Genomic DNA, 72089 nt, shown 5'->3' with positions numbered 1-72089 from the left:
TCATTCGAATTAACTTGTTATTGACTTATTATGCTCCAAGCATATGATTCATCACGGCATGTGCATATAATGGCATACATGATCGTTCTAATGGCGGAAACATTAGCAATCGATTTCATGTGATCAACAACTTATTAGGTTCAGTGAACGACTATGACGCTATCATAGTAATTCCACTTTCATCAATATGAATAACCTACTCAACCTTGTTGATGTTAAACAGATAAAGAATCTTATCAATATAGGATACTTATCTAAGTGCCAATCTAAAATTCCCTATGTCATAGTAAATTTGGAATTTTGGAATGCAATATGTCATCTTTCATTGAGAATTGAAAATCAAAACACTCCCTCATAGATGGTAGTGTTAGCGTGTTATCCTCAATGAGTAATATGACATCAATGTGGAAGACAATCTCCCCCATTGGAGTTCATGTCTAAACGTGGCAATTTTGACTCCCGCTTAAGTCCATGAATACACATGTTTTCTCGACAACTCAAGTGAAACCATTTTCTTTTCACATGATTGAAAAAATCATTGCTATCTTAAGTGTTAATCAAAACCTTGTGCTTGTGTCACACACACCCCTTTTTAAATACCTATATCAAAATTGATTTTAACATCTAACTTGATCATACACAATATGAGGTGTAGCAACGATAACATGGATCTTAGCATAGTTACATGTTAACTTAGCTTTGTAGACATCTCTTATGTCTGTCTATGAAACTTTTAACCAAATCTACCCTTTTGCACAGATTTTACTTTGGTTCATACGGCTCTTATGTAAAATAGAATTGAATTTACTTGATACAACCACATTTTTTTTTGGGCAAAAAGTTATCATTTCATTTCAATGAGAAAAGAAATTACAATTTGCAAAAGCTATATCCAATAGGAAAAACCACTAAAAAAACCAATAAGAAAAAAACCCAAACTAGCTAATTAGCTACTGCTAATGATACTTTGAAGAATAATGCTATGATCTACCTTATACGTTCTCATGAGCATCCTAACAACTACTATATACTTAATCCGTCTTATAACCGCCTTGATATCGTTGTGTAGTATCAAAAATAAACCTAATACTACTAACTGAAGCTAGTGGTAAATAGGGTCGATCTCCACAGGGAGGCTATTGCTTGTACTTGCTAATTTAAGTTTGCCAGGTGTCACAGTTGGGGGTTTGGATTGATTAATAACTAAAACTAACTAAAGGCAAGGGAAAGACATGAGGAAAAACAATAAGAGGAAGGTACTAGGATGTCAGGTCCTCAATGAATATCAGATAAATGCAGTTAAGGTCGCAGATAGGTCACATAAATCAGTCTAAGGGGTAACGAATATCTCCTTCCGGTCTCAATTCACCCTAAAACACTATTAGCTTAGCTTCCTCCCTCACTAAAGTATCATATTGTTCACTACAGGTCCCACCCCTTCTAATCTTTCGATCTAGGTCAAGGTTTACCAAATCAATTAGCTAACTGCGTCGACTCAACAACTAATTGTTATTATATGCAGTGATTAACAACATAGACATGATTTAGCGTCGGATACACAAACCTAATTAGCAAAAATCATTCATTCATTGATTCCCCTAATCCTAGCAAGGGAATTAGCTACACATGCTATTAATAATGAAACTAATAATAACTAAAGCAGTAATTAACGAAATCATGATATTAGGATAAAAGAAATTAAATAACATGAATTAAATTAACAACAAGGATTAAGGGAATAAGATGATAAAAGAGTAGAAATTAAAAAGATGCAAAGAATAATAAAACTATAATTAAGAGAGAGAGAGAGAAAGGAGAAGAATGTTACATAGTTCAGATCCGAAAATAAGAGAGAAAAACTGCTAAACTGAGTAAAGGGGATGTTTTGTAGTAACAGGGAAGAGGTCAAATAATGACCTAACTATCTCTTTTTATAGTAGATATATTATTCTAAGATAAGCTAACATAAGATGATTATGATTCTCGACTTGTCCATGCTGCGTCAGACTTGGTTTACTCGATCGAACAACTTAGAATTATTCGATCGAGTAGTTTCTCCATCAAAGGTCTTCGATCGAGTGGTCCTTTGCATAAGTTGGTCTATCAAGAACTTAAAGTGGTCGATCGAGAAGTAGTGTTGTCAATCGAGCACTTGGGGTGTTCGATCAAGAGGTTGAAGGGGTCGATCGAATAGGTACAGTTCTTGATCGAGCTCAGCGCGTAATTCCTGCTTTGCGCACTGAACTTCAAACGGCTGCCATTCCTTCGTTACTTGTCCGAATCAAGCGATTTACATGGCGTTGGAAAGCTAAGAGAATACTCTTTCACCTCCAGTTGGAATCCCCTGATTATCATCTGTAGAACTCGAGATACGTCTCTTCAAAATAGGCAGTAATAGTTTGAAGCTCTTCCTTTGTCCGCTAAACTTCCTTACTCCTATGCGCATCACCAAAATGGTAGTTCCTAAGCTCCAAATCTACTTATCTCCTAAATGCAAGCTTAGAAGATGGTTTTAGGTTCAATTCCACATCTTTAAGCATATTCCTACAATTAATTCAAGAAATCCCAAAGTACGCAATTCGGGGGCATATTCGTAGAAATAACTACTATAATAGCATAGAAATGCGTGCATAAATGGCCTAAAAAGACAATATAAAATGCACGTGTCAAACGTCCCCAAACCAAACTTTTGCTTGTCTCCAAGCAAACTAATGCAGCTAATACGGACTAAATAGATAGGAGCAAAACATGGACTAGCTGAAAACCGTCGACTTAAACCATTTAATGCATATGAATCAACTACTAATAGCTAAATGTCAAAGCAAACGAATTTATACATACTTCAAAAAGATGTTGAACTTTTGACCTTGCAAGACTTTTAAGATCATACTCTCCCGGGTCACTTCTCTCTCATCAAAGCAAATGGTAAGTAGATTATATGTAAGAGAGAAAGAAGTAAAAGTCGCTCACCTAGACTTTGACCAACATGATCATGCATGCAATATAGTATGATAAGTAATTCTAGCTACCGTACACATACATTCCAACCGTTTAAGATCTATCACATGCCGAATACTTGAAAAATTTGGATAAGTGAGGCTATGGGTAAGAAGGGGCAAAAACAATTATGGAAGAGAAGGTAAATCGTCAAGCTAGCTACCTATTAAAACCATCTAACAACATCCCAACTTCTAACTCTATTAAAATAAAGTACAATGCCGGAACTGTGGCATGAAACTCACTAGAACCAAATAAAAGAGTCGGAAACCAAAAATAATTAGCTTATGAATAACCCACAATTCCCAAAAATATGTGAATAGAGCGCGGGAATACAATTAAACTTTTTTCTTTCTTTTCTTCGTTTCTTTTTTCGTTTTTTTTTTCGTTCCATTTTTCTCAACTTTTTTTTTCTCATGATATTCAGCTAACTTCCATTTAAAACCAATTCCAACTCCAAATCTCCAATTTCTCCAAATACCAACTCCGATATAATAATACGAACCAAAACCGATACAAGAGCACATGTACCACAATAAACAACACTAAACTAGCTCAACGCAAGGTAGGCTTAAATTTGGGTGTAGTTTATGGGTCAACTGGCAATTTTTGCCAAAGGTGGAGTTAATGGGTAAAATGAATAAAAGTGGATTTTGTAAGCATTCTCCAAACATGTAATACCATCCACAAACCCGAATGTATGCAGACAATAAGCAATTAAATATCATACTTGTGCAATTTAATGTTACAAGACATGCAGGGAGTAAACTACTCACAATCCTAGATGAACTGGTCATGAATGACACCAGATAATAAAGCTCTAAATCCTCAGAAAGTTATTGTAGTTTGCCAAAATTTAACTCAAGTCTACTTGTTCAACATATTTTGAAACGAAATTCGAGAAATTTCCAAAAATTTTGCTAAAAGATGTGATAGAATGCAAGGCTTAAGCTAAATGACAATTTACAACATAGTAATACTCGAATCTGACTCAACCTAAAACGCAAAAATAAACATGATTTTTTTAATTTTTGAAATATTTGGTTTTATGAGTTTTTAAATTGTTTTGAAATGAAATAACAATGCATACGGAAAAATTAAACGTGATTGCAAAAAGGCAATTGAAACAATATGCAGACACTAAGATATGGATGCATTATCCTCCCCAAACCAAACTGTACAATGTCCTCATTGTACTCAACAACTAACAATAGCAGCACCATAAAGGAGAAAGGAAAATGCAAACTAAAGGAAATGAAAGAAGATAAGGAGCTAAAGGACTCACAATTAAGCGCGTAAGAATGAATTATGGACCTCCCCAAACAAGCCAGCAACAAGGGAGGTCACAGCCGGCAGCAACAGGTTGGCTAAAATCACGAACAAAATGCAAGAATACCTTCAAGTTCGCAAATAGCAACCACAAAAAAAATACTACCGAAAACAGAGAAAGCTAAATTATTCGTAGTCTATAGTCGAGTAGGCTGATTATTAAATCACACAACAAAACTAAATAAAATGTTTTAAACTCCGGGTTGCCTCCCGGTAGCGCTAGTTTAGAAGGTCCCAGCTCGACCCTCTTTTAGATCAACCAACAACACAAATCAATTGCCCCCTACTAGGCCTCTAACTCAAAGCAGTAGCCTCAGCAATCGTCAAATCTACTTCCGGCCTCCACAACATGGCAACGGAAGAACAACAGCTTCCCAAATAATCAGGATCCCAATCTTTGATATTGGCACGCAGCAGCTTCCTAGACGACATAGCTTTATCAAAGCCTCCTCCTGGGTCATCTATCTGGGTAGTTCCAGACTTCAACTTGAGAGCACCCATCTCACCTCCCGGGTCCTCGAACCTTTAAAGACCTGTAAAAAGAGAAAGAAAGTAATGTTCCTCTAATTTGCTCCCAAACTGGGGCGGAGGTGTTATAATAGTAGCAATATGTGACTCAGAAGGAATATCAGATGGTATCTCCACGGACTCTATAGGAGGGGTAGTATCACAGGGCATGGCTTTCATGGGTTCCCTACATGCATTAGACTTGGCAAAAACCAAATCCTCTCCTCCTACCTGAAAGGTAAGTGTGTTAGCCCCGACATTTATAATTGCACCAGCGGTGCGCAAAAATGGTCTTCCCAAAATAGTGGGAGTGTGACGGTCTTCGGGTATATCTAAAACAACAAAATCAACGGGAATAAAGAATTTCCCTATCCTGACAGGTACATCATCCAAAACTCCTTTAGGCCGTGATAAAGAACGGTCGGCCATCTGTACAGTAATGCTAGTACGCTTAAAATTAGTCAAACCTAATCTCTTAGCAAGGGACAAAGGTAACACACTGACACTAGCACCAAGGTCATATAAAGCATTGTCGATTAATTGGGTCCCTATATGACATGGTATGAAAAAACTACCTGGGTCAGACAACTTAGAGGGGTCCGATCAAGAAGTGCGCCGCACTCTTGATCATAGCTCTGATCTCTAGGTCATTTTCTCTCTCACGCAACAAAGCATGTTTCATATAAGTAGCGTAAGAAGGTACCTGGGAAATTGGCTCCTGAAAGGGATCTGCAATATCGAGACTCCGCACACGATCCTTGAACGTGCTAAACGGCGGAAAGCGACCAGGAAAAGGAACTCAAATATGATAGGCTTGGACTATATGTTCTTTTTTATCGTCATTAGAAATAGGCATTATTGACGTATCAGTGCTGTCCATAGCTAGGCAATTCGATCGAGGTAGCACAGTACTCAATCGAGAGCTTTCTTCACTCATATTGCTCGATCGAACAGTCACAACGACTGTTCGATCCAGATCTTTTTCTCAGCAGTGATCGATCGAACAGCATGTGCGTCTGTTCGATCTAGGTGATCCCTTCCAGCTTCATTCGATCGACCTTCAGCAGTGTGTCGATTAAACACATTCCCTCCATATTCTCTCGATCGAGTGCTGGCAGGGTCTCGATCAAGCTCTTTACTTATATAAGCTCTTGAATTGATGCAATAAGCTTCTGGAACAATTGAATTGACCCTTGTATTTTAAATATCGGCGCTAATAGGCGAATTGGGTACCTCATAAGACGAGATGCCATCAATATAAACAACGTATACCATTTATTGTTGCCCATACGCTTGCTCGGCAGCTATTTGATTCAGCTGAGTCTGCAGCTTCTCTATACGGATGTCAGTTTCCGCATAAGACTTCTGCGCCGTTAGTGCAATTGCCTCTATCATTGACTTCAGTTCAACAAGCTCAACTTTTTCGATCAGTACATTTACTTGGGCCTACAACTTCTCAAGACGGATGTCTTGAGCTTTGGATTTTTCCACACTCGAAACCAAGATATTTGCAATTGGGAACAATTTCTCAAACCCATCATTCTTTTCAGCAGGAGGGGTGTGTTGCGGTGGGTTAGCATAACAAGTCTGTTGAAGACCTTGTTGTTGCAGCGGTAGTGGTGGCACCGGTTTAGGAGGAGCAAAATATTGGTGACTTCCACAACCCCAAGGCTCTTTCCTCTCCCAATTGTCAGTTCTGATGGTTGGAGTTTCAAAATGGGCTATAAGTTGGGAGACGGACGTCATCTTGGCTAAAGAATCGAAGGTACTCAAGCCTTCCCTTCGATAATCTTTCTCTAAAATCTGTCTAATAGACCTGTAGACCTATCAAAACAACACTAAAGAAAAAGATAAGAACTGCCTCAAGGAATAAATCCCTTGAGGCTAAAGACAAACAAAAATAAAGCAAGCAAAAAGCGTTCGATCCCCGACAACGGCGCCAAAATTTGATATCATCGTTTAGTATCAAAAATAAACCAAATACTACTAACTGAAGCTAGCGGTAAATAGGGTTGATCTCCACAGGGAGGCTATTATTTCTACTTGCTAATTTAAGTTTGTCAGGTGTCACAGTTGGGGGTTTTGATTGATTACTAACTAAAACTAACTAAAGGCAAGGGAAAGATATGAGGAAAAACAATAAGGGGAAGGTAGTAGGATGTCGGGTCCTCAATGAATATCAGATAAATGCAGTTAAGGTCGCAGATAGGTCACATAAATCAGTCTAAGAGGTAACGAATATCTCCTTCCGGTCTTAATTCACCCTAAAACACTATTAGCTTAGCTTCCGCCCTCACTAAAGTATCCTAATGTTCACTACAGGTCCCACCCCTTCCAATCTTCTGATCTAGGTCAAGGTTTACCAATTCAATTAGCTAACTGCGTCGACTCAACAACTAATTGCTATTATATGCAGTGATTAATAACATAGACATGATTTAGCGTCGGATCCACAAACCTAATTAGCAAAAACCATTCATTCATTGATTCCCCTAATCTTAGCAAGGGAATTAGCTACACATGCTATTAATAATGAAACTAATAATAACTAAAGCAGTAATTAACGATATCATGATATTAGGATAAGAGAAATTAAATAACATGAATTAAATTAACAACAAGTATTAACGGAATAAGATGATAAAAGAGTAGAGATTAAAAAGATGCAAAGAATAATAACACAAGAATTAAGATAGAGAGAAAGGAGAAGAATGTTACATAGTTCAGATGCGGAAATAAGATAGAATAACTGCTAAACTGAGTAAAAGGGGATGTTTTGAAGTAACAGGGAAGAGCTTAAATAATGACCTAATTATTTCTTTTTATAGTACAGATATTATTCTAAGATAAACTAACGTAAGATGATTAAGATTCTCGACTTGTCCATGTTGCGTCAGACTTGGTTTACTTGATCGAACAACTTAGAATTATTCGATCGAGTAGTTTCTCCATCAAAGGTCTTCGATCGAGTGGTCCTTTGCATAAGTTGGTCGATCAAGAACTTAAAGTGGTCGATCGAGAAGTAGTGTAGTCAATCGATCACTTGGGGTGTTCGATCAAGAGGTTGAAGGGGTCGATCGAATAGGTACAGTTCTCGATCGAGCTCAGCGCGTAATTCCTGCTTTGCGCACTGAACTTCAAACGGCTGCCATTCCTTCGTTACTTGTCAAAATCAAGCGATTTTTGCGACGTTGGAAAGAAAAGAGGATAAGATTTCACCTCCAATTATAATCACCTGATTATCAGGTCTAGAACTCGAGATATGTCTCTTCAAAATAGGCAATAATAGTTTGAAGCTCTTCCTTTGTTCGCTAAGCTTCCTTACTCCTATGCGCATCACCAAAATGGTAGTTCCTAAGCTCCAAATATACTTATCTCCTAAATGCAAGCTTAGAAGACGGTTTTAGGTTCAATTACGCATCTTTAAGCATATTCTTGCAATTAATACAAGAAATCCCAAAGTACGCAATTCGGGGGCATATTCGTAGAAATAACTACTTTAATAGCATAGAAATGTGTGCATAAATGGCCTAGAAAGACAATATAAAATGCACATGTCACGCCTCAACACTATTGCTATGCTGCCTGAAAATTATGCCATTTCTTTCCTGCCAAAGCTGGTTAACAACAGCAGCTAAAGCACTGGAATACCAGACCCGTCTCCAACCTGGAATATGGGGAGCATGAACAATAGACCACTCCTGAAGAAGATCATTTCCGGATCTATGCAACCCCATCCAGTCAAGAATGGCAGGCCAAATATCATCAGTAAAACAACAATTGAAAAACAAATGAGGATGAGACTCCTCCTGTTGTTCACAGAAAGCACATCGATTAGCCAACTTGAACCCCCTAGCCTTGAGATTATCCACAGTAGCCAGCTGTCCTTGCAAAGCAATGGAATTAATGATCCTGTGACTAGGCATGATCCCAGTACAGGTCAACCCCTTAGTCCAGATACGAGCAAGAGGAATATTCCTCAAAAACTGGTAAACAATACTAGGTTTAAGACCATCACCCTTAACCCAACTGTTAAGTAGGTGCTTGGAATACTGCAGACTACCACATTGCACAATGAATCTGTCTCGAGCTTTGATTATACCCTTGAGAGTAGTGGAGAAATAGTCCAAATGTCATGATGCCTAAGAGTGTAAGCACCATGCCACCTAGCCCAAAGACCTCGAGGGGGAAGGGAGAGTTTCCTAACCAAGGTGAGCAACAGAGCAATGTTCCAAAGTTCAAGATCTTTGATCTTGAATCCACCCTCTTCCCACGGAGCACAAATCTGCTTCCAGCTCTTAAAAATCATTTTTCTACCCCCATCAACACAACCCCAAAAAAACTGCCTACAAAGTTCATTAAGGGTGTGAACCACATCAAGAGGCAACAAAGTACTTGTGCACCAAAAATAATTAAGGGCCAGCACAACTTAGTTAATCAATTGGATCCTTCCAGCATAAGAAAGAAGCCTAGAAGACCAATGATGGCAGGCCTGATGAACTTTAGTAATGAGAGGATCGAATTAATACAACCACTTTATAATCTTATTATCTAAAGAACATTTTCTTTTGGTCTCCTCACTAGTCTGAAGATTTACCTAAGAAAGCTTTCTTTTGGTCTCCTTACTAGTTCCCAACCAGTCGTATGTTTGTTGCTAACTTTCTCCCACTGTATCTTTTGAAAAATATATATATTTTTCTCGAAAGATAGCCTTATAAGCAACAAACAATTTAGAACTTATGATTGTGAAGGAAGAAAATATCGCATATTATAACCTAATGATCACTCTTTTATATGTTGGAAATATCGGTATATCTCATCAAGAAAATTCGGATTATAACGAAATTATAAAATATGAAATTATGAGTCATAAACGAAATTGCATAAACAAAAGAATATAGATTAGAATTAACCTCCGGTCCTAGCATTTTGGCTTAAGAACAAATATCGAGATCAATATTCTCCTAATCGTTGCACCCAAGATGCTCCGAGAAATACCCCTTTTTTTGCTAGAAAAGAACCCTAGTTTCTCATGATTTTAGGGTTGTTTTTAGTGTTTTGTGATGAGAGTGTTTTAGGTAAAAAAAAAGTGAGAAAATGATCCCCTTCTCACCTCTTTTAACCGTCCAAAGGAGAGAAATAGGGAAGATATTTTTCTCCCTTTTTTCCTTCCTTAAACCGTGTGACCAACAGCCAAAAATAAGATGAAAATCTTCTTATTTTAGGTTGTTATCAAATTGTATATAATGTGTATCATATTAATTGTCAATTATGTCGTCATGTATTAATGAGTCCACACACAACAGTTTATAGTCGATTTATTAATACCGGCCTGTCTTCATTTATTATGACAATTTCGTATAATATATACATTAACTATAAATATCGCATATTTATAATTTGCTAATTAAATATAACCGTTTATGTTTAATTACGAATTAACATCTTAATTCGTTTAAGCTAACATTATATACATTAATTAAATATAACTGTTTATATTCAATTTACGAATTAACAATTAATACGTCTCAGCTGATATTAATTAATTGTATTAAATAATCGTCTCATCATCACATTGACTAACTTTTTAGTCAAATACTTGGACTAGCCTTTTAGTCATATAAGGCATCAATGTGATTATATTTTCATATAATCACATCTCTCAAACACATCCTTTAGGTGTGACTTTTAGGGACCAGTTGATCACCGCCATCAGTATCATAGTAACGTCAAACTTCTAGCAAGCCAACCATTATTAGTAAACGTTAATCAACTGATAAAATACTAAGTATACCCTGTGAACCTATAAGAGATTTATACACGTTATCACACTAAATGTGGAGGACACTAGCTCCAACAATCTCCCACTTGTCCTCACAAGTGTATGTACGATAACCAATTCTCATATCCTTAATTTCTCCCACTCAATGTAAAACAATTTGCTAAATCCGTATTCACAAAGGTCGTATTTTACAAGTGATCAATATCAAGAGTGGTTTTCCCGACTAGAGAGTAACTTAACTGATAAATGAATCATCATTCGAGCATGGCCATGCATTTCAGTTACAACTCCTCGAGTGGCCCTGAGAAATGACTAAACCTGATAAAGGTTGGATATTTTTTTCAACTCGAATCCTGCAGATATAAGCACAGTATGAAATGACCAAGTAAAAATTTGCTTAGCCTCTTGTTACGGCCGACCATGAGAAAGAAACCAAAGTCACCCAAAAACTGCCTTAATCTCAACAGACAGTCGATAGTCAAAAGAATCGACTCTAGGATCACAATGGACGTCCTATCCACGACCTGGCACCGAATGATTTTAAACATTTAGGACTTTATTACGTTGTCACAATGTCCTACGAGGTATCGTTATAACTCGCATCTGTGATCGATCAGCCAACCGTTTGACTTATGGCTCGTTGAACCCACCATCAATCAACTTCACAATATAATAGCCAGAGTTATCAGCTCATGTAGGCGATTACGGACCAAAACAAATATAATGTAATTCAGTTCACTTTGTGGCGTTCAATGTTGTTGTACAATCCACATGAAAAACAAAATATGAAATAATACGATGAAGTTATAAATAGCATATGAAAAAGAAAAAGTATCGAATCCATAAACAACTACTACAACTCAGGAACACGTTTAATTCCTATGGAAATAACGTGACCTTCATGCTTATCATATTTCAATGGTTTAGTCAGAGGATCCGCGATGTTGTCATCCGAAGCAATCTTGTCAATCATTATCTCCTCTTGCTCCACGTAATCAAGGATCAGGTGAGCCTTCCGATGTACATGTCTAGACTTGTTGCTAGACTTAGGCTCCTTGGCCTGGAAGATGGCACCTCTATTGTCACAATAGATGGTGATTGGGTCATTCGAAGTAGGAACTATGGTTAGTCCTTGTAAGAATTGACGCATCCATATAGCTTCCTTTGCTGCTTTAGAAGCGGCATAGTACTCGGATTCAGTAGTAGAATCTGCTACAACTTCTTGTTTGGAACTCTTCTACCTGACCGCAGCACCATTAAGAGTAAAGACGAATCCAGACTCAGATTTCGAATCATCTCGATCTGTTTGGAAGCTAGCATCTGTGTAACCGATTGCACATAGCTTAGTATCTCCTCCATAAGTCAATGCCCAATCCTTAGTTCTCCGTAGGTACTTAAGGATGTCTTTAACAGCCATCCAGTGTGTTTCACCTGGATTGCCTTGGTACCGACTCGTCATACTCAATGCATATGCCACGTCTGGACGTGTGCATATCATGGCATACATGATTGATCCTATGGCTGATGCATAAGGAACACGACTCATGCGTTCAACCCCTTCAGGTGTCTTGGGTGACTGAGACTTGCTCAAATGCATCCCAGAAGTCATTGGAAGGTTCCCCTTCTTGGAGTTGGTCATGCTGAACCTTTCAAGAATCTTATTTAAATAAGACTCCTGACTCAGTGATAACATCCGTCGTGATCTATCTCGATAGATACGGATTCCCAATATGTGTTGTGCCTCACCCAGATCTTTCATCTGGAAATGGTTCTTCAACCATCCTTTTCCCGAAGATAAGAAAGGAATGTCATTATCAATCACGAGTATGTCATCGACATAAAATATCAAGAAAAATATCTTGCTCCCACTCGACTTGATATATAAGCATGGTTCCTCGATCGATCGAGTGAAACCATACTCTTTTATCACCTGGTCGAAACGATGATTCCAACTCCGAGAATCTTGCTTAAGTACATAAATGGAATGTTTAAGCTTGCACACTTTCTTAGGATTTTCAGGATCTATGAAACCTTCGGGTTGTACCGTGTACAATTCCTCCTCCAAATAACCGTTTAAGAAGGCGGTTTTCACATCCATCTGCCAAATTTCATAGTCATGAAAAGCGGCAATCGCTAAGATTATCTGAATGGAATGCAGCATAACTACGGGTGCAAAGATTTCATCATAATGCAATCCATGCACTTGAGTGAAACCTTTTGCCACTAGTCGTGCCTTATAGGTATCTGGTTGCCCTTCTACATAATGCTTTATTTTGTAAAGCCATTTGCACTGAAGAGGTCGTACCTTGTTAGGTAAATCAACAAGATCCCATACGTCATTCTCATACATGGAGTCCATCTCGGATCGCATGGCTTCAAGCCATAGCTTAGAGTCGGAACAGGTCATGGCATCTTTATAGGTAGCGGGTTCATTACTCTCTAGGAGCAAAATGTCATTTTCCTCGACCATACCAATGTATCTGTCTGGAGGATTAGAGACTCTACCCGACCTCCTAGGTTCCTGAGGAATGTTAACCGTATCATTAGTTGAAGGAACATCTTCCTGCATCTGTTCCTCGGTTGTTGGTTCTTGAATCTCTGACAGCTCGAAGGTTCTATTACTTGACTTGTTCTCGAGAAATTCTTTCTCTAAGAACTTTGCACTGGCCGCAACAAAAACTCGATGTTCGGTAGGCGAATAGAAGTAATGAGCAAATATTCCTTTTGGAAAACCAATAAAGTATGTCTTGACCGATCACGGGCCGAGCGTATCCTCGTGTCTCCACTTGACATAAGCCTCGCAGCCCCAAACCCGAATAAAGGACAAGTTAGGGACCGTTCCCTTCCATATTTCATACGGAGTCTTGTCGATGACTTTAGACGGACTTGGTTAAGTATAAGAGCGGTGACAAAATAGCAAAACCCCATAATGAATCAGGTACTACCGTGTGACTCATCATGGATCGAACCATATCAAGTAGTGTTCGATTTCTCCGTTCGGACACACCATTTAATTGAGGTGTTCCAGGTGGAGTTAACTGTAAAACTATTCCATAGTCTTTAAGGTGTTGATCAAACTCATTTGAAAGATATTCACCACCACGATCTGAACGGAGTGCTTTAACCTTTCTTCCCAGTTGGTTCTCAACCTAATTCTTGTATTCTTTGAATTTTTCAAAAGACTCACTTTTATGCTTCATTAAGTAGACATATCCGTATGTACTCAAATCATCCGTGAAAGTGATAAAATATCTATAGCCGTCTCTTGCGGTGATTGACATAGGTCCACATACATCAGTATGAATGAGTCCTAATAGGTCATTAGCGCGCATTCCAACACCTTTGAAGGAAATTCGAGTCATTTTGACGATAAGACATGATTGACACGTGCCAAATGATGAGAAATCAAATGTGTAGATAGTCCCATTTTCAACGAGTTTCTTTACACGTTTTTCATTTATGTGTCCCATTCGACAATGCCATAGATAAGTTTGATCTTTGTCACCAACCTTTAATTTCTTATTATTCACATGTAATATATCTGTGGTTTGATCTAAGATATAAATTCCATTCATGGAAACTGCTTTGCCATAAACCATTTCATTAAAAGAGAAAATACAGCTATTGTCTTTTATTGAAAATGAAAAACCGTCTTTATCAAGTACGGAAACAGAAATAATATTCTTAGATAAACTGGGTACATAGTATGTGATTATATAAATATAACTCAAAACCACTCGGGGAGCCGGATTACGTATGTTCCCATTGAGACTGCAGCAACTCTTGCTCCATTCCCGACTCGCAGGTCCACATCACCCTTTGCGAGGGGTGTGATGTTTTTTAGGTCCTGCAAATGATTACACAGATGAGAACCACAACCAGTATCAAGTACCCAAGCTCTGAAACTTGCATGGTTAATCTCAATCATATGAATATAAGATGACATACCAACAGGAGTGACGCGGCCTGCTTTTATGTCCTCACGGTACACGGGACAGTTCCTCCTCCAATGCCCAGTCTTGTGACAATGGTGGCACTCAACGTTACCGCCCTTGCTCTTTTCCTTGCCTTGTGAGCCACTAGTCTCACCAGGCCCATTCTTCTTGTTTCTCGACTTCTTAAACTTTGGCTTTCCTGAGTTAGGTCGCCGTGAGCTTTGCCCTTACCCTTATTCTTGTTGGAAATCATGAGAACATCTTGCTTCATGCTCCCACTCAATTTCATATCCTTCTCGATCTGTACGAGAAGTGAGTGTAGCTCATGAGGACTTTTCTCATGTCATTCATGTAGTAATTTGCCCTGAAAAGGGCAAAACCATCATGAAGTGAATGAAGCATACGGTCAATGACTATGCTCTCACTGATTTTGCAATCAAGTGCCTCCAGTTTCACGACATTCTCAATCATGTTAAGAATGTGTGGGCTAACCGGTTGGCTCTTCTGGAGAATGTGTGGGCAGAGGGATATCATTATTTCCAACCATTTGTTGTAAGCAGTATTATCAATATAAAACGAATTCTACACTGCGAAAAGAAGAAGAAAAACATAATAAGCATACTCATCGTTATGTTTTAAGTCTAATGCAAAACTGTTATAATGCGAAGACTAAGCATTTATACAATTAACCTCCCTCAAGAATTATATAAATGATCCCAAGACTCAATTATCTGTAAATTGATAAGCCAACCTCTTGGCTAATTCCACTGTTAGAATTCTTGGTTGATAAATTTCTGTAAATTATATCTATAGTCCATCATAATCACGAGAAACTCTTCGGATTATAATGTTGAGGTAAAATAAGTCAACACAAACTACTTACCCAATGTACAAGGGGTCACATGGAGAGTATGGTCTTATATGCCTACCGACGAAGAAGGGATTCATAGTTGTTTGGCCTATAAAGACTAGTCTCAATTTCAGTTTTAGAGGAAGGTCGTATCAAGTTTATTTTAATTCATCATGACGAAAACATAATCAACTAAGGCCACACTAGGTAATACAAAATTATAACCGATTGCAAAAATACGTAAATAAACCATTCAACAATTCATACAACTAAATAAAATGCATCAACTATAAATTAATCATTCAAGACATAATTCCTTAATTATGTAGAGTAATTTATCCAAACCACCTATTTTAAAATGATCAAAATTATGCGACAATTCCTCAATTACTCACAATAATTCCAATCTTAATACACATTAACTTGTAATATGAATTAATCTAACATTATTTTAAACCACTTTAAAATAATTGGGTATCTAAAATTTGTGAACTTTTTCACAACAAACAATCACACATTATAGATATAATGTATAATAATTATTGGCCAAAACGAAAAACGAAAATTTTTTTTTTAATCGCTCTCGTCATTTGCCCTAAAAATAAAAAAAAATAAAAAAACAGATTTTTTTTTTCGAAAACAACCCTTTTTAAATGAACAAATTTGTTTAATGTTGCTACTAGAACAAGATTGGCATAATCATCAACATTTAATTTAAACATAGATCCAAACTAGATGATTCAATTTAACATCTTAAAAAGAATATCTAAATTATGATTAAATCGATTATCTGAATATTTGATTCATCACAATTGATTTGAACATTATTAAATTAATGAATCATGATTCTTAAACAACAATTTAACACCATGTATGCCAAAACTATACAGCAAAATAAATGAACATCATCAAACAAAACGATTTCCATTTACATTTCAATTTAATTCTTATTAAATCAAAACATCTACAAATTTATCATATTATCATCTTAACATATTAAAACGACAATATCAATAAATCAAAATGGAAATAAGGCATCAAAAATAAAAAAACATCTCGGCATTAAAAAAAATGTTTCGGTCGAAATTTTTTTTTCTCAAAATTTTTTTGTTTGGTTTTAATCCATTTATGAAAATCATATAAAATAATTTCGTGGCCTATGCTCTGATACCAATTGTTGGAAATTTCGGTATATCTCATCAAGAAAATTCGGATTATAACGAAATTATAAAATATGAAATTACGAGTCATAAACGAAATAACATAAACAAAAGAATAGAGATTAGAATCAACCTCCAGTCCTAGCAATTTGGCTTAAGAATAAATATCGAGATCGATATTTTCCTAATCGTTGCACCCAAGATGCTCCGAGAAATGCCCCTTTTTTTGCTAGAAAAGAACCCTAGTTTCTCATGATTTTAGGGTAGATTTTAGGGTTTTGTGATGAGAGTGTTTTAGGTCAAAAAAAACAAGTGAGAAAATGATCCCCTTCTCACCTCTTTTAACCGTCCAAAGGAGAGAAATAGGGAAGATATTTTTCTCCCTTTTTTTCCTTCCTTAAACCGTGTGACCAACAACCAAAAATAAGGAGAAAATCTTCTTATTTTAGGTTGTTATCAAATTGTATATAATGTGTATCATATTAATTGTCAATTATGTCGTCATGTATTAATAAGTCCACTCACAACAGTTTGTAGTCGATTTATTAATGCCGACCTGTCTTCATTTATTATGACAATTTCGTATAATATATACATTAACTATAAATATCGCATATTTATAATTTGCTAATTAAATATAACCGTTTATGTTTAATTACGAATTAAAATCTTAATTCGTTTAAGCTAACATTATATACATTAATTAAATATAACTGTTTATATTCAATTTACGAATTAACAATTAATTTGTCTCAGCTGATATTATTTAATTGTATTAAATAATCGTCTCATCATCACATTGACTAACTTTTTAGTCAAATACTTGGACTAATCTTTTAGTCATATAAGGCATCAATGTGATTATATTTTCATATAATCACATCTCTCAAACACATCCTTTAGGTGTGACTTTTAGGGACCAGTTGATCACCGCCATCAGTATGATAATAACGTCAAACTTCTAGCAAGCCAACCGTTATTAGTAAACGTTAATCAACTGATAAAATACTAAGTATACCCTGTGAACCTATAAGAGATTTATACACGTTATCACACTAACTTTGGAGCACACTAGCTCCAACATTATAAAGACGTTATAATCTAGTTTCAAGGTATACTATTCCTTATAAGGTAAAGGATTGGAATCATATCCATGTCAAGTACAATCTTAAGGTCTTAAGCCCTTCCATAGCTCGTATGGAGTATTATAAGTTGTCTCAAGTCTTAGTTATAAGTGGTGTAGCCAATTGGTTTATAAAATTTCCCTTTTTAGAGTTCAAATAACTCTTTTTGACATTACAATCATTCTTCCTTATATCAAATAAGATGTGATATTAAATCACAAAAGCATAAGTTAGAATCAAATTCATGGCTTATGAACTAATTACAATGATCCATTCGTTATAATTCTTTATGATTCTTTTAAGTCAATTTATGTTTTGATGTAAAAGGTGTATAATGACAAGTTTTAGAACGAAAAAATTTCCACAAACCGAGTGACTTAGGTTGAAAACCAAGTCACTAAAATTCAAATACAACTACTTGTCCTTGAAAATAAGAGGAAATTAAACTAATTTCCATGTCCAACTAGGAAATTAATAGAGTTCTAAAACAACAATTCAAAATACAATAATAAAAAGAAGACTATCAAAATAAAGGCCAAGCTTCCATTGGTCTTCTACTATGAGCGGCTACTCTAGTTTCCCTTGAAGAACCTCCTTAGGCTTGCTTGTCTTTGCCTTTGTCTTTGCTCGGATGCCCTTAAAAACAAATTAAAAAGGGTAAGAATAACAACTTGTATCCAAATACCAAAGTTGAGATTGAAATCAAAACATAAATGATAGGGAGAATTTTATTTATTACCTACTGGAACAATCTTTCCAGCTTTGATATCACCATGATATTTCGGGCAATTCCTCTTCCAATGTCCTATGCCATTATAATAATGGCATTTGTCTTCGGAAGTAGCACCCATTTAGAAGAGCTTTTCTTAATTGCTTTTCCTTTTCCCTTGAAGGGAGTGGGTTTCTTGCTCTTGCTAGCACTCCTCTTAAACTTCTCTTTGCTCTTGTTGTTAATTGCGAGCACATCCTTGGTTGGGCTAACATTTAGACCCATATCTCTCTCGGCTTGCACAAGCAATTTGTGCAATTCATGGAGAGAAGTCTTTATATTTTACATATTGTAGTTTATCCTAAACTGCACATATGATTTGACTTTGTTCAAGGAATGTAAAACTCGGTCTATAACGAGTTGTTCGAGAATGTCAAACCCTTGGATCTTAAGAGTCTCAACAAGCTCAATCAACTTGAGCACATGAGGGCTAACCTTTTGGCCCTCTTTGATGTTGATTTCGAAAAATGCGGAGGCCGCCTCATATTGCATGATCCTTGGAGCTTGCGAAAACATGGTCACAAGCTTGGTGTAGATCTCATAGGCCGTGCTCATCTTAATAGCACTCCTTTGGAGATCGGGCTCCATAGAGAAAATCAAAATGTTCTTGATAGTGGCCGACTCTTTTCGGTAGGCCTCATAGGCTTCCCTTACGGCGGAGGTTGACCTAGTAGTAGGTGTGGTGGGAGCGGCTTCAGTAAGGTAACAAAGCTTGTCGTCACCTTCCGCGGCCAAACGGAGTTGCGCATCCCAATCGGCGAAGTTAGATCCATTCTTTTCAAGTTTACATCGATCCATAAAGGATCGGAGCCAAGAAGCATTGGGAAGTGGTGGAGCGGTTGCGCTAGTTGATGCAGATGAAATTGGAGTTGTCATTGCTAACTAATCAAATTGACTAGAAAATAAAAATGAAGGAATTATAAACATTTATCGTTTTAATAAAACTTGTAAAAGTTTTAAACAAGTCTTAGCATTTTCATAGTGACCTTTACCCAACTATGATAAATGATTCCGAGACCCAAAATTCATATTAACTTGGATGTTAGCCAACGGGGCCTCTACACCTTTACTAATATAACTTGGTGGGTTAACCTTCTTAGCCGATTCTACAATTAGAACTCTCGGTCGATGAATTTACGTTAAGTTCATCTTTAGCCCGAACCTATTGCGGCTACAGTCCCAAAATACTTTCGTTGAGAGCAACCAAATTTTCGAAATGTAATAACTTGTTTATTACCTCACTTACCCAACGTCAATAGAAGCACCCCGAAAAACCGTATTGTACCCCTTATGAAACTGAGATTCATGGGCTCCTACTATTTGGTAAGGCCGAGTCTCAATCTTTTGAAGGTAAAGGTCTTGTCAATTTATTATCTATCAATTTTAAGTGAGCTAAAAGTCAAATTATCGATAATTATAATTGACACGGCCGAAGACTCGATATGATGTGCATGTGTTGTCATGGCTATTTGGCAATGCATGCAACATATTAAAAGAAATGCAAAGAAAAATAATAAATTCCTGGTATGGCGTTCCTAAAATAGAAAATCAAATACTCTATTACATAATCGGAAACCAACTCCTTTGGTCCCTTGAATCTTCAAGTGGCACGCCTCCCAAGAACACCGTCTTCGTCGGAACGCCTTTCTGAATGGCACCGTCTTGAAGAAACTCCGGAATTACAAATAATAATAAAATACATAGCTATTCCTATTACACATTTTTAATGTTAAAAGCTAGTAAAAATTAAAAGTGATACGAGATCACATTAAATTACAACCGAATCAATATCCCCTTACATTACGGGTAATATCGATTAAAACTAAGGCCATACTAAGATAAATTACATAATTCAAAATTACATAAATAAAATATTACATTCAACAATGAAATATGCAGCATTATAATATGTATCTATCATGCCAAATTATGTGCCAAATCGCCCTATTTAACTTATATCGGCCATATAACCCGGTTTTATGCAAATACACGATTTTTAACTTATTAAAATCGTAAAGTAATACTAAAATCTAATTTTAGTCCAAGTTAATTATACTAACTCTCTTAGGAGTAAAAAATTAGTCATTACTCAATTTTTGACAATAATTCAACTTGATATAATATTTATGCTCATTTTAGACCCTAAAATCATAACCTTTTATGTAGTAAATCCAAATTAAATTACAATAATTTCAAAATTTGAATTTTAAATTTTTGAACATTCTGGAATATATCCATGACTCTCATAATATTAAAAATCATGGTTTAAAATTTTCGAATTTCTTTCGAGAAAATGTAGTTGCGATTTATCGGTTTTATCAAATAAAACATCTAAAGCATATAAAAATTAATTTAATCAATTTTACAACTTTAGATCTAATAAGTGGGATATAAATGCAACCTAAAATGATTTTCTCATGCCATGTAATTTGTTTTAGCTATTTATGCTAAAATAGTCACTATTTATGTCATTTTTACACTAAAAATTCATAAATCATGCAAAATGAATCAAGTTCATCTTAAATTTTATACACAATGAGTAAAATGTGCATGTGACAACATATTAAAATTTCATGGCCTGTTTCAAAGTTTAACTATTTAACCATTTTACCTCTTTTTAATCAATTTTTATCCCATAAAAATCATAAATCATGCAAAATAAATCAAATTTATACGAAATTCTACATACAATAATTAAAATAAGCATGTGAGGTCATACAAAAATATCAAAGTCAGAAAATATCTTTAACTATTTTTAGCATTTTAAATACCATTTTAGTCATTAAAATGTAATAAATAACTAAAAATCATTAAAATGAACAATGAAATACCATAAATCATCAAAATGACCTAAATACATTTTCAGACCAGAATATACAATATGCATCATGATTTCGTGGCTTTATCTAATAAATCACAAATTTTTTTAGTTTTAATTAAGTTACTAATAACTCGAAAAAAACTATAAATCGATTATGCATGCAATATTATATGCTCTGATAACAATTGTTAGGTTCATATACCTCTTATAAGACATTTCTTATGGTGAACAAATTAACATTTTAATACAAGTTCATGAAGATCTAGTGCATGCATAACTAATTAAGAGATTAAAGGAAAAATAATGTTCCTTACATAATATATGGTTCGAAATAAGGGCACAAATATATTTCACAACATTTTGTAATTATAATTAACCATTCATTATTATCTCAATTGTTTCATAAACAATAATCAATTTTAGTAATAAAATCTATTAATTACTAAAGTAAATCTTATTTAATCAAATTACAATAAGATGCTTATTCATATTCACAAATATAAATTGTTCAATTTTAAGGAATTGATTAACTTGTATCGATATACAATTAATCAACTTGTCTATTAAGGGAATTGTCCTATAGGTGTGACCTTAAGGGATCAACTGATCACCACCGTCAAACGATAGTAATGTCAAACTCTAGTTAGCCAATAATTACTGATTAATGTTGATCAGTTGATTATATAAATGAATCATCCCTTACGTATTCTTAATTTGAGATTTAAACATGTGATCGCACTATTGTTGAGGACACATATACTCCAACACTATAAGACATAGATCCTTATTTACTCATAAAAATTTATTAACACAAAAGCTGACAATTATAGAGAGAGAGAGAGGGGGAGATTTAGAGAAAAACAAGAGGGATAAGCTTTCTTATTATCTTTAGATAAGACCGTTTTATAATATAATGAATTGATTTTATAACTATTATAACTCACGTTCTAGACCACCGTATAATTTTCTTTAACCTCAACCTTGATTCTGGACCACCAGGGAGTGACCGGACCCACGTTGGACCACCGTTGACCCATGGGAAAGGGGTTGTTTTGTTGTGTTTTCGTGGTGGTTTGAAAGGGGCTGTACTATGGTTTACACGGATTTTAACATCTAGCCGTGGCTTGTTCTGACTTGGCCCAGGGTTGTGTTTTTCTTAGGGGGTGAGTCGACCATAATGGGTGGTCATGGGTGGTTAAATATGGTGGTTTGTGCGGTGGTTGACAGAAATTCGAAAGCTTGACTATTGTTGTTTGTACCGACTTCTGGCTGTGTTTTAACCCGTCGTTTGTGGTTGACCCAGAGAGGTTAGGGTCTTGTTTTGGTCGTGGATTTGGGTTGATGGTAGGACACGGTTGTGGATCGTGGTGGTGGTGGTTAATGTGTATTAAATGGGTTGTTTTAGGGGTTAGGCGAGTTGTGGGTTGTAGTGGTTTATAGTAGTTGTTGTCATGTTTGTGGGCTCGTGTGGAGGTGTTGATGGTGTTGGCAGTGACCGTGACCACCGTTTTTAGGTGGGGTTAGTGATGGCTCACGGTGGTGGTGCTTTGGTGGCGTTTTGGTGGTAGTTGTGTGTGTAAACCGTGTATGTAGGGGAGGAGGTTGTTGAGGTGCGTTTGTTAATGGGTGGTTAGGGCAAGAGTTGTTTTTGTGTAAGGAGGCTGTTGTGGTGGCGGACCAGGTCCGTGGTAAAGCTATTGAGGTGGAGTTCACGGTGGATCTTGGTGGTTGTGGTTGTTGTGGCCTAGGTGGGTGTTTCTGGGCTTTTTTGGTGGGTGTTTGTTGGAGGTTTACATAGGTGTGTTGTTAGGAATGGAACACGGGTTTACATGGGTTTGGGTTATTAGTTTGAGACAGGGTTTAATTATTAATTTACGTTATAATATAATTAGTATGATAAACGTTTAAATAGTATATAATTAGTTTAATTGTTTTGTATAATTAGTAGTTAGTAATTATAATTATTATTTATCAATAGGTGACGGACTTGTTAAACGGGTTTATTAAAGGATACTTTTAGTAGATTGCATTAGGTAGGACAACTACTCAACAATAGCTGTTATTGTGTTGATTATTACATTGATGTTCATACGTTGAATGGATGTTAGCTTCTGGCTGGTTATTGAACTGGATGATTATTATTATTATCAGTTGTATGTTATGCATGTTCATATAGCTAAATGCTGGATTGGTTTGGTTTATGAATTGGAAGGCCCCATGCTTAGTCTCTGGTGGATAATGTGTGTATTGGAAGGTCCCAGACTTAGTCTCAGATGGATAACGTGAGAAATGGAAGGCCTCAGGCGTAGTCTCTGGTCTATAACTTGGTTGTCTGTGGATATCAATAAATTTATATATAAACCGTGGTGGTTCAATGTTGGTTAATTATCCTACTCAGCCGTTTGGTTGACCGTGTATTCTATAAACACCTCTGATGAACCAATTATTGGGGAGAAGATTGAATGACAGGTGCTTGAGACTGTTGATCTGGGAGTAAGGGACTGCATGGGGATGATTTGGCTGTGACCTTAGGCATCTAGCTCACTTTAGTAGATGTTCCATTTTATTTTATAAACTTATCTAATTTCATTTCGCTGTGAGTTTGTACTTATTTATTATTCATTTTGGTTTGGACAAATGTAATAAAACCAATATTCATTTAAAGTTTATTAAAGTACTTAGGATTATTCTGTCTTTGTATCATTTACCTCGGGCAACCGAGATGGTAACACTCTCATTTACTTGGGAGGCCTAGCTAAAGGCTCCTGAATAAATGGGGCTGTTACAAAGTGGTATTAGAGCAAAACGATCCTCAAGCCTAACCAATGAATTTAATAAATAATTTAGGAGGTGTCTAATAAAATGAACCCGGGTAGAAACTGTTAGGTGTCTCCTTAGGCTTGGGATTAGTAGGGCCTCTCACACCAAACTTCTGGCCCTTCCAGTTTTGAACTGTTTACCTTAAGAGAAAACTTAAAGGAGTGTGGAAAATAAAATGAATAATTTTTAAGGGTCGGTTGTTCACCTTACACTACGCCAAATTGGACCATCAATAAGGAGCGTATCACAACAGTTTAATGCATTTAATAACGACACTTAGATTACCGTTTTCAAAATATTGGCGGAAACCTAGACCGCGCTAATAAAAATAACGGTTTCCGTCGAAAACCGTTCTTATTATAATGTGACAACGGTTGTATAACAAACCGTTATCAAAACGTTTAACGGTTTCCATAAACTCGTTATATAATCACCCTTATCAACGGTTGTTAGATAACCGTTACCATTTTAAGAAAACGGCGTTTCGAAAACCGTTACAAAATTAAGACTAGCAACGGTTTTTGGTACCCGTTGTTATGTTATAGCTACGGGTTTCTTGCAACCGTTATCATTTGCTATTATGATATAACGGTTGCTCTGTACCCATTGTCATTTATCATTTACATGTGAAAAATAACCGTTATATACTTTTTTCAATGTAAAATATTAAACCGATGCATGTATGATAAATAATGAACCGTTTCATGCATTGTTTTGTTTGACCATTATTTACTATCCGTCCATTATTATATCCACACATGCATACATATTTTCCTATAAATATATCACTTATAATGTGATCAATTAACCAAATTCACCAATTCAACGTTCAATTAATCATAGCCTATAATTTAATTAAAAATATTACACTTCGATCACCATGTGGTCGTCGTCTTCTACACCCGCCGAATCACAATCAAATACGCGCTATGTCCATCCTATTACGTGTATTATACATAACCTTCCAATCAAATAAGATAACAATGGTAAGGCTTTTTCGAGAAGTTTTACTTGGATAAGAGATATGCTTTGTCAAGGTGGTTATACGAACGTTAAAAAGGTCCACCCAGCTTGGACTAAAGTTCATGGTTTTCTTGGTTACGCAATGATCGAGTTTGAAGGTTTTGGGAAGAAGCTGGAATCTTTTTGTCAAGCGAGAAAACTCCAGGCAAGATACGAGGATCATGATGCTGGAAAGAAAAATTATTATACGGATGATGTGTTACAAGCGCAATATTTATGAATTGTAACCGATTGTGACATTAATCTATTAAGAACATATCGGCACTATATTGACATTGTGCCTCGTTCATGGGAGGCAGAATAATTGCCTCTTAATAATCCACATATTGAATTCCCAATATTTATCGCAATCGTAGGGGAATTACAAGATGATTATGTTAATTAATTATTATTATTATTCTAATTAATGGTTTTAAAACCACGCGTCTTTTAATTTCTTGTTATGTATGTGTTTTTCTTGAATAATATATGCGTGGTAGTGTATTTTATTGTGTAATTATTTATTGCAAATTACGTAGGTTTAATTTAAAATATTTGTTAATAAGTCAACTTTTATATTAAATTAACATAAAATCTCATTATAGACGGCACATATCCGTCTATAACTAAAGACGGGCCAAATACAATACCATATTCCTAATAGGACAAGCAACAAGTGGGGTGGTGGGGCAAAAAATGTCACCACTTTCAAGCTATTTGACCCGTCTTTAATTATAGACGGATATATCCGTCTATAGCAAGACTAGCTGATTAAATTAATTACCAACGGTTTTGAAAAAACATATAAAGGTGACTATAAATGTTAAAGCATCCTTTACTAAAATTCATTAATCAAATCACAATATTTCATCCCCATTACACAAATTTTAAACATGGCAATGAACCCTAATTTTATCAAAAACGAAGAATGGCTTACACAAAAGATTGAAGATGATGGGAAGGTTCTCGCCGGGCTTCCCGCCGATTAACACCCATTAATCAAAGCATCCCTTGAACATCAACGGAATTGTTGGATTAAGAGGTGTGAAGCAGTCCGGCTTGTCAAAAAGCCTCATCATCATCATCATCTTCATACCCTTGTCGGCCTGTTACTTGCAACTTGGCTGCAGCCAGAGATATGTCGAGTTGTACTCTTCCAACCTTATCTCCACATGCAAGTCGTGTCCTTGCATATATTCAATATGTTATTGAAAAATATGAAGCCAATGACCCGGAAGTTAGCGGTATACCAGAGTGGCGTGATTGGTGGCAGGTTGAGAAGCGCTTTTTACGCATAACCGGGGTTGTTCCGGTTTATTATACATCTTTTGATTTCTGATAATTGCTGTACTGTATTTGGTTTAAAATTAAAGAAAATGATCATTTTGAAAGTTTTGAGTTATTCTTGTTTGATTTGCTTCCATTTTTTGAACTCCATAGATCAGTCAGTAATCAAGATCTAGATTGCTGCTACGTAATAATCATCAATAATGGTTCACCTGCAACCGTTGTCAATTGGTTCATCAACAACGGTTCAGCTACAACCGTTGTAAATTGGTTCAATAACAACGGTTAGCCTACAACTACAACCGTTGTAAATTTTTTTCATTAACAATGGTTCACCTACAAGCGTTGTCAATCGTGACGTTCTAACTTCAACGTACACCGTTTATTAATTGTTTGACCATACGACTCAATATATTAAAAAAATAAATAAATAAATGTAAGATATGACGATACGACTCATTATATTAAAAAAAAATTAATTGTTTGACTATACGGTATTTTTTAAGCCGTGTGCCAGTGGCTAATACTTCCTATTTCTCATTATTCTTGATTTTCCCCCACTTGCTATCCCAGTTGCCTAATTGAGGAAAGAAGTTTGTACTAACTTAATACGGATTACCAAATATGGAAGATACTTTTTTTTGGCGGGAAAAACTTGACACAATGAAAGATAAATGACAGCGCTTAGACACTAACTGATGTAATATAATGACAACAATTACGAGTTTATAATCAGCCATGGTCATATTGAAAAATATAGAATACGGTTTCGCTTAACCCGTGTTTACTAGTTTCAATAAAATATTCAAACAACACACATGCAAAACTTCTCCTCGCCCACTTAATACCCTCGAACACTGAGTTTCCCTAGAACCACTACTATTCTCCGTCACCGTCGTCTTTGCAGTCGTCGTCGTCGCCGCCGTCGCCTTTGTCGTCGCCTCTGCCGTTGCCATCCCCATTGCCTCTGACGTTGCCATCCCCGTCGCCCCTCCGTCATCGCCATACCTGAAGTAATAATAAACCCTACTCCTTTGTCTCATTAACTTAATGCCTTTATTTTCTTTGTTGTGATATTATTCCCTAATTATCTTAGGTTTATTGTGTGTTAAAAAACACCTATTATTATAAGTATATTGTGTGTTAAACAATACCTGCTATGTCGACTTAATGCTTAAAGTTAGTAGTTTCTTAATTTCTGGTTTAGATATGGGTGGAAAGTGGAAAAGAAATGATGGGAAAAGGTCAAACGAAGAAGATTCAGGTGTTGAGAATAATTTGGAATCGGATACTGGGCGAAGGACCCATAGGGTTTCCCTAGAAGCAATAAAAAGAGGGATACCTAATAAACTTATATGGGATCCATTAACGGGGCTGCCAGATGGTGATTTTGCTGTAAATTTTGCGACTTGGATTGGTTATTGTGTAAGAGAGTATGTGCTTCTCGGTTTGCCGCGTATCAATCAGTTGGGTCAAGACAAGGAGGAAAAGCTATGGGGGAGAACAAAGGTATGTATATACAATAATAAATGCAGTGAGATGAAATTATCTTAGTATTCGATATGTGCTATTAGCCGAAACTAACCAAATATTCTCACCATATATGCAGGCAGCTTACACTGTGCCCCAAGAACATGATGGTTACCTTAGAAGAAAGATAGAGGATTTCTTCAGAGCATGGAAGTTAAAGGTTGCTAAGAACCACTTGTTCGACAAGAAGACCGAGCAGATAAACAAGAAACCACCAAAGAATAAGTATAAGTTTGTCAGCCAACAAGATTGGATTACTTTATTGCTTATAGGCAGTCTGACAAGTTTAAGGTAATTTATCTGCGACTCATTGGGATCACTTTATTACTAATCACTTAATAAGTAATGAAATATGCTTACGTTACTCGATACAATTCATTTTATGAAGACTATGAGTAGGCAGAACCAAGAGAGCATTTCAAAGAAAGAGAGCGTCTTTCATGGCTCCAGAGGTGGTTATAGATTGATTAAGAAGAAGCTTGGAACTGTCAATCGCCACGACGCTTAGGTGGCCGGTCACACTCCTAAGAATGGAAAGTTAAAAACTCCATATGATAAGGCCGTTAAAGATAAAATTGTAAGTTTGAATAAATGTGTCACTCCTACCATGGTGGTCGGTTATATAATTGTGAGTTTCAATAAAATTTAGTTGCATAATGGTTTTATGTGTATGTAGAAAATCTGTGAGAAGAAGGTACATGAAGGAAAATGGAAGCCTAAAGGACGCGATGACATTCTTGCTAGGGCAATTGGCAAAGCAGAGCATTCGGGTCGTGTGAGAGGGGTATCGACGCATGTTGGTATCACTAAGCATTTTGGGAAAAATACTAGAAGGACAATGAGTGGTGATGATAGGGTAAATAAATACTGTATTTTATTCAACATAATTTATATATATATATATATATATATATATATATATATATATATATATATTCTGAAATTATACTAATTTTAATCATATTCATTTCTACAATTGATATAACTTTAACATATTGCAATAATTATCTTAAAATAACAATATGTAAAGAACAAATTGAAAACAAAACATCGTCTGATCAGACAAAAGCCAAAAGGCACGGTTTCCAAGGCACAAAAAAAACAGGCCGTGCAAAAAAAAAAATCTGCCGAGACAAAAAAACAGCCGCACGGATTTTTATGCAATAAAAAAAATATCGATTCAATTCGTTTAATGAAAATCACAAAGAAAAATTTACGTGGCCTCGCTCTGATACCACTTGTGGGGTAATATCCGTATAAAACCCTTAAATTTTAGGACTATAACGTAAATTTAACATGTGATTTATGGTCATAAACGAAAAACAATAGAGAAACGATAAAGAACAAGAATCAACCTCGGGTCCTTTGAAATGCGGCCTTAGAACAGAAATCAAAGTAGATTTCCTCCTAATCGTTGCACCCAAGACCGTCTGAGACTATGCCCCTTGTGCTAGAAATACTCTCTAATTGACTTGCAATATTGAGAGAGTTGTTGTGAGGTTTTTCGATGTGAGATCTAGAAATTTAAGAGAAAATTACCCCAAAACCCTAATTTCTTGGCAAATGAGATGATTAGGGCAAAAGAAGAGGGAGTCTCTCCTTTTGTTTGGTTCGGCCGTGAGCTTCAAGAGGAGGGAGTGGGCTTTCCACTTTCTCCTTATTTTTAACTCGTGGTCCGACTCGTCTCGCTAATATGTATACGACGGGTTTTTAATTATAAATCGTCATCGGTTATCGGTTATTAAAATATCAACTAGTAACATGACTTTGTCGAAATATTAATACATGTCCGACAAAGACAATATTGTATAATTAATTCAATATACATCAATTAAATATAATCGTTTATATTTAAATTACGAATTAACCGTTTAATTCGTTTTAGCCATTATTATTTAATCCGTATTAAATAATTATCTCAACATTGCGTTTGACTAATTATTAGTCAATAACTCCGACTAACTGCTTAGTCAACTTAGGTATCAATATGACTGTATTTTCATACCGTCACATCTCTCAAACGTATCCTATAGGTGTGACTTTTAGGGACCAGTTGATCACCGCCATCAGTATGACAATAACGTCAAACTTATCTAGCAAGCCAACCGTTATTGATAAACGTGGACCAACTGATAAAAATACAAAAGTATACCCTTTGATCCTTTTAGAGATTTAAATGTTATTGCACTAACTGTAGAGGACACCAGCCCCAACAAGCTCCCACTTGTCCGCACAAGTGTATGTGCAATAACGTTATCCGCACTAACTGGAGGACACGGCTCCAACAAACTCCCACTTGTCCGTACAAGTGTATGTGCGATAACCGATTCTCATATTCATTTAAAATTTCTCCCACTCAATGTAAAACAATTTGCGGATCCGGATCCGCAAAGGTCGTATTTTTACAATCGATCCAGTATCAAGAGTGGTTTCCGACTAGAGAGTAACTCAACCGATAAAACAAATTCGTTTTCGAGCATGGCCATGCATTTCGATTCTGACTCCTCGAGTGGCCTTGAGAAATATCGAGTACGATAAAGGTGAATATTTCCTTCAACTCGACTCCTTCCGATCTAAGCACAAAGATGAAATGACTCGAAAAAAATCTACTTGGCCCCCTGTTACGGATGACCGTGAGAAAGAAACCAAAGTCACCCAAAATCGGCCTTAGTCTCAAGAGACAGTCGATAGTCAAAAGAATCGACTCTTAGGATCACCATGGAGGTCCTATCCACGACCGGCACCGAATGTTATAAAACATTTAGGACTCCACGTCGATGTCACAATTGTGTCCTACGAGATATCCGTATAAATCGCCTCCGTGATTGGTGGTCAACCTTTTGACTTATGGTTCGTTGAACCCACCATCAACCAACGTCACAAAATAATTGCGAGTTATCACTCACGTGGGCAATTAAGGACCAAAAATATAATGTTTGTTCAGTTCACTTTGTGGTGTTCAAAATTGTCGTACAAATCCACATGAAAAACAGAATATATAAATATCAAAACGATGATGTCGTATAGAGTACAAAAGAGAATGAATCTAATCCATAAAAGAGTACTACAACTCAGGAACACGTTTAATTCCCATGGAATTAACATGCCCTTCAAGCTTATCTTGTCGTAATGGTTTAGTGAGAGGATCTGCTATATTATCATCTGTAGCAATCTTTTCTATCACTACTTCCTTTTGCTCCACGTAATCTCGGATTAGATGAGCTTTCCGTTATACATGTCTAGACTTGTTGCTAGACTTTGGCTCCTTAGCTTGGAAGATGGCACCTCTATTGTCGCAATAGATGGTGATCGGGTCATTCGAAATACGCACTACAGATAGTCCTTGTAATAATTGATGCATCCATATCGCTTCCTTTGCAGCCTTCGACGCGCATAGTACTCGGACTCGCCGTAGAATCTGTGTAACACTTTGTTTGGAACTCTTCCACCTGATCAGCGCCATTAAGAGTAAAAACGAATCCAGATCGAGATTTCGAGTCATCTCGATCCGTTTGGAAGCTAGCATCTGCAGAATCGGTTGCGCATAGCTTTGTTCGCCTCCATAAGTCAATGCCCAATCTTTAGTCCTCCGTAGGTACTTAAGAATGTTCTTGACACCATCCAATGTGATTCACCGGATGTTGCAATCGACTTGTCATACTCAATGCATATGCCACGTCCGGACGTGTGCATATCATGGCATACATGATTGATCCTATAGCCGAGGCATAAGGAATCCGTGTCATGCGCTCTTTCTCTTCCGGTGTCTCTGGTGCCTGAGACTTGCTCAAATGCACCCCTGGAGACATAGGAAGAAACCCCTTTTTGGAGTTAATCATGCTGAATCTCTCTAGTATCTTGTCTATATAAGACTCCTGACTGAGAGTTAACATCCGACGTGATCTATCTCGATAGATACGGATGCCAAAAATTCTTTGTGCCTCACCCAGATCTTTCATCTGGAAATGGTTCTTCAACCATACTTTTACCGAAGTTAAGAGAGGTATGTCATTCCCAATCAGGAGTATGTCATCGACATACAATATTAGGAAGACAATCTTGCTCCCACTCGACTTGATATATAGACATGGTTCCTCGACCGATCGAGTAAATCCATTTTCTTTTATCACTTGGTCGAAACGATGATTCCAACTCCTAGAAGCTTGCTTAAGTCCATAAATGGAACACTTAAGCTTCCATACTTTCTTAGGATGTTCAGGATCGATGAAACCTTCGGGTTGTACCATGTACAACTCTTCCTCCAAAAAACCGTTTAAGAAGGCGGTTTTCACATCCATCTGTCAAATTTCATAGTCATGAAAAGCGGCAATCGCTAAGATAATCCGAATGGAACGCAGCATGACTACGGGTGCAAATATTTCATCGTAGTATAAACCTGGCACTTGGGTGAAACCTTTAGCAACTAGTCGTGCTTTATAGATATCTTGTTGACCTTCCACAGAATGCTTTATCTTGTAAAGCCATTTGCATTGAAGGGGACGAACCTTAGCAGGTAAGTCAACAAGATCCCATACGTTGTTCTCATACATGGAGTCCATCTCGGATTGCATGGCCTCAAGCCATAGCTTTGAGTCAGAACTAATCATGGCACCTTTATAGGTTGCGGGTTCACTACTCGTTAAGAGTAGAATGTCATCTATGTCATGTTCCTCGACCATACCAATGTATCTGTCCGGAGGAATAGAGACTCTTCCCGACCTCCTAGGTTCCTCAGGAATATTAACCGCAGCCGGGATTGAAGGAATTTGTTCCTCCAATGGTTGCTCGGTATTTGGTTCTGGAATCTCTGACAGTTCGAAGGTTCTATTACTCTTTGAATTCTCGAGAAATTCCTTCTCTATGAATGTCGCACTTGCCGCAACAAATACACGTTGTTCGGTTGGCGAATAAAAGTAATGACCAAGCGTTCCTTTTGGATAACCTATAAAGTATGTCTTGACCGATCGCGGGCCGAGCTTATCCTCGTGTCTCCACTTGACATAAGCCTCGCAGCCCCAAACCCGTGTAAAGGACAAGTTAGGGACCGTTCCCTTCCATAGTTCATATGGAGTCTTGTAAACAGCATTAGACAGACTTCGGTTAAGTATTAGAGCAGCTGACGGAAGAGCATAACCCCACAATGAGTCGCAACACGGTGTGACTCATCATGGATCGAACCATATCAAGTAGTGTTCGATTTCTCCGTTCGGACACACCATTCAACTGAGGTGTTCCAGGTGGAGTTAACTGCAAGGCAATCCAACAGTCTTTGAGGTGTTGATCAAACTCGTGAGAAAGATACTCGCCACCATGGTCTGAGCGCAGTCTTTTAATCTTTCTACCCAGTAGGTTCTGTACCCGATTCTGGTATTCCTTGAATTTCTCAAAGGATTCACTTTTGTGTTTCATTAAGTAGACATAGCCATATCTACTTAAATCATCCGTGAAAGTGATGAAATACCTATAGCCTTCTCGTGCGGTGCTTGACATAGGTCCACACACATCCGTATGTATGAGTCCTAATAGGTTTGCAGCGCGCATTCCAACACCTTTGAAGGAAATTCGAGTCATCTTACCAATGAGACATGATTCACACGTGCCAAATGATTGAAAATCAAAGGCCGAGATAGCTCCATTCTTTATGAGCTGTTTTACGCGTTTCTCATTAATGTGTCCCATACGGCAGTGCCATAGATACGTTTGATCTTTGTCACCAACCTTTAACTTCTTATTCATTACGTGTAATATTTCGGTGGTCTGATCTAAAACATAAATTCCATTCATGGAGACTGCCTTGCCATAAATCATATCGTGTAATGAGAAAATGCAAGTATTATTCTCTATTACAAATGAAAAATCAAGTTTGTCAAGTGCGGATACTGAAATAATGTTTTTAGAAAGACTGGGTACATAATAGCAGTTATATAAAAATAACTCAAATCCGCTAGGAAGCTGGATCACGTATGTTCCCCTCGAGACGGCAGCCACTCGTGCTCCATTCCCGACACGCAGGTCCACCTCACCCTTTACGAGGGGTTCGATGTTTTGGAGCCCCTGCACATGATTACACAGATGAGAACCACAACCAGTATCTAGTACCCAAGTTCCGTAACTTGCGTGGTTAATCTCAATCATATGAATTAAAGTAGAAGAGGAAGAAAACATACCAACAGGTTTAACGCGACCTGCTTTTATGTCCTCATGGTAAACAAGACATGTACGCCTCCAATGCCCAGTCTTGTGGCAGTGATGGCATTCCATGTTTTCGGTCTTGCTCTTTGTCGCGCCTGATGAGTTGCTCGACTCACCAGGCCCACTCTTACCTGATCCCGACTTCTTAAACTTCGGTTTACCTACCGCTAGGTCTGCCTGAGCTTTGCCCTTACCCTTGCCCTTGTTTGACACAACAAGAACATCCTGTTTCAAGCTCCCACTAAACTTCATATCCTTCTCGGTCTGTACGAGAGGGGAGTGTAGTTCATGAGGACTTTTCTTCAAATCATTCATATAGTAATTCGCTCTAAAGAGCGCAAAACCATCGTGGAGTGAATGAAGCATGCGGTCAATCACGATGTTCTCGCTGATTTTACAATCAAGCGCCTCCAGTCTCTCGACATTCTCAATCATGCTGAGAATGTGTGGGCTAACCGGTTGGCCCTTCTGGAGTCTCGCATCAAAGAAGCGAGTGGTATGCTCATAGGTCACGATTCTCGGTGCTTTCGAGAATTCCTTAGTGAGCGTGGTGAAATTCTTGTTTGCACCTTGGGCTATGAAGCGTTTCTGCAAATTGGATTCCATTGCAAAAATGAGTACGTTTTTAATCGCACCCGCTTCCATGACGAAATCGTTATACTTGGCGATCTCGTTAGCTCCAGCCGTGGGGCCTGGGTTTGACGGGATGGGCTCTGTCAGATATTTGAGCTTCCGTCGCCAGCGGCAGCATTCCGTAATGCCGCCTCCCGATCCGCGAAGTTTGATCCATCATTCTTGATCGAGTAGACCGATTTATCCGATTCATGAAGATCAGAAGCCGGGACTCACGGTCCAATGTGGCACTTGGCATTGGGTCGTCAAAGACGGCCACCATTTTATTATTAGCAGTTTAAGTGATCGTGATCTACACTGAAAAAGAAAGGAAAAACAAAACGAAATAAGCAACTCATCGAGGTGATTTAAGTCTATTTAAAATTCATTTTAATCGTGTAGACTCATTGCACTTGGATAATTGATCTCCCTCAAGAATAATACAAGTGATCCCAAGACTCAATTTCCGTAAATTGATAAGCCAACTGTTTAGCTAGTTCTATCGTTAGAACTCTTGGTCGATAGATTTCCGTAAATCCTATCTATAGTCCACCATAATCACAGGATCGTACGAGTGACCATAGTGTTGAGATAAAATAGGTCAATCAGTTCCAACTTACCCGACGTAGAAGGGGTCATATTATGCCTACCGACGAAGAAGGGATTCATTGGAGTTTGACCTATAAAGACTATTCTCAATTTTTGGTTATACGAGGAAGATCCCATCAACTTAGTTTTAATTCATTTTAAGTGAACGAAAAACTAGCATTGCGTGAATGAATTAATTTAGGTGATGGCTTATAAAAACGTGTGATATCTGTATATCAAAGAAAACTAACGCGTGACCTCTATATGAGTCAGTTTTCATGCAATTATTAGGTGGTTTGGTTTTAGGCGGAATATGATGCAATCTATCGTTACGATAAAATAAATAAAAGAATGCAAAACGTAAATAAAAATTCCTAGTGTGGCCTATCCTAGTAAAAAGAACATAATACAACTTTGGAATCCACCGTTGGACCCGAGAAGCTTGTCTTGATGTTCCATCTTTGTCCATGCAGCGGGAGTGAGCATCCGGTCTCCATCTTTGGTCTTCTCAAAATTACAATTAAAATTTACAAAATATAAACCTATTTACATTCTAAATAAAAACTGTAATTACAAGGAAAAAAACAAAACGGAGATACAAGATCTCAAAATACAACCAAGACCGTGTTCCATCATTACGGTAACACGTTCTACTAAGGCCACACTAAGTTACAACCGTTTGCAAAATAAATACGTAATAAAAACATTCAAGGCATTCAAAAGTAACGATAAATAAAAATGCATCAACTAAAATAAAATTTATTCGTGACATAATTCCGTAATTATGTTAAATTTATCCAAACCACCTTTAATGATTAAAATTATGTGACAAAACCGCTTTAATCAACTTAATTTTAATCCATGATAATCCGTTACTTTAAATCGCTTTAAAATAACTAAATGGTACGTGATTGAACCGTTTCACTATCAAGCGAGTGCAAAAATCCTTATTGTTTACACAAAACATGGCCGGAAAAAAAAATTGAAACACGAAATTTTTTTTTTTTTTTTTCTTCTTCACGGCTGAACCGTGAACAGTGCAGCAAGAAAAATCCAACAGCTCAATAAACGTGAGCATCAACAATCATCAAAAACGATTTGATAAAACCAATTGCAATTTAACCTATTCCGTATAGAATTGAAACTACAATTGATATAACTTTAACATATTGCAATAATTATCGTTTAAAATAACAATATGTAAAGAACAAATTGAAAACAAAACATCGTCTGATCAGACAAAAGCCAAAAGGCACGGTTTCCAAGGCACAAAAAAAACAGGCCGTGCAAAAAAAAAATCTGCCGAGACAAAAAAACAGCCGCACGGATTTTTATGCAATAAAAAAAATATCGATTCAATTCGTTTAATGAAAATCACAAAGAAAAATTTACGTGGCCTCGCTCTGATACCACTTGTGGGGTAATATCCGTATAAAACCCTTAAATTTTAGGACTATAACGTAAATTTAACATGTGATTTATGGTCATAAACGAAAAACAATAGAGAAACGATAAAGAACAAGAATCAACCTCGGGTCCTTTGAAATGCGGCCTAAGAACAGAAATCAAAGTAGATTTCCTCCTAATCGTTGCACCCAAGACCGTCTGAGACTATGCCCCTTGTGCTAGAAATACTCTCTAATTGACTTGCAATATTGAGAGAGTTGTTGTGAGGTTTTTCGATGTGAGATCTAGAAATTTCAGAGAAAATTACCCCAAAACCCTAATTTCTTTGCAAATGAGATGATTAGGGCAAAAGGAGAGGGAGTCTCTCCTTTTGTTTGGTTCGGCCGTGAGCTTCAAGAGGAGGGAGTGGGCTTTCCACTTTCTCCTTATTTTTAACTCGTGGTCCGACTCGTCTCGCTAATATGTATACGACGGGTTTTTAATTATAAATCGTCATCGGTTATCGGTTATTAAAATATCAACTAGTAACATGACTTAGTCGAAATATTAATACATGTCCGACAAAGACAATATTGTATAATTAATTCAATATACATCAATTAAATATAATCGTTTATATTTAAATTACGAATTAACTGTTTAATTCGTTTTAGCCATTATTATTTAATCCGTATTAAATAATTATCTCAACATCGCGTTTGACTAATTATTAGTCAATAACTCCGACTAACTGCTTAGTCAACTTAGGCATCAATATGACTGTATTTTCATACCGTCACATCTCTCAAACGTATCCTATAGGTGTGACTTTTAGGGACCAGTTGATCACCGCCATCAGTATGACAATAACGTCAAACTTATCTAGCAAGCCAACCGTTATTGATAAACGTGGACCAACTGATAAAAATACAAAAGTATACCCTTTGATCCTTTTAGAGATTTAAATGTTATTGCACTAACTGTAGAGGACACCAGCCCCAACAATTTGTGGAGGACACAAACTCCAACAAACTCCCACTTGTCCTCACAAGTGTATGTGCGATAACCGATTCTCATATCCTAAAATTTCTCCCACTCAATGTAAAACAATTTGAAAAATCTGTATTCACAAAGGTCGTATTTGACAAGCGATCTATATCAAGAGTGGTTTCCCCGACTAGAGAGTAACTTAACTGATAAACGAATCAACATTCGAGCATGGCCATGCATTTTAGTTACTACTGCTCTAGTGGCCCTGAGAAATAACTATACCTGATAAAGGTTGGATATTTTCCTCAACTTGAATCCTGCTGATGTAAGTACAATATGAAATGACCCAGAAAAAATCTACTTAGCCTCCAGTTACGGCAGACCGTGAGAAAGAAACCAAAGTCACCCAAAAACTGCCTTAATCTCAAGAGACAGTCGATAGTCAAAATAATCGACTCTAGGAACACAATGGATGTCCTATCCACGACCTGGCACCGAATGTTTTTAAACATTTAGGACTCCATTAAGTTGTCACAAAAATTTGTCCTACGAGGTATCGTTATAATCTCGCATTTGTGATCGATCAGTCAACAGTTTGACTTATGGCTCGTTGAACCCACCATCAATCGACGGCACAATATAATAGCCAGAGTTATCAGCTCTTGTAGGCGATTACAGACCAAACAAAATATAATGTAATTGAGTTCACTTTGTGGTGTTCAATATTGTCAGTACAATCCACATGAAAAACAAAATATTATAATAAAACGATGAAGTTATAAATAGTATATGAAAAAGATAATGTATCAAATTCATAATCAGCCACTACAACTCAGGAACACGTTTAATTCCCATGGAAATAACGTGCCCTTCATGCTTATCAAAATTCAACGGTTTAGTAAGAGGGTCCGCGATGTTATCATCCGTCACAATCTTGTCAATCACTATCTCTTCTTGCTCCACGTAATCACGGATCAGGTGAGCTTTCCGATGTACATGTCTAGATTTGTTGCTAGACTTTGGCTCCTTAGCCTGGAAGATGGCACCTCTATTATCACAATAGATGGTGATCGGGTCATTCGAACTAGGAACTATCGTAAGTCCTTGTAAGAATTGACGCATCCATATCGCTTCCTTAGCTGCTTCCGAAGCGGCATAGTACTCGGATTCGTAGTAGAATCGCTACAACACTGCTGTTTGGAACTCTTCCAGCTGACCGCAGCACCATTAAGAGTGAAGACGAACCCGCACTGAGATTTTGAATCATCTCGATCCGTTTGGAAGCTAGCATCTACGTAACCGATTGCGCATAGCTTAGTATCGCCTCCATAACTCAATACCCTATCCTTAGTCCTCCGTAGTTACTTGAGGATGTTTTTAGCAGCTATCCAGTGTGTTTCACCTAGATTTTTTTGGTACCGACTCGTCATAATCAATGCATATGCCACGTCTGGACGTGTACATATCATGGCATACATGATTGATCCTATTGCAGATGCATAAGGAACACGACTCATGCGCTCAATTCCTTCAGGCGTCGTGGGTGACTGAGACTTGCTCAACTGCATCCCAAACGTCATTGGAAGGTTCCCTTTCTTGGAGTTGGTCATGCTGAACTTCTGAAGAATCTTATCCAAATAAGACTCTTGACTAAGTGATAACGTCCGTCGTGATCTATCTCGGTAGATACGGATTCCCAAAATGCGTTGTGCCTCACCCAGATCTTTCATTTGGAAATGGTTCTTCAACCATTCTTTAACAGAAGATAGGAGAGGAATGTCATTCCCAATCAGGAGTATGTCATCGATATACAATATCAAGAATACAATCTTGCTCCTACTGGACTTGATATATAAGCATGGTTCTTCGACCGATCGAGTGAAACCATACTCTTTTATCACCTGGTCAAAACGATGATTCCAACTCCGAGAAGCTTGCTTAAGTCCATAAATGGAACGCTTAAGCTTGCATACTTTCTTAGGATGTTGAGGATCTATGAAACCTTCAGGTTGCACCATGTACAACTCTTCCTCCAAATAACCGCTTAAGTAGGCGGTTTTCACATCCATTTGCCAAATTTCATAAGCATGAAAAGCGGCAATCACAAAGATTATCCGAATGGAACGTAGCATGACTACAGGTGCAAGAATCTCATCATAATTCAATCCGTGCACTTGAGTGAAACCTTTTGCCACTAGTCGTGCCTTATAGGTATCTGGTTGCGCGTCTACAGAACGCTTTATTTTGTAAAGCCATTTACACTGTAGAGGTTTTACCTTATTAGGTAAATCAACTAGATCCCATACGTCATTCTCATACATGGAGTCCATCTCGGATTGCATGGCTTCGAGCCATAGCTTTGAGTCGGAACAGGCCATAGCACCTTTATAGGTAGCGGGTTCATTACTCTATAGGAGTAAAACGTCATTCTCCTCGACCATACCAATGTATCTGTCCGGAGGATGAGAGAATATACCCGACCTACTAGGTTCCTCAGGAATATTAACCGTGTCATCAGTTGGAGGAACAACTTCCTCCATCCGTTCCTCGGTTTTTGGTTCTGGAATCTCCGACAGCTCGAAAGTTCTATTACTCGTCTTGTTCTCGAGAAATTCTTTCTCTAAGAACGTCGCACTAGCCGCAACAAAAACTCGATGTTCGGTAGGCGAATAGAAATAATGACCAAATGTTCCTTCTGGATAACCTATAAAGTATGTCTTGACCGATCGTGGGCCAAACTTATCCTCGTGTCTCCACTTGACATAAGCCTCGTAGCCCCAAACCCGAATAAAGGACAAGTTAGGGACCGTTCCCTTCCACATTTCATATGGAGTCTTGTCGACAGCTTTAGTCGGACTTCAGTTAAGAATAAAAGCAGCTGACAAAAGAGCAAAACCCCATAATGAATCAGGCACTACTGTGTGACTCATCATGGATCGAACCATATCAAGTAAGGTTCAATTTCTCTGTTCGGACACACCATTCAATTGAGTTGTTCCAGGTGGAGTTAACTGTAGAACGATTCCACAGTCTTTAAGGTGTTGATCAAACACATTTGAAAGATATTCGCTACCCCGATCTGAACGGAGTGCTTTAACCTTTCTACCCAGTTGGTTTTCAACCCTGTTCTGGTATTCCTTGAATTTCTCTAAGGACTCACTTTTATGCTTCATTAAGTAGACATATCCATATCTACTTAAATCGTCCGTGAAAGTGATAAAATATCTATAGCCATCTCTAGCGGTAATTGACATAGGTCTACAAACATCAGTATGTATGAGTCCTAATAGGTCACTAGCGCGCATTCCAACACCTTTGAAGGAAATTCGAGTCATTTTGCCAATGAGACATGATTCACACGTGCCATATATAGAAAATTCGAATGCGGGAATAGTCCCATTATCGACGAGTTTCTTTACGCGTTTCTCATTTATGTGTCCCATTCGACAATGCCATAGATAGGTTTGATCTTTGTCACCAACCTTTAATTTCTTATTATTCACGTGTAAAACTTTCGTGGTTTGATCTAAGATGTAAATTCCATTCATGGAAACCGCTTTGCCATAAATCATTTCATTGAAAGAGAAAATACAGCTATTATCCTTTATTAAAAATGAAAATCCGTCTTTATCAAGTACGGAAACAGAAATAATGTTCTTAGACAAACTGGTTACATAGTAACAGTTATTTAAAAATAACTCATAACCACTAGGGAGTTGGATTACATATGTTCCCTTCGAGACAGCAGCAACTTGATGACCGGCTTTTGCCGTCACTTCCGGTACCAAAAACAATTTATAAAGAACCAAATAAAAGTAGTATTTATTCGGGTGTCGAACACAAAGATGGCGGGGGTGTATACTTAGTCCGTTTAAGTCTCAATTTAGTCAAATGAAAATAAAGTTGATTAATTATAAACTAAGATGCAACAAGGTATAAAAATTAAACTAAATGAAATTGTTTTTAACTAATAAGGGAAGGCTAAGGTCTTTGGGTTCACAAATGGGCAATTAGGGGGAGAAACAAGGTCTAACAAGAGAAGGGTAATAATAGTGGTCAAGGGTTTAAGATTAATTTCTTAGTCACCTTAAGCTCCTCAATAAGTTGTCACTTGATCGAGATGAACTAGCTACAAATATAGCATAAAGACTACCCAATAGCATGAGCACCAAGACGGACCGAATGCATCAAAGAGATGTTCTAACTTTCATTAAAACTCATCTATAAACACTTTTATAACCATCTAATAGCACAATACACCAAGGTAAGCCAAACATGTTAATGAAATGTCCAATTTTCATTGAGGCATTTCCACAAACACTTCAAATGCACTAAGAGTAGAAACCACATAATCACCCAATTCAAAAGGTTAACAACCCAAATTCATCCCCTTAATTACCCAAATTCCCCTATGACCTTAGATAAGACTACTCACTCATGTTCATGGGTGAGAAATTAACAACAAATTGCAACAATAAACAAGTAAACATTGCAAATATGATAAAGATGGGAACTTTGAATGAATAAAAATTAACCAACATAAGAAATGTAAACAAATGAAAATAATGTAAACAAAAGATGAGAATTGTACCAACAAAGAGGAAAGTAACAATCTTGGACAATAATTGAAGAATGAATTTCTTCTAATCTTCAAATACAACCCAAAATACTAATTGTATACTAATGAGAGATGAATAACTTGCATAAACAAAGGAAGAATTTAACTAATAATTAAAGAAAGATTACAACTTTTTATTGAATGAAAATGAGAGAGTAAATATTAGGGTTCTACAATATTGGGAGGGGAGATGAACTAATACTAGTCTAATTTCTATCTAATGTAAGGTAGTGATGGTAGTGTGTCTATTCTAATTTATATATCTTTCTAATTACTAATCTAATAACATACTAATAATGATATTAATATTAATAATAATACTAATAAACTCTCATCCTCACCTAACACACACACACTAACACACGACACCCCAAACTCCAAGTATAACAAAATAAGCGAAACAACAAAAAAAGGGAAAGGGACAAAAGACAACAACACGCAATAACGTAAAAAGGGGTCCCAGCCGGGTCGCCGGCCGCCGGCTGTGCACCGGCACAAAACCCGTTGTAACTTTGAAGTGAAATTGATAGGATTTAGAGCCGGTGAGGTGACAGGCAGACGGTTGACCGGCTGAGAGCATCTTGAGATTTGTTGCGGATTGGGAGCCGGTGAGGCGGCAGCCGGTTGGCCGGGTCAGAGAACGATGGCTTCTATTCCAGTTAACTCGGTTTCGATCCCGAGTTCATGCTTGATGATGGCGGCTGCGAGATGGGTTGCTGCTGTTGTTGTCGATGTGAAAGGTGGATGGAGGTGGTGATGTCAAAATTGTTGTTGTTAATGGTGACGGTTCTGAACTGGGCTCGAGGAGTGCGATATGCGGATGGTTGTTGATGAAATAAGTGCAGGTCGCAGTTGTTGTCGAATTGATTGGTGGGCAATGGTGGTGTTGTACGGTGAGCACGGAGGTGTCGGGCTGCTGTGGAGGTTAGAAGTGATGCAGGTGGTGTGTGAAGCAGAGGAGCAGCGGGTATGGTTGATGAACGAGGTGAAGACGGGTTTGGAGCATGGTGTAAAATGGTGATGATTGAATGATGATGGAGATGAATGCTACTATTAATGGTGAACGATGATGATGTGTGAATTGAAGGTGATGACGGGTTCGATGGTGATGAATTGAAGTTGGTGCGTGATGAATTAATTGAAAATGCCATTGTTGATTGGAATTACAGGGATACGAAGGAAGCAGGGACAAAGGTGATTAATGACATTGGAGAATTTGGATTTTTAATGTCATGGGTTGACTTTTGGTTTTGTTTTCTTGTCTTGACCCATCTTTAAATCCCGTCTTGACCCGTGCTTCCGTCTCATTTTACTCTCACTTGAATCTCCACTTTGTTATAATGCCTCGCCTACAAATTATAAACAGTAAAATAATATTAACTCTAATATTATATAAACAAAACGATTAATAATTAAATTAAATTGAGACGACTAATTATTATAAATTAGTAATAAATGAGCTTGTTAGACATTTAAGCGCACAAAATCGAGTCGGAATAAGGTATAAATGCGTGGTAAAATACGACTAAAATGCTACTTATCAAATCTCCCCACACTTAAACCTTACTCGTCCTCGAGTAAGCTCATTTAAACTAAACCGAGACCTTTAATATAAAAGACTAGCTAAACTAATAATATCCGATGAGAGGCAATTAACGGGCCTTCTCCGTCCCTTCAACTCACACGGAAACACAATGAGGTATGCATTCCGATGCAAGGCAAGTGGGGGCTTGCGGAAAATTTTGACACATCCAAAATTTAAGCACGAATCAAGATATAAGATGCATCACAAAAAGTCAAACCACTTTCCTCATCTAAGCGGCCGTTTTGTTTTGAAAGATTGAAAGGTCTAGGTTAGGTGAAACCGTCTCAAAACCTCAACGAGGTGCCAACTCCCTAAACGTGGCACAAGCAACCCAAATATGTTCACAAAAGCCAAAGAAACACATTCTAAGGCGGGGAAAAGGGGAAGCAAGGCTAGTCCTCCAAGAATGACACGACACGCGCAAGATTCAACCAAAAGAGACCCATGGCTAAGGGGACTTAGACCATCGACAACCTCACGGATTTCACTCGTCACTCATTTAAAGACCGAGTGTTTTTGTACAAAAAGTAGCCAAACACTCACCTACTACGACTCGTGAGAACGTGTCCGCAATCTAATGTGTAAAACAGTCCTATGTCCAAATGAGATGCAAAATGTAACAATGCGCAAGCCATGAAATAAGGGTTGTAATGGGGATAAGGAGTAGGACGGAACGGGATTGGTGCAAGCACCGTTTGGATATGTGGAGTTCAAATCAAGAATTATCGACACATCACATCCCTTTCCTTATTGCAACACTTGAGACACGTCTATGCCCTAACATAGAATGGATCACCAAAACTATGCAAAAATTGCATAAACCCAACTCAAATTGGAAAAAATTTGAAAATACTCCTCTTATTTCAACAAATGGTAACGTCTACACCCTAACAAAAACCCGGTTTCCCAAGTCATGCAAAAATTGTGTAAACCCGACTCATTTTGGAAAAACATCAATTTGCCCCTTTATTTAGCAACGACTCTTTCTACCCCTTTTAATGATGAGGAGGGGTGTTGCTTGCCTTTTTCTTTTCTTAACACAAATATATACAAAACAACCAACTCTTTTTTTGAATTTTTCACAACTTTTTCACTTTTCTATTTTGTTTTTTTTTTTCATTTCTTTTTCAAAACCTCTTAATTATATACAATGCCAAATGCATACCAAGTTCCGACCCAAGTGGATATGTATACTATCCACCACTATGACCCGAATCACCTCCTACAACACTACTACAAAACCGACCAATTCTTGATCAAGGAAGGGTGGTTATGGGATGTAGCTATTTTAGTGAGTTTGCCAAATGAATAGGTTGAGGCTCAAAGGGGGTGAATCAAAAAGGGAGATAATGGAAGCGACAAAACAAGGCAATTTGGCTATGTGAGGTTCATATGCATGTGGAAACAAATTTTATTTCATAACTTGTGCACAAAAAATGAAATGCAAATCATGGCCTAAGGACGGAATGACACACTTATGCGTCTAGACATAACACGTCTCGCGAGGAGACCTACTCACAATCCTTAGTGGGGGTCGGGTATGAATGCACCGACCCTAGGAGGCTCTAATCCTCACACTTGAGCAGCTAAGTCGAGGTCTAGGTCTAGCCTACGGTCCTCTCGGTCTCACAAGGCGGCCAAAACTTGGTGGACATGCCCTTTTTCCATATGCTAACCTTGTGACACGGGTGTGAGCCATGGGGAGGGGGAAGGCACGGTCAAGACATAAATCATCATTGGGGTATCATAATCCCTCCCTAGACCACATTTTTCAAAAACATGTATTCACAAACTCAATGCAAACGCAAATTAAGCACAAATAAATATATACAAGACACATTGCATGCGGAAATTAAACAAACATAAATTGAAACGTGCAACAAGTTTTGACTAATCCTAGCAACACATCAACACCAAAAATCCACAAGTTCCCCAAGGGAACATCCAAGGCACAAAATCCCATTCTCCTTCAAATATACAATATACAAAAAGAAAGAACGGTAAAGGAGTAAGAGATTAGATCAAGTTTACCAAGCGACTTCTAGCTCCTTTTTGCCTCAAATGGTCAATGCATATGCCAAAGGTTAGCCAAACATATATATATACAATGCAATATTTTTGTATTTTTCAGAAAATTTTCAATTTTTAGGCATTTTCTTGCTTTTTTTTTTAAAATTTACAAGTATATAATGATGTGAACAAATATAGACAATATTCACAAAGTGGATATTTCCCTCCCCACACTTGAAATTTACATTGTCCTCAATGGAACAAAGTATAGGGAGAGAATAGGAAAAATAAACAACATATTTTTGGTGGTTTTTTGAATTTTTTTGAAATTAAAGGACATGTTTTTGGATTTTTTGAATATTTGAAAATAAATAACATGTTTTTGGATTTTTTGAATATTTGAAAATAAATAACATGTTTTTGTATTTTTAAAATGATGGAATTTCCTCCCCACACTTATTTATTTACATATTCTCAATGGAAATAAATGTGTGGAGGAAATTCGGAAATGAAATACATGTTTTTGGCGATTTTTTATTTTTCAAATTTTTAGTGATTTTCAAATAAGTATGCAATGCATGATCTATTCTATATGCAATATTGAAATACGATGCAAGCTATACTATATGAATGCAAAGAGAGCTAATTTAGATTAGCTCCTTATCGAAGCATGTCACTAAATGCAAAATGCGGTAAAAACTTAATTAAAGAGGAGAAGAATATATACATTGCGGTGGTTCTTAAGTAACTCCACCAAACCTCTTCATTCAAATACTTCATTCAACAGGGATCAATATCCCGAGATCCCACCAACCTTCTACCTTCAATACAAGGATCAACAACACATGAACCCTTGTTCTTCATCATCAAAGCATGCAACTTACTCATGGCATCTTGAACTTCTTGCCATTTTCGGTTCATTTCTTCGTCAAGGTTTTCCTTAGTCTCTTTGCCAACATTAGGGTCACATACCCTATTTCCTTTCGATCTCTTCCTCCATCTTTTTGGTTTCTTATTTTCAATTCTCGGTTTTGATTTTGGAGGGGCATTGGTGCTAGAATCGAACTCGGTTTCCCAAATCTTGCCATTTTCCCCACACTTATCTTTAGCATTCACTTCTTCTTCAAGGAATTTATCCGGTGGTTCATCATCAACTTTTGGCTCATAAGAAATTAAGAGCTCCATGTTCTCATCTTCATTCTCATGGAGTTCTAATGTTTCCACGGCAAACATGGTTTGAACCACGGTTTTCTTTGAAGCATGTGGTAGCTTGAATTCAACTTTTTCCTTCCCAATTTTGAATGACAATTGTCCCTCTTTGACATCTATGACGGCTCCTCCCGTGGCCAAGAATGGCCTACCAAGAATGACACGAGAGCGTCTTCCCATAGGGATGTCTAATACAACAAAATCGGTAGGAATTGAAAGCTTACCAATTTGAACCAGGATATCCTTGAGAATCCCATTTGGAGATTTGATTGTTCCATCGGCAAGTTTGATTGTAATGGAAGTGCGGGCTAAGCTTGAAATATTCAACCTCTTCACAAGGGCAAGTGGTATGACACTCACACTTGCCCCTAAGTCACACAAAGCACTATCCACCTTTTGGTCACCAACGGTACATGGAATTGAGAAACTCCCGGGGTCATCAAGTTTGATGGGGATTTCTTTAGATTTGACCACATTGCACTTCTCACTTGAGGCATCAACCTCATGGCTAGTAATGTCCACTCTTCTATAAATGACTTCTTCTTGCTTGGCCAAAGAGTGTTCTTCCATCATGACCATCTCTTCCTTTTCCGGGTTCTCCTCAACTTCTACCATCACATTTGGTGCTTTCACAATTTCCTCAAGCACAAATTCTTCACTCATAATGGTTGGTGTAGTCATAACCATCTCTCCCTTATCCGGGTCGACTTCAACATCCAAGCTTGTACCATGAATTGTCATTATTTGCTCAAGCACATAGTCTTCTATGCTCTCTTTTTCGGGCTCATGGTCAACTTCTTGGAATGTTTCCATAGCCATGGAAAAGGGAGTAGTGTAAGATAACTCCTCTTGACTTGGCAAATCAAATGACTCTTCTTTTTCCTCTTCAACTCCAACCATGATAGCATTAACTTCCTTAGACTTCATAGGGTCTCTTGGATTTTGCCCTTGCCTTAGAAATACACCCGGTGATTTTTGAGAACTCATGAGAGCTTGGGAAGCCACTTTAGCTTCAAGACTCTTAATTTGTTGTTGGGTATTACTTGCCAAATCCCATATCAACTTCACCAAGTTTTCATATTTATCATCTCCCATGGTATTGCTTGCTTGGGATGGTGGCTCTTGGTTGAAAGGTTGGTTGGAAATTGGAAGAGAAAAGCCATATCCTTGATCTTTAAAGTTGGAATTTTGGTTGTTCCCTTGGTACCCTTGATTGAACCCTTGATTTTGCCCTTGGTTGTACCTTTGATTATTGTTGTATCCTTGATTGAACCCATTGTTGTTGTTCCATTGATTGAATCATTGGCCAAACCCTTGGTTAGCTTGGTTTCCTTGGTAAAAGTTTTGATTACCTTGGTTCCCTTGGTTACCCCTATAATCTTGGTATGCTTGAGATTGGTTGGCAAAGTTTTGGTTGGATCCTTGGTTGTTGTTGAATGAGGGTCTAGGTGGACGGTTGGAAAAATTGTTAAATGCTTGGAAAGCATTCACCTCTTGCACATTGTTCCCATCAAATTTGTTGTAATTGTTGGCACACAAGTCATATGTGTGACCACTTCCTCCACAAAGTTCACAACTTGAGACTTGGCCCACTTCCTCCATGGGTGCCCCATGTGAGGTTGCGGCTTGGTGCACTTGATTTCTTTGAAACTTCTCAAATTGTTTTGTGAGTAAGTCGAGCTTGGCATTTGTCTCGGAGTTGGAGGAGTTTTCCTTAGGAAACTTCCCATTCCTTCTTAGCATGTTTCCTCTAGAACCATAGTTTGCTTCCGAATCTACCATTTTCATGATCAATGCCGTGCCCTCTTCATCACTCAAGTGGTCAAAACCTCCCCCCGCGGAGGCATTTACCATCTCCTTAGTTCTTGGTAGTAAAGTTTGGAAGAATGTTTGAGTGATGTACCATTCCGGTATCCCATGGTGGGGGCAACTCGCTATCAAGTCTTGATAACGGTCCCAAGCTTCACCCAAAGACTCCCCATCCTCTTGTTGGAACGTATGGATCTCATTACGGAGCATCGCGGTCTTGGAGGAAGGGTAATACTTGGCCATGAATGCTTTAGCCAAAGCATCCCAAGTAGTGAAAGTATCCGGTGGGTGGATGTTCAACCATCGGTCCGCTTTGCCCGTCAATGAAAACGGGAACAACATCATTCTCAAGGTGTCTTCGGACACCCCATTCTTCTTCATCATTGAAACTTTTCTTTTAAACTTCCGGAGATGAGCATGGGCATCCTCTTCAATATGCCCCCTGAACAAGTCCTTCTCAATTAACCCGACTTGGGCGGGATGCATTTCAAAGTTGTTTGGGGCCAAGGTGCCAAAATTGATAGGGTTACATGAATCATTATGGTTAGGCCGGTTATGATCTCTAAGAACCATTTGTGGTGGTGGGTTTGGTTCTTGATGTGGTGGTGTTTGAGGTGGGCTATTATAATTAGGGAAGTTATGAAAGGGGTTTTCTAGTAGAGTCTCAATTGTGAGGTTTGGTTGAAGTGTGGTTGTGGTATCAATATTTTGTGGGATGTGTGGATTTGGTTGGTCCAAGTTTGCTTGAGGGGAACTATTCCTAAATCTCTCAAGGGTCCTTGTCCTCAAGGTTCTAAAAAGCCTTTCGGGGTCGGAGTTGAAGAGAAGAGCTTGGTGGTTCCTTCTAGGCATACACTTGACAAATCGTTAGTCTCCTAGTGTTTTTACACACTAGGGGAAGGCAAGAAATCACACACTCTACAAAGAACACACAACTACTAAAACAAACTAACAATTGAGATATGACTAAAGCAAAGACTCTAAATAAAACTAAGCATAACCTAACGCCATCCCCGGCAACGGCGCCATTTTGATGACCGGCTTTTGCCGTCACTTCCGGTACCAAAAAACAATTTATAAAGAACCAAATAAAAGTAGTATTTATTCGGGTGTCGAACACAAAGATGGCGGGGGTGTATACTTAGTCCGTTTAAGTCTCAATTTAGTCAAATGAAAATAAATTTGATTAATTATAAACTAAGATGCAACAAGGTATAAAAATTAAACTAAATAAAATTGTTTTTAACTAATAAGGGAAGGCTAAGGTCTTTGGGTTCACAAATGGGCAATTAGGGGGAGAAACAAGGTCTAACAAGAGAAGGGTAATAATAGTGGTCAAGGGTTTAAGATTAATTTCTTAGTCACCTTAAGCTCCTCAATAAGTTGTCACTTGATTGAGATGAACTAGCTACAAATAAAGCATAAAGACTACCCAATAGCATGAGCACCAAGACGGACCGAATGCATCAAAGAGATGTTATAACTTTCATTAAAACTCATCTATAAACACTTTTATAACCATCTAATAGCACAATGCACCAAGGTAAGCCAAACATGTTAATGAAATGTCCAATTTTCATTGAGGCATTTCCACAAACACTTCAAATGCATTAAGAGTAGAAACCACATAATCACCCAATTCAAAAGGTTAACAACCCAAATTCATCCCCTTAATTATCCAAATTCCCCCATGACCTTAGATAAGACTACTCACTCATGTTCATGGAAATTAACAACAAATTGCAACAATAAACAAGTAAACATTGCAAATATGATAAAGATGGGAACTTTGAATGAATAACAATTAACCAACATAAGAAATGTAAACAAATGAAAATAATGTAAACAAAAGATGAGAATTGTACCAACAAAGAGGAAAGTAACAATCTTGGACAATAATTGAAGAATGAATTTCTTCTAATCTTCAAATACAACCCAAAATACTAATTGTATACTAATGAGAGATGAAGAACTTGCATAAACAAAGGAAGAATTTAACTAATAATTAAAGAAAGATTACAACTTTTTATTGAATGAAAATGAGAGAGTAAATAATAGGGTTCTACAATATTGAGAGGGGAGATGAACTAATACTAGTCTAATTTCTATCTAATGTAAGGTAGTGATGGTAGTGTGTCTATTCTAATTTATATATCTTTCTAATTACTAATCTAATAACATACTAATAATGATATTAATATTAATAATAATACTAATAAACTCTCATCCTCACCTAACACACACACTAACACACGACACCCCAAACTCCAAGTATAACAAAATAAGCGAAACAACAAAAAAGGGAAAGGGACAAAGACAACAACACGCAATAACGCAAAAAGGGGTCCCAGCCGGCTCGCCGGCCGCCGGCTGTGCACCGGCACAAAACCCGCTGTAACTTTGAAGTGAAATTGATAGGATTTAGAGCCGGTGAGGTGACAGGCAGACGGTTGACCGGCTGAGAGCATCTTGAGATTTGTTGCGGATTGGGAGCCGGTGAGGCGGCAGCCGGTTGGCCGGCTCAGAGAACGATGGCTTCTATTCCAGTTAACTCGGTTTCGATCCCGAGTTCATGCTTGATGATGGCGGCTGCGAGATGGGTTGCTGCTGTTGTTGTCGATGTGAAAGGTGGATGGAGGTGGTGATGTCAAAATTGTTGTTAATGGTGATGGTTCTGAACTGGGCTCGAGGAGTGCGATATGCGGATGGTTGTTGATGAAATGGGTGCAGGTCGCAGTTGTTGTCGAATTAATTGGTGGGCAATGGTGGTGTTGTATGGTGAGCACGGAGGTGTCGGGCTGCTGTGGAGGTTAGAAGTGATGCAGGTGGTGTGTGAAGCAGAGGAGCAGCGGGTATGGTTGATGAACGAGGTGAAGACGGGTTTGGAGCATGGTGTAAAATGGTGATGATTGAATGATGATGGAGATGAATGCTGCTATTAATGGTGAACGATGATGATGTGTGAATTGAAGGTGATGACGGGTTCGATGGTGATGAATTGAAGTTGGTGCGTGATGAATTAATTGAAAATGCCATTGTTGATTGGAATTGCAGGGATACGAAGGAAGCAGGGACAAAGGTGATTAATGATATTGGAGAATTTGGATTTTTAATGTCATGGGTTGACTTTTGGTTTTGTTTTCTTGTCTTGACCCATCTATAAATCCCGTCTTGACTCGTGCTTCCGTCTCATTTTACTCTCACTTGAATCTCCACTTTGTTATAATGCCTCGCCTACAAATTATAAACAGTAAAATAATATTAACTTTAATATTATATAAACAAAACGATTAATAATTAAATTAAATTGAGACGACTAATTATTATAAATTAGTAATAAATGAGCTTGTTAGACATTTAAGCGCACAAAATCGAGTCGGAATAAGGTATAAATGTGTGGTAAAATACGACTAAAATGCTACTTATCACAACTCTAGCTCCATTCCTGACTCGCAGGTCCACATCACCCTTTCCGAGAGGTGTGATGTTTCTTAGGCCCTGCAAATGATTACACAGTTGAGAATCACAACCAGTATCAAGTACCCAAGTTCCGAAACTTGCATGGTTAATCTCAATCATATGAATATAAGATGACATACCAATAGGAACGACGCGCCCTGCTTTGATGTCCTCACGGTAGACGGAACACTTCCTTCTCCAATGTCCAGTCTTGTGACAATGGTGGCACTCAATGTCACCGCCCTTGCTCTTTGCCTTGCCCTGTGAGCCACTAGTCTCACCGGGCCCACTCTTACCGTTTCCTGGCTTTTTAAACTTTGGCTTACCTACAGCTAGGTCGCCATGAGCCTTGCCCTTACCTTTACCGTTGTTGGAAATCGTTAGAACATCATGCTTCATGCTCCCACTCAATTTCATATCCTTCTCGGTCTGTACGAGAAGGGAGTGTAGCTCATGAGGACTCTTTTTCAAGTCATTCATGTAGTAGTTCGCCCTGAAAAGGGCAAAACCATCATGAAGAGAATGAAGCATTCGGTCAATGACAATGCTCTCACTGATTTTGCAATCAAGTGCCTCCAGCTTCTCGACATTCTCAATCATGTGAAGAATGTGTGGGCTAACCGGTTGGCCCTTCTGAAGTTTCGCATCAAAGAAGCGACAGGTATGCTCATATGTAACGATTCTCGGTGCTTTTGAGAACTCGTTAGTGAGCGTGGTGAAAATCTTGTTCGTACCTTGGGCAATGAAGCGTCTCTGCAAATTGGTTTCCATTGCAAAGATGAGTACGTTCTTTATCGCACCCGCTTCCATAACGAAATCACTATAAGCAAGTGACTCGTTAACTCCCGCATTGGGGCCTGGGTTTACCGGTATTGGCTCAGTTAAGTACTTGAGCTTACCGTCAGCAATGGCAGCATTCCGTAGTGTCGCCTCCCAGTCCGCAAAGTTGGACCCGTCGTTTTTCAGACGTGTGAACTGATTCATTTGGTCCATGAATATTTTCAGCCAGGACTCGCGACCAAGTGTAGCACTAGGCATTTGGATTGCGTTATTTCCAGACATTTTGTTGTAACAGTAGTATCAAAATAAATGTGTTCTACACTGCGAGAAGAAGAATAAAAATAATAAGCATGTGCATCGTTTATATTTTTAAGTCTAATGAACTACTGTCATAACGCGAAGACTCAAAACATTTATACAATTAACCTTCCTCAAGAATTATATAAATGATCCCAAGACTCAATTATCTGTAAATTGATAAGCTAACCTTTTAGCTAATTCTACCGTTTAGAATTCTTGGTCGATAAATTTCTGTAAATTCTATCTTTAGTCCATCATAATCACGAGAAACTCTTCGGACTATAATGATGAGATAAACTAAGTCAACACAAACTACTTACCCAACGTAGAAGGGGTCATATTATGCCTACCGACAAAGAAGGGATTCATAGTTGTTTGCCCTTATAAAGACTAGTCTCAATTTCCGTTTTAGAGGAAGATCCCATCAACTTTATTTTAATTCATTTTAAGTGAACTAATATCTAGCATGCGAGAATGAATAAACTAAGGTGATGGCTTAAAAAACATGTGACATATGTATGTCTATGAAAACTAACATACAACCTATATGTGTCAATTTTCATGCATTTTAGTAGTAGGTGGTTTGGTTTTAGACGGAAAATGATGCATAAACTATCATGTGAATGAAAAGCAATAGGAATGAAAAACGTAAAAGCAATAATAAAGTCCTAGTGTGGCCTATCCTATCAAAATGAACATTAAATACAAGTTTGGAATCCATCCTTGGACCCGAGAAGCTTGTCTCGGTGTTCCATCTTGATCCATGTAGCGGGAGTGAGCTCCAATCTCCATCTTTAGTCTTCTTCGAAAATTACAATAAATAAGTTTACATGATAAACCTATTTATTACATTCTAATTTCAAAACCCAAAAACTAAAGAAAAATAAAGGAGATTCGAGATCTCAAATTACATTAAAATTATGTTTCCTTTATTACGAAAACATAATTTGACTAAGGCCACACTAAGTATTACAAATTACAACCGATTGCATAAAAATGCGTAAATAAATTCATTCAACGATTCATTCAACAAAAATAAAATGCATCAACTAAAAATAAATTAAACATACAAGACATAATTCTTTAATTATGTAGATTAATTTTATCGAAACCACCTATTTAATTGATTAAATTAAGTGACAAATTCCTCAATTAATCACATTAATTTTAATCTTAATTCATATTAAACTTGTAATATGAATTCAATCCATCAATATTTTAAACTGCTTTAAAATAATTAGGTATCTATCAATTATGAACCGCTTCACAATTATTTATCATACATTGCAAATTTAATGTATAATCATAATAGGCCATAAAAACAAAATAAAAACCTTTTTTTCTTTTTGAGTCTCGGCAAAACAAAAAACAGGATTTTTTTTTTTGTTTTTTTTTATATTTCAACTCACGGCCGAAAAAAAAAATAACAGCCCATCTTCTTTTTTTTTTTTTTTCTCGGTAAGATAGCAAAAACAAAAAAAAACAGAATTTTTTTTTTATTTTTGGCTCGGCAAATCAAGAAAAAACGCAACAAAAAAAACAGGAAAAAAAATTTTCCTTTTGATTTCTCGGCAAACCCTAAAAAAACAGCCGTCAATAATTTTCTTGCGGCAAAAAAAATTTGCCCTAAAACAAAAATAAGATGAAGAAAGATCGTTTACAGTTGCTATTAGAACACGATTAGCATATGAATTAATGAAACGTGATTAACCGTATATGCTAAAAACTATATAGCAAAAACGAATTTTATGTCATCAACATGACGATTCCATTTACAATTTAATTTAATCCGAATTAAATCAAAGTATCTACAAATTCATTTTATTATCATCTTAACTGATTAAAACAATAAAATGTATGAATCAAATGGAAATAAATCATCAAAAAAACAAGAACATAACCGGCCTAAAAAAAATTTTATCTCGGCAAAAAAAAAAAAATTTCAACCGTGTTGTTTTTTTTTTTTCGAAACCCTAAAGTTGTTTACAAACAATTTTATGAAAATCATCAAAATAAAATTCGTGGCCTTGGATCTGATACCACTTGTGGAATTTATCTGTATGCATCCCTTTAAATTTAAGGACTATAACGAATATATCATGATGAATGCTAGTCATAAAATTAAATTACATAAACAAAAAGGTAAAGAGATGAAGAATCAACCTTCGGTCCTAGCAAATTCGGCCTAAGAACAATATCGCAATGATATTCGCCTATTAGTTGCATCCAAGACGATATGAGAAATGCCCTTAACTTGTTGCTAGAATCGATCCCCAAATTTCTGTAAATTAATTAGGGTTTTCAGTTTTTTGTGTTTTTTAGATGAGAGGCAAAAGTGAGATAAAAATTAGGATAGAAAATTAACCCCTCTTTCTACCTCTTAAACCGCGTATGAGGGAAGAGGAATAGGGTTTTTTTTCTTCTTATTTTCGGCCCACATACCGAAATAATAAGGAGTATAATTTCCTTATTTTCGGTTATTCCAAAAATGTATAAAATGTGTTAAATATAAATTGTCATCTAGTGAAGATCGATTCCATAACCTCTTGGTTTGAGTACCCTTACTATTACCACTATGACACATTCATCTTGTTGATTAAATATAACCGGTTACATTTAATTACGAATTAACATATTAATTCGTCCAAGCTAACATCATATACATTAATTAAATATAACTTATTATATTCAATTTACGAATTGACAGTTAATTCGTCTCAACTAATATTATTTAATCTTCATTAAATAATTGTCTCATCAATGACTAACTGTTTAGTCATATAAGACATCAATGTGATTACATTTCCATAACCACATCTCTCAAACACATACTATAGGTGTGACCTTTATGGACCAGTTGATCACCGCCATCTGTATGATAATAACGTCAAACTTTCTAGCAAGCCAACCGTTATTAGGTAATTGTTAATCAACTGATTAAATACGAAGTATACCCTTGTGAACCTGTAAGAGATTTACAAATGTTATCACACTAATTTGTGGAGGATACAAGCTCCAACATGGACTACTATGGAACCCTAAATGAAGTAATTGAGCTTGCTTATTATACCGAGCAAAGGGTTTATAGGGTGATATTATATTGTTTAAATGTGATTGGTTTGATAATTCCAAACAAGGACATAATATCCATAAGGTATACGGACTTGTAGATGTAAATGAGAACAAAAAAATCGTGGACATAACCCATTTGTGGCAGCTTTTCAAGTCAATCAAGTTTGTTATGCTCCTTATCTAAGCTCTAAGAAAGTTAATCAATGGTCCGCGATTTTTAAAATTAAGGCAAAATCACATGTTGATGCTCATGTTGATGAAATTGTCTTCCAAGAGGATGTGGTTGTCAATGATCACTCATTTTCACCAATTTTGGTGGAAGAGTCACAAAGTGAAGATGAATATGAAGTGGTTGTGGAAATGGGTGAAATGGAATATGATGGGGATGTCGGAGAAGAAGAGGATAATGAAGTTGAAGTTGAAGAAAATAGAATAGAGGAAAATGGGGAAGAAGAGGAAGAAGTCAGAATGCTTTTTTTAGATGATGAACCTCTTTTGATTCGTAGTGATGTGATAGTGATGAGTGATGGGAGTTGTTGTAATTCTACAATATTAATGTATGAATTTTAATCAAATCATTTTTATGTATGAATTTTAATCATTCAATCAAATTTGAGGCACTTGTAAGGAGTTTGTTTGATTGCATTGTTCATTGTTAGTGTTCATGACACTTCATTTTGTTGGACTAACAATTTGCATTGTTAAATTATATACTTATTATATTGTTCATGACACTCCATTTTTTTTTTGGACTAACAATTTGTACTAACCATTTTTGTTGAACTGAAAATTTGCATTGTTTATAATTAGTATATGGAAAATTTCATTCGAAGGATGATAGGGAGTAGTAGTGGGGGGATCTCGTCGTGAGGAGGAGAATGAAGAGATTCAAGATGACGCGGATGTTCAGAATATAACAGCGGAACAGGAGAACATGCAGATCATTCTTTCACAAAACCAAGAAGGTGATCAATGGTAAGTGTTGTAATATTTTATTTTTACTTTTATGTAAAATATATCATTCAAATAATTTTATTTGAATTTCTAATATCTATGTATGTTTTAATTTCAGGTGAAATGACAAGTCTGTAAAAAAATATGTCACTTGGTCGTTCACTAATAACATCTCTGATGACGAGTACTTCACCAAATGGAGTGAGGCGAGCCATGCACAGCGCATGAAGATGTGGACTTGGTTTGGGGTAATTTGAAAGTTACCTATTATTTACTTTACATTAATAATTTTTATTTTTTTGTAATTAAAGTCATCTTTTCTATTACTAATTAAAACTTATTTTTAAAATAGAAACATGTGAAGTCCGTCGACGAAAACCATGACGCTAAGCATGAATGACAAAAGGCGGCCACGAGGCGGATTATCAAGCTTCTTAATGGACTCAAATATTCAAAGAAAAAGCCTAATTGGGTCCCCGACACTTGGTGAGAGAATCTCAAGGTTAGGGAAGAAAAAAATCCTGAATTTGCCAAAATTTCTAAAATAAACACGGCAAATAGAAAGTCGGGTGCTAAAGACGGAAAAGCATTAGGCACCCACACTCTAGGCCGTAAGAGTTGCTCCGATGCTTTCAAGGAATTGGTAAGTATTGTATTTATTATTTTTACAAATTGGTTAGAATTACTGATTGCCGAATATAATCAATTTATGTTTTTATGCTACTTTCAGGGTGAGTCGGCCACACCCTACAAGTTGTTTGAGAAGACCAAGAAAAACAAGAAGGGCGAGTGGGTTAATCCTCGAGCTGCTAAGACCGATGTAAGTTAATATTTATTGTATTTCTCTCATTCTTAATGTTAATATTTATTGTACTTCCCTCATTTTTAAATATATATCATTTTTTCCTTATTTGTTGTTCTTTCAGGCCGCTTACAAGGAAGAGATGAGTTGACCAGCACCCACTGGAGAGGCTCCAGATGAGTACCGTTCGTACTATAACGCTATCGATGGCTTTGACAATCATGGCAGGATATTCGGGAACGGAGATGTAGAAACCGAAGTGTGGTTTGAGACTCCATGTAACAAAGGTGCTCGTCGATCGTTCTCTTACGCTCCTAGCATGGTTTCTCAAATTGCCACCCAAATGAACAATGAGCGTGCCGCACGAGTAACTCTTGAGGAACAAATGCGCATCACTCAAGAAATAGTCCGTCTCCAAGCTGAGCAGATGGCAGCCATGCAAAAAGCTTTGGCTCAGATGCAACAATCTCAACCCCCTCCCTCGTACTCAGGTTTCCCCCGCCCTTTTCGTAGAGACGACTATGCGGATGACGGGCATGGTTTTGGAGGTCGTGATCAAGTTGAGCCTCTAGGTAATTATTAGTATCGTCGTCTATGTTATTATGTTAGTCTTTATCTTATGTTAGTACGTTAAGACTTTTTCTTAGGTTAGAAACTTATGATTGTGGCTTAATATTTTAGTTGGTATATAAAACACATTGTTTTATGAGACGTTGTACAAATTTGACCAAATTTTCTACGTAACAACTTCGTTCTTCCAATCGTGTTCGGTTTTCTATCGATAATTTCGTTGCTACTCTTGATTCTCGCTCCTGCGGTCGACATGAAAATGGATTCCCGCTTGGCGGTCGACGGTTGTATATGGTTTTTCGCAGGTTTGGTTGTATTCGTTTGGTGTAAAACAATGCAAATTCGGCATTGTGGCTGGGCAGCAAGCTGTTGTTTCTAGCCACTGCCTTTAATTTTCCTGACGGAAAATCCGTCAGGAAAGTCAACATTCTGTTGACTTTTCTGACGGAAAAACCGTCAGAATTTTCATAACTATTGACGGATATTTCGTCAGAAAGTCAACAAAGTGTTGATTTTCCTGACGGATTTTTCGTCAAGAATTTCTATTTCGTGACGGTTTTTCCGTCAGAAAGGTCAACATTATGTTGACTTTCTCGCCCATCCTAGACAGGGCTTTGACGGAATAACCGTCAGGAAGCCGTCAAAAATGGGAAATCCTGATGGAAAAACCGTCAGGAACCCGTTTTTCGTGACGAATCTTAGTGACGTCGATTCCTGACGGAAAAACCGTCAGGAACCCGTGTTTCTGACGGGAAAAGCGCGTTATTAACGGATTATTTCCGTTAGTTTCCCGTGTTTATTTTGTAGTGAGAAAATGATAACGATTACAAGAAACCCGTAGCTATAACATAACAACGGGTACCACAAACCGTTGCTGGTGTTAATTTATTAACGATTTTCAAAATGCCGTTTCCTTAAACTGGTAATGGTTGTCTAACAACCGTTGATAAGAGTGATTATATAATGAGTTTTTGGAAACCGTTAAACGTTTTTTATAACAGTTTGTTAAACAGTCGTTGTCCCGTTATAATAACAACGGTTTTCGAGGGAAACCGTTATTCTTATTAGCGCGATCTAGGTTTTCGCCAATATTTGGAAAACGGTAATCTAAATGTCGTTATTATATGCATTAAACCATTGTGATACGCTCGTTATTGATGGCCAGATTTGGCATAATGCTATACAGGGTACATATCTTCCATTAATTGTTTTGGATCTACAAGTTAAGCTAAAATATCGTAAGACGTGTCCTTCTAAAGCAGCCACGTGTCCTCTAAAAATATATCATCTCAAAATTCATCAGTATCAACATTTCCCATACTTTTGGTGGTGGTACTATACTCACTCACGCGGGTGTAACTGAGACGAGCCGAGCTCGAGCTTACCTATAATCGAGCTCGACTCAATTTGTAAAAGTCGAGTTCGAACCCAAATCCGAGCTCTTGAAATCAAAACTCGGGATTGGTTCATATGATATTTTATGAGCCCGAACCCGAGCTCGAATTTTGTTCGAGTACCATTTTTCCGAGCATTATTTTATTATAACATAATTTTTACGTTAAAAAATTCAATTAAAGCTAGTATTTTATTTCGTTTATTAGCTTAAAGTAACATTTCTTATATTATTTTATTTTCTAAATTAATATTTTAATTAAATTATCATAAAACTAATGTAATTTAAGTTTATATTACTAATAAAAACTAAGTAATTCAAGAAATAACGAGCTAAAACGAGCTTCCGAGCCGAGCCTTAGTGTGCTCGAGCTCGGCTCGGTTTGGGCTCATCTTTGTTTGAACTCGAACTCAGTTTGACCGATCTCGAGTCGAGCTTTGACCGAGGCGATTCCGAGGGCTTGTCGAGCAGGCTTAGCTCCTTTACAACCCTAGCCAAAACACACTGATTTTACCCTTGAATTCTTAAAATAAAATTAATCTTAAACCCGATTAACTCTTTTCTAAGACGGTCATATCCGTTTGAAAAGAAAAACGGGTATCAGATACATTTTTTTTAGTCTTTTGGCATGTTTCTTTTGTCTTATTTACTATACTTAACTCATTTTAAGTTTAAGAAGGACACTCGCGTTTTATACCAAAATTATAAAACCCTTTATTAGATGAACGACACCTAAATTTCAATCCAGTTACCAAACTTGAGCGTTAATTTGTTAGTCTCTCGGAGTTAAATCTAAGCCAAAAACTTCGAGACAAGTTCGAGCTTAAATTCCAATCTGAACCAAATTTATTCCACCTTCACTTAAGTTTGAGCAACCGATTATAATTTGAGATAACACACATGTAGTAGAGTATAGGGTTTTTTGATAATTGTTACCACAGGTAATCCACTCTTTGAGAACAGCTACCAAGCTCAAAAAAGTTTAAAAACTGCTACCATAATCCTTGGTTCGATTAAAAATCAGTACCAATTAACACTGAACCTCAATTAAAATAAATCTCACCCATTCATTTCGAATCCTTAGATTAAGTCGTAATTTCTATTCCTATTTTACCCATCCCCTACTCTTTATAACATTACACTTGTTAGGGATAAAAAATACTATTTATCACTCCTGACGTGGCATTGTACTGACAGGGAAAGGCAGTAAAAGGGTGGACACGTGGAACGCAATGGTTGGTAGAAAGGGGGAGAGAAGGATAGCTGAGGTGGCACATTGTGGACCACAGGATCAAACAATAACAAACACAAATTGGGCTAAGTACAAACACACGTACGAAAAAGAAGAAAGAGTTGGGCTTTGACCTTTTCTAATAACCACTACCTATTTTCTTGGTAACCGTCCATGAATATAGGAGCAGAGGCAGGAGGAAGTCTACCAACTTCAACTCTATTCTTGAAGACTATATAAAGCAAGAAGAGGACAACGTTCAGGGGGCATTCAGTGGAACTCGAGCAATATCAACACGACTCCTTCAAAATTCTCATCAACTATTGACAATAATTCATTAGCTAAAATCATTCTTGTATTTCCTTACTTGAGCATATTATTCTCGATCATAGTACAAATTTGGTGGGATGCGGTTGTTCCCACATCGGGTTTTCCGCGTCCCCAAAAATCCTCCGTGTCGTTCTTTTTCATTCGTCTGCATTCCGTTATCCTATCATCGCATTTAAAACATAACCGGTATTAGATTAATCACTATCACTCACATAATTAATTCGTAATCGGTAAATTATTACCAAAACAGTTTGGCGCCCACCGTGGGGCATAGTGATCATTTTCTATAGCCAAGCCTCGCAAAACCGAACCAGCCATTACAATGTCTGGAACCAGCCAGAATCCTTCCAGCTGACGAGTATTTCACCCTATCTTTCCTGCAGAATTACTTCGCATCAGAGGACCGATCAGTGCATCCCCGGCATCCAGCCAAATGATCCCTGCCAGCATGTCGACCAGAGCCATGCCTCAGCCTCAAAAACCACCGCAGATTCGAAGGCAACAGTGCATCCGGTCGATCCAAACCCGAGGAAAGCAGCCCCAGCAGAGGAGGCGAAGCAAGATATCAAAAGCCCGACCCAGAAAGCTCAGCGCGAAGTTCTCCGGCGAGAGGGTCCCCAAGACTCGATCCGATGCGGTGATGATTCAGTGGGATGGACATTCTGCGTCGGGCTGTTGAGGATCCGAGGAAAGACAACAGAATATGATGGCTCAAATCGTGACGACAATCCACCCAAACCAAAGATCGCACCGAGGCTCCGGCCGAGAACCGGCGGTGGAGGATCGGGTCGACCAATCCCGTCGAACTAGTTACAGTGGATCTTGCAGGGGTAGCACCAGCGAACCAATAGAGCCAAGAGGATTGGGATGTCGTCATTTGATAATCCACCCGATCTGCAGCAGACAACAATGTAACGCTTTATTTAGCACCCCTTCTCGGATCGACCTTCCACCCTTTTCGTGTACCCCACACCGCAGACACCGGATGGCGATCTGGACTGTCTCCAATCTGACAATTCCATCTTGCAACCAATTCACCAGCGGAGCTGGATCGGGGATTACAAGCGGACACCAGGATGGGTACTGGATCCATAGTCGTCATGCAACACAAAGAACTAGTCACCCAAAGATCGGGCCAACTTTCCGAGCAGCACGGCTAGGAGGTACACCGCTGGTTCCTTCACTGTTTCTAACCCTCTTCGCAGAGCGGAGTAATTATTTGGAGCAAAGAATACCAGGAGCCGAGGGAGCTAATGTATAGGATACCGGGCGAGTCCGTCCACCGGAGAAAGCGACCAAAGATAGCTACGCAGACTCACCTTTCGTGGATGATATAGCTCTAATCGGTGTTCCTAAAGGATGTGTGCCGCCAGCTATGACACTCTATGACGGGACCACAGATCCACTTGACCATATCAACCACTACAAGCGAAAATGATGCGATAACCGCAATCGGATCTCTAAAGGAAGCTTGCATGTGCAAAGGTTTCGGATCAACACTATCGAGCAGTTGACCACACGGTGGTTTGTCGGCTTACCGAACAAGAGCATATCCGGCTTCGCCGACCTAGTCAATGCCTTCAATCGCATTCGCCAAAGAAGAAAGACAGAGAAGGCATCGGCGACCTCTACCGGCTAGTGCAAGGGTTTGAGGAATCTACCAGTGATTACTTGAACCGGTTCAACAAAGAGAAGGTGTCAATTCCGAGGTGTGATATAGCAACCGCTATACAAGCCTTCGCCGAGGGTGCACCGGGATTCACGATTATACAAGGAACTAACCATGCATCCATGCACTACCTTTGAGGAGGTGCAATCGAAGGCGATTGCTGTCATGAGGCTGGAAGAAGACTCTGCGCCTGTAAGAGGCACTTATGATTCAGACCCAGTATCCAGAAAGGCTCCAGTAGAGAAGAAGAGCGAAAGATCCAAACCCTACAGCAGGAGCGTGAATAAAGTTTCTGGAAATTCAGAAGGAAAGTCCGAATCAGATCTGCCTCCGAAAGTAAGTGAGTATGGTTTCACTACCAACCTTGTAGGACTATTCAAAGCCTTGAAAGAGCTGGGACGCAGAGTCAGATGGCCAAAACTTCCAGAAGAAAACCCCAGCAGCAGAGACACAGGCAAAAAGTGTGAGTTCCACGGCAGGAACACTCACAACACCGATGAATGCCACTCCCTCAGAAAGGAAGTCAAATTCCACTATGACCAAGGAAACCTGGATCATCTCCTACCCAGAAACACAACAAGAGTAAATTCAGCGGACCAGGTTCTGCCCTCCCCTCCTCCTCATTGCTCTAGAACTGTGAATGTCATTACAGGTGGATCGGAGCTGTGTGGGCTGACCTACTCAGCAGCCTAAGAGGCACACGCAACCAGGGCTAAGGGAGACAGACGCAGAGCTCCTGCAGGGTTAACCACGAGAATCTGCCGTCGGTCACCTTCGACGAAGCAGACGCAGGATCTACTCGAACAAAGACCACGACGCTCTAATCATCACGCTTCCCATAGGAAATTGCAAGGTGAAAAAGATCCTGGTGGATACCGGAAGCTCCGTCAACTTGATCATGATGGAAACACTCAAAGGAATGGGATTCACCGAGAAAGATCTAGCAAAGAAGGCAATTCCCTTGGTTGGTTTATTGTGAAGCAAAGCACTCCCTAGGAGAAATCATCATCCCGACCTACGTCGGAGGTGTAAACAAACAGGTAAGGTATTTGGTTATTGATGGGCCCTCTACTTACAATGTAATCCTTGGCAGGCCCTGGATCCACGAGATGAAAGCAATTCCCTCAACGTACCACCAATGCCTGAAGTTTCCAACACCTTGGGGGGTGCAAGAAATACGTGGGGACCGGGGAAGAAGCTAAGGATTGCTACAAGGTGGCTCAAGCCGACAACACGGGTTTGCCCGCATAGCAATTTGAGCAGAGCGCATCCAGACGAGTACATTGAGCCTCAAAGAAGCAGAACTAGACAAAGTCATCCTGGACTCATTTGCGTCGCATCCGTAACGAACTGTTCTCATTGGATCCGAGTGTAGAGGTAAGATTCGTGAAGAACTCGTTCGGTTGTTGAGGACTAACATAGATTGCTTTGCTTGGTCACATGATGATATGATAGGGATAGACCCAAGTGTGATAACTCACAAGCTAAGTGTGGATCCAAGCTATAAACCTGTGCAGCAGAAAAGAAGAAAATTTGCTTCTGAAAGAAACCAGGTCATAAATCAAGAAGTAGATAACCTGCTTGCTGCAGGAAAGATTCGTGAAGTAAAGTACCCAGAGTGGTTGTCTAATGTGGTAGTGGTCCCAAAGAAAAATGGCAAGTGGAGGGTCTGCGTCGATTTCACGGATTTGAACAAAGCTTGCCCAAAGGATCCATTCCCTCTACCACACATAGACGCCATGGTAGATGCTACTGCGGGCCACGAGATCGACATTCCTGGATGCCTCGGGTGGGTATAACCGAGATAAAAATGCACCCCCGGTGACCAGGAAAAGACAGCGTTCGGATCCGAAAGAGGTATCTATTGTTATAACGTCATGCCTTTTGGACCGAAAAATGCTTTGGATCTACCTATCGAGGTGGTGAACATGATGTTTAAAGAACAAATAGGCCAAACTATGGAAGTATATATAGACGATATGGTCGTCAAATCAAAGCAAAGCTTCACAAAGACCACCAAGACTGCGTAAACTTTCAATACCCTCACGAAATACCAAATGAAGTGAATCCTACGAAGTGCACCTTCGGAGTATCCAGTGGAAAGTTCCTAGGGTACATGGTGACCCGAGAGAGGATAGAGGCCAAGACCGAGCAAATAAGAGCAATTTTGCAAACCGGAATCACCGCAGAAACCAAAAGACGTACAAATACCGACTGGAAGAGTGGCAGCCTTAAAAATGATTCATATCCGATCTTGGACAGATGCAGGCTATTCTATGATATACTCGGAAAAAGCCAAAGATTCGAGTGGACGGATGACCACGAGAAAGCATTTCAGAGTCAAGCGTTATCTCAAGACCCCACCTCTCCCGTCGAAACCAGAGCCGGGAGAACCACTTTTCCTCGTATCATCATCACGATAACGGCAGTCAGTGCAGTGCTAGTACGAGAGCAGGAGGGAACACAGCATCCGGTATACTACATCAGTAAGTCTCTGCTTCCGGCAGAGACTAGGTACACATCACTAGAAAAACTTGTCCTTGCACTAGTTACTGCATCCTATAAACTGCGTCCCTACTTCGAGTCTCATACTATTTCTGTGATAACTAATTATCCTCTTAAAACTATCATGAGAAAACCAGAATTGTCAGGACGTATGGCTAAATGGTCCGTGCATTTGAGCGGGTACGATTTGAAGTTTGAACCCCGTACGGCCATAAAGTCTCAGGCTCTGGCAGACTTTGTGTCTGACTTCTCCCCAGCGCTCCAGACCCAGGTCGAACAAGACATCCTGAATCTGGAAGAAGACAAAGGAGAACAAGTATGGGAGTTACATGTGGACGGAGCCTCAAACGCCAAAGGAGCAGGAGTAGGGTTGGTCCTCAAATCACCCCAGGGAGACCTCATAGTCCAGGGAGTACGATGTGAATTCAATGCCACAAACAACAAAGCAGAATATGAGGCACTAATCCTGGGTCTGAAGTTGGCTCTGGATCTGAAAATCAGACACCTTCAGGTTTACAGTGATTCTAAGCTTATAGTTAACCATGTTAATGACTGCTATGAAGCCAGGGACCCCAGGATGATGGCATATCTAGATATAGCAAAGGAGTGAAAGTCGGTTTGTCACATTCAACATCAAGCAAATCCCCGGGGAGCAGAATGCGAAGGCACGCACTAGCCACCCGGGAGCAACCTTCAACACGGGAACTATCTCCACGATACCAATTGTCCACGTCCGGAGCCGCAACGCTAAAATCTCAGCAGAAGCGAGAAAAAGTGTCTTTGCACCAGCAGATGAAGAAAATACTCAGATCGGAGGAAACCCTACCTAGACCCGGTTGAGAATGACGTCCTACCAAAGACATAAAAAGGAGGTAAGGGGCTTTAAAATGAGAGCATCCAGATTCCTACTAATCGATAATGTTCTTTTCAGAAATCCCTCATTGGACCCTACCTCGGATGCCTGGATCGGGAAGAGTCTCAGTCGTTTCGCATGCTCTCCACAATGGAGAATGTGGAAACCATGCAGGGGGCAGGAGCCTGTCCAACAAGGCACTGAGGCAGGGATACTTTTGGCCCACAATGCGCAAAGATGCCATGGAATTCGCAAAAAGATGCGACGCTTGCCAGAGGCACACCCATGTTAGCCACCAGCCAGCAGAGCCTCTGCAACAAGTTATCTCACCATGGCCTTTCATGAAGTGGGGGATGGATATCGTGGGACCACTACCCAGAGCACCAGGAAACAAAGTCTACATGCTCGCCATGACGGATTACTTTTCCAAATGGATAGAAGCAGAATCATTCTCCCAGGTTACAGAAACCCAGGTGATATCTTTCATTAAACGCAATATCATATGTAGGTTTGGCATTCCATCTGAAATTATATGCGATAATGGGTCTCAATTCATTGGAAATAAGACGGAAGCTTTTTGTGCTAGGTGGAATATCTCGTTGCAGAAATCTACTCCCAGGAACCCCCAGTCCAACGGACAAGCCGAATCCAGCAACAAGATTATCATTGAAAACTTGAAAAAGAAACTAGAAGAGATTGGGGGCAAATGGGCAAAAGAGCTACCTCGGTTCTGGGGCCGGCAGTAACCACACCAAAGGTGGCAACGGGGCAAACCCCCTTCAGCCTGGTGTTCGGAGCAGAAGTAGTCATCCCATCTGAAGTCAGGGTCCCAACCCACAGATATGGATGCTTCACAGAAGACCGGAATCAGGTGGAAATGGCAAGCAGCCTGGACACGGTAGATGAACTCGAACCGGCGCCCGGATCGGGATGGCTTCCTACCGACGTTGTGGCTAAAAGCTACAACAAGAACGTAAAAGTAAGAACTCTGCGGGTGGGAGATCCGGTCCCGAGGAAAGTCTTCGAATACCAAGAACCAGCAAGGGGAAATTCGCCTACAATTGGGAGGGACCATATCAAGTAGAAAGCACAGTTGGAAATGGAGCCTACCGACTCATGACTATGGAGGGGCAAATGGTTCTCGGATCCGGAATATCACCCACTTGAAAAAATATTTTACTTAAGTCACCAAAGATGGTCAACAATGGGTACTCGGCCTACCGGATACTGATCCACCAGTTCTAGATATTGCCTTACATATTTTCTGGCTCTGAATAGAATATTTTTCTGTCTCCGAGTATCTTTATATCCCCTCATCTTTTTCTGGCCCTAAAGACATTTTCCTGCTTCTAAAATATCTTTCTATTTTTAAATATTTTTCTGGGTCTGGATATCTCCTGATTCTGAATATTTTCTGGCTCCAAAGCGTTATTTTTGAATTCAACATTTCTGGTTCTAATAGCCTTGCTCGTATTTTAATTCTAACAAGTTTTAAAGTGTAAAACCACCTTGAATAAATTAAATTTTTTCAAGTAAGCCAAGGAAATAAAATGCAAACTAATCGACAGATCCCGTATGCATTACGAGAAGGCGTGTGTCCGTGGCTAAGCACGTACAACCGGGACAACTGACCTCCCGCGATGCATTAGCACCCACGCAAGCCTGGCTCCTCCGGACGAGTGGGCATACTAGACCCCTTAGCCAAAGAACCTAACAGCGATGGCCAAACAAACGAAGTGCATGCACAAATCAAAGCACCGTAAACGGTGACGACACAAAGAGATAACCAGCGAGAAAATACTTAAGTCGCAAAAGCAAAGTACGTCCGGCATCGTAACTGCACTCCAAATACATAAACTGTTCAAAATAAAGATGTTATGCCCCGTAGGGCCAAAAACTAACTAAACCTAGCAAAGTCTTTCAGGTGCAAAGGAAAACTAATCTATGTCAATATGCTCCATGACTTTGAATTTGCTCGAGCATCGGGAGCGAGGAGAATTCACCTCTTCCTCGGCACTGGGTCATCGGCAGACGATCACGGGCTCCACCAAGCCACCAATATATCCAGATTCGGACCGTCCGGAAAGGTAGCGGCCGAGCCTCCCCTCTTGACTCCTAAATCCCAGGCCAAATGCTCCCCCTTCTAGAACGTCTTTATACGGTGATCTTCGTTTCCCGAGCAAAGATAGGACAGAGCATCCACTAGAGTCCTTTTCAACTCCCGCACATCGAAGCCTTCTCCTCCCGAACGGGGCAAGACGAGCTCTCGCATCGAAGCACGTTTCTCCACCCGAGATACGCCTCTCGCCTTCAAGCACGCTTTCAAAGATCGTGACCTTCTCTTTAGCATCGACCTCCTTCTCAAAGATCGCAACTTTCTTCTCAAAGACGTAAATCCGCTCTTCAAAGAAGAGAAAGACTGTTCTGCAAACTCTGCTTCCGAGTGGGCTCCTCCAACAAAGAAACTCGGGACTTGTTTAGATCACTGAGTCTTGACCTATCCTCATTGGCTTCTTTTCGCTCCGGAGTTTCGCATTTTCGCTACCGGGAGAGGCACCTTCTCCGCAGACATGATACGGGGCCATCTCGAAAGGATGGTGCACTGTAACAAGCGTCAAAAGAAATATATATATATATATATATATATATATATATATATATATATATATATATATATATAGCAGCGGCCAATGATCGTTTACCTCAAAAGAATGCTCAGTAGCACGATCCACCAAGTCAGGCAAAGGATTGCTATCCAAATGCAGACCTAGGAGCTGGAAGAAGCATTCGGCTCATTAAGTCCAAGCTACTCGTAGACTTAGCCTTACCAAAATTGTCTGGAAGTGTAAAAACAATAACCCCTGAGCGATTTGGAACGAAGTAGCCCTGTATGTGAGCAGGAGCTTGTAGCTCTAGAAGCAGAAGTAGCCCCAGAAGCAGGAGCAGCTCTAGAAGCAGAAGTAGCCCCAGAAGCAGGAGCAGCTCCAGAAGCAGGAATAGCTCCAGAAGCAGGGATGGTTTCAGACGTTGGAATCGCACCAGACGCAGGCATAGCTGGGGCAGAACCAGGAACAGCTTTGGAAACCGGAGCATCTCCAGAAGCAGACAACCCGTGCCCAGGTAATGGAGGCCTCACAGCCAGAGGTGTAGCTTCAATAGGAGTCTGCTCCTTAGCCCGGCCCACAGCAGCAGATCTCCTTTTGGGACGAGGTCCAGAACCGGGGGCATGAGTAGATTTTCTCTTCTCAGCAGGCTTGGGGGCAGCCGTAACCTGCTCTTTCACACTCTGAGCCAAAACATCTTGCAGTGAAATTCTAGATTTTGCAGAACCTGGAAGCAGCAAAGATTAAGTCAGAACCAGATATATGAAAAATCCGGAAACAGAACCAAGTCAAAAAGGGAAGAACAACGTACTAGTCGACATTGAATCTTTTTCTTCAGCAGCCGTTTTCTTCACCACAAAGCAGTGAGAATCTGAACCAGTTGGGAAAGGTCCTATTTTTTCGGAGGTGGTGAATAGCTTGGAAAGAGATGCGGTTCTGTCAGGAGACAAAGGCAAGGGGCACAAACCTGCACAAAAAACCAAGTAAGGAAATATAAGCATCAAAGAAAAATACACAGGAATAAGGGCATGCAAGTACCGTCTGTTGATCGCTAGACACTGACAATGTAGTCAGTCGGAGGAGGAAGAGTGTCAATTTTCACGAAAATAAAGCGGGAGAACCACTTGCTGTCATCCGGCTTCACGGGGAAGATGATGCAATTCTTTTCCCCGTCTCGAACCCGAATGGTCACTTGACCCCGAGCAAGGGACCTGACCGAGAACAAGTGTGCAAGGTCCGGGAGACCAATCTCATAACCAAAACGGTTATTCATAGCATCAATCGCAAGCAAGGTCCGCCAAGTATATGGAGCCACTTGGCAAATAGCCAAATGATTCAAGTTCAGATACTCTTGAACCAGAGGAGGAAAAGGAAACCTCAAACCCAGACGAAAGGCATATTCATATAAACATATCCACCCCTCCCTCACTGAGTCGGCTTTCTGGCCAGGGGTTGGGATGTGAAACACCACATCGTCAGAAAAACCAAAGTTTTTCTTGATATAATCAAGATCCTCGGAGGTAAAGTCAGAATCACGAGAATGTTTGGTGGAAAGGACGCCGCCGGAGAGGAAATCGTCAGACGGCATCACTGGATCCGAGGCCGAGGTTGAAGAAACGGATTTTTGTGACATGATATGCAAAGAAATGAAAAGAAAACGAAGTTGAAGACAAAGTACCTATGGAAAAGCAACCGGCAGAAGGAGAGAAAGTTTTTAGGAAGAAGAGATGAAGGTGATTGATGGTGATGGAGAAGTGAGAAAGTGGGGAGTTTTGGGGAATACCGAGGGGATATAAAGAGAGGGGAAGAGTTAGTGGGAGAGTGGGATAGTAATTGTGGCGGTTGAAGAGCTATTAAGAGGAGAAGTTGTAGAAACCGAGATAACTGCTAAAACTTCGTCAGTTCTCCATAGAATAAGAAGAAATTCCCGCCTAAAAATATTTGAGACGGAAATTTGGGGGCAATTGTTAGGGATAAAAATACTATTTATCACTCCCGACGTGGTGCATTATCTTGGGGAAAAGCAGTAAAAGGGTGGACACGTGGAACGCAATGGTTGGTAGAAAGGGGGAGAGAAGGATAGCTGAGGTGGCATATTGTGGACCACAGGATCAAACAATAACAAACACAAATTGGGCTAAGTACAAACACACGTACGAAAAAGAAGAAAGAGTTGGGCTTTGACCTTTTCTAATAACCACTACCTATTTTCTTGGTAACCGTCCATGAATATAGGAGCAGAGGCAGGAGGAAGTCTACCAACTTCAACCCTATTCTTGAAGACTATATAAAGCAAGAAGAGGACAACGTTCAGGGGGCATTCAGTGGAACTCGAGCAATATCAACACGACTCCTTCAAAATTCTCATCAACTATTGACAATAATTCATTAGCTAAAATCATTCTTGTATTTCCTTACTTGAGCATATTATTCTCGATCATAGTACAAATTTGGTGGGATTCCGACTCCCCCCGCGGTTGTTCCCACATCGGGTTTTCCGCGTCACCAAAAATCCTCCGTGTCGTTCTTTTTCATTCGTCTGCATTCCGTTATCCTATCATCGCATTTAAAACATAACCGGTATTAGATTAATCACTATCACTCACATAATTAATTCGTAATCGGTAAATTATTACCAAAACAACACTCATCCTAA

General features: G+C 38.6%; 1 protein-coding gene and 1 non-coding gene across 2 annotated transcripts; both read left to right on the top strand.

The window, feature by feature from the left end:
- The first annotated feature begins 49015 nt into the window (after positions 1-49015).
- Positions 49016-49122, top strand: LOC141635467 (small nucleolar RNA R71). The gene has a single exon (XR_012540156.1). It is a non-coding gene; the product is annotated as a small nucleolar RNA R71 (small nucleolar RNA).
- A 15251-nt stretch (positions 49123-64373) lies between these two features.
- On the top strand, positions 64374-66587 carry LOC141629394 (uncharacterized). Its single transcript, XM_074442406.1, has 3 exons — positions 64374-64436; positions 64566-64687; positions 65735-66587. The coding sequence occupies exons 1-3, from the start codon at positions 64374-64376 to the stop codon at positions 66585-66587; spliced, it is 1038 nt and encodes a 345-aa protein (XP_074298507.1).
- Positions 66588-72089: the final 5502 nt, after the last annotated feature.

Source organism: Silene latifolia, chromosome Y, assembly GCF_048544455.1.
Source record: "Silene latifolia isolate original U9 population chromosome Y, ASM4854445v1, whole genome shotgun sequence".
NCBI lineage: Eukaryota > Viridiplantae > Streptophyta > Magnoliopsida > Caryophyllales > Caryophyllaceae > Silene > Silene latifolia.
Note: the sequence above shows the minus strand (reverse complement) of the source record. Positions and strands in the feature narration are given on the sequence as shown.

What these genes read in the sequence shown, in the direction of transcription:
- LOC141629394 (XM_074442406.1), top strand. Translation starts at nt 64,374, where the DNA reads ATGGAAACACTCAAAGGAATGGGATTCACCGAGAAAGATCTAGCAAAG. An exon ending in CAAAGAAGGCAATTCCCTTG is followed by an intron (nt 64,437 to 64,565) that starts GTTGGTTTATTG and finishes AATCCTTGGCAG; the next exon opens with GCCCTGGATCCACGAGATGA. An exon ending in AAGCTAAGGATTGCTACAAG is followed by an intron (nt 64,688 to 65,734) that starts GTGGCTCAAGCC and finishes GATCTTGGACAG; the next exon opens with ATGCAGGCTATTCTATGATA.